Here is a 64,004-nt window from a genome sequence, read left to right on the forward strand (position 1 = left end):
TTTTTGATATTTGAAATATTGTTGCCATGGCAACAGGTCAAACTGTAATAATATTCTTGAGTGTTTTTGAGGCTCTTAACATGCTTCAAATTGCATGAAACTCGACACACACATCAATATTGTCAACCAGTAGACATGGACAAAGCCATAGAAATGGGCGTGGTGGAGGGGCTCAGTAGCGCCACCTTTTGACAAAAGTGGGGGTTAGTTTTTCCTACAGTCACCAAACTCGGTACACATATTATTCTCATCAAGCCGGACAATTTTCTAATTTACATTCATTAGCTCCGACCAACAGGAAGTCAGCTATTTTGGTTTGAATGTTAATTTTTTGAAAAAACAGGCTATGAATTTTATACTACTACTCCTACAGGGTTTATCCAATTTACACCAAGCTTTTTTTAACTTGTTGCTAACACATTGAAGTTGTTTAATTGCAAACGGATTTTGGATATCTCAAACGGTTTGGCCGTGGCGAGGCAACGAATTTATGGCAAGAAAAGGGAAACAAGGTGTTATAACTTCTGCATACATTAATTGATTTTGATGAAACTTTGGCTTAGTCTTCGTTGTACAAGGCTGATCACATGGATTTGACTATTGTGATTCAAAGTCATAGCGCCACCAACTGGAAGCAGAAAATGTGTCACTTTCAGCATACATTGAGATCACCCTCTTATTTTTACCTGATTTGCTTCAAAATTCATCAGAATAATGTTAAAACTTGGCACATGTAATCCTTTGAAAATGGGCAGGGAGGAGGGGCTCTATAACGGCACCTTGTAGTGCAGTAAATGTGGAGTGAATTTGACATAGCCCTTTGATGTTTAACCGTTTTAAGTGCCTATTGCCCGCTGTGCGCAGTTGCCCTGAAGCCACCGGGGTGGCGGTGCCACCGGGCTTGGGCCCGCCATCGCTGCTCGCAGCTATATTTATTATTTTATTTTTTATTTTTTTTATTTTTTTTTTCCGTCTTCCGGGGCTTTTTGGGGGCCTTAACATGCTCAAAAACTCTTGAAAATTGGCACACACATTGGAATCCGCGGCCATTAGGACGCCGGAGAGGCTGGTACCCGGGCGTGGCAGGGGGGCTCGACAGCGCCCCCTTGAAAAAAGTCTGAAAATTTGGTCCATATATTAAACATGCTTGCACGTATTAGTATGAAACTCGGTACACATATAGACCTCATCGGGCCGAACAACTTTCGCGCTCTAAGTTAATCGCCACGCCAACAGGAAGTCAGCTATTAAGGGTTGTTTGAAAAACGCATGCTCTGGAATTTGATATACTCCTCCTAGACGATTAATCCGATCGCCACCAAACTCGGTCAGCATGAAGTCAAGACACTGATGATTAAAAATTGCCAGGGGATTTTTGATATCTCGAACGGTTTGGCCGTGGCGAGGCAACGAATTTATGGCGAGAAAAAGGAAACAGGAAATGTGTTATAACGTCTTAATACATATATTGATCTTTATGAAACTTCACGAGTGTGTTCGTTATAGGAGTCTGATCACATGGATGTGACTATTGTGAGTCAAAGTTATAGCGCCACCAACTGGCAGCAGGAAGTGTATCACTTTTTGAAATGTTTTGAGATCACCCTCTTATTTTTACCTGATTTGCTTCAAACTTCATCAGTGTAATGTCAATACACAGCAGATGTAGACCTATGACAGGATTTTTGATATTTGAAATATTGTTGCCATGGCAACAGGTCAACCTGTAATAATATTCTTGAGTGTTTTTGAGGCTCTTAACATGCTTCAAATTGCATGAAACTCGACACACACATCAATATTGTCAACCAGTAGACATGGACAAAGCCATAGAAATGGGCGTGGTGGAGGGTCTCAGTAGCGCCACCTTTTGACAAAAGTGGGGGTTAGTTTTTCCTACAGTCACCAAACTCGGTACACATATTATTCTCATCAAGCCGGACAATTTTCTAATTTACATTCATTAGCTCCGACCAACAGGAAGTCAGCTATTTTGGTTTGAATGTTAATTTTTTGAAAAAACAGGCTATGAATTTTATACTACTACTCCTACAGGGTTTATCCAATTTACACCAAGCTTTTTTAACTTGTTGCGAACACATTGAAGTTGTTTAATTGCAAACGGATTTTGGATATCTCAAACGGTTTGGCCGTGGCGAGGCAACGAATTTATGGCGAGAAAAGGGAAACAGGAAATGTGTTATAACTTCTGCATACATTGATTGATGTTTATGAAACTTCAGGAGTGTGTTGGTTGTAGTAGTCTGATCACATGGATGTAACTATTGTGAGTCAAAGTTATAGCGCCACCAAATGGCAGCAAGAAGTGTATCACTTTTAAAATGCTTTGAGATCACCCTCTTATTTTTACCTGATTTGCTTCAAACTTCATCAGTGTAATGTCAATACACAGCAGATGTAGACCTATGACAGGATTTTTGATATTTGAAATATTGTTGCCATGGCAACAGGTCAAACTGTAATAATATTCTTGAGTGTTTTTGAGGCTCTTAACATGCTTCAAATTGCATGAAACTCGACACACACATCAATATTGTCAACCAGTAGACATGGACAAAGCCATAGAAATGGGCGTGGTGGAGGGGCTCAGTAGCGCCACCTTTTGACAAAAGTGGGGGTTAGTTTTTCCTACAGTCACCAAACTCGGTACACATATTATTCTCATCAAGCCGGACAATTTTCTAATTTACATTCATTAGCTCCGACCAACAGGAAGTCAGCTATTTTGGTTTGAATGTTAATTTTTTGAAAAAACAGGCTATGAATTTTATACTACTACTCCTACAGGGTTTATCCAATTTACACCAAGCTTTTTTTAACTTGTTGCTAACACATTGAAGTTGTTTAATTGCAAACGGATTTTGGATATCTCAAACGGTTTGGCCGTGGCAAGGCAACGAATTTATGGCAAGAAAAGGGCAACAAAGTGTTATAACTTCTGCATACATTAATTGATTTTGATGAAACTTTGGCTTAGTCTTCGTTGTACAAGGCTGATCACATGGATTTGACTATTGTGATTCAAAGTCATAGCGCCACCAACTGGAAGCAGAAAATGTGTCACTTTCAGCATACATTGAGATCACCCTCTTATTTTTACCTGATTTGCTTCAAAATTCATCAGAATAATGTTAAAACTTGGCACATGTAATCCTTTGAAAATGGGCAGGGAGGAGGGGCTCTATAACGGCACTTTGTAGTGCAGTAAATGTGGAGTGAATTTGACATAGTCCTTTGATGTTTAACCGTTTTAAGTGCCTATTGCCCGCTGTGCACAGTTGCCCTGAAGCCACCGGGGTGGCGGTGCCACCGGGCTTGGGCCCGCCATCGCTGCTCGCAGCTATATTTTTCTTTGTTTTTCTATTTATTTATTAGTTAATGTGGGGCTTTTTTGTAGTTTGTTTGTTTTTGTGTGTGTACGGACTAGAATATACAATTATACTACAATAATCATTGTCTATGGAAAGCCCCATAAAACATGGAAGTGTCCACAGACCCCCACAACCTGAATACTGTGACAGTCTCACATTTCACACCATGCTGTGAGAAGTGAATAGAAAACGGGTTTCAGCCTGATTTCCCAGGGAAGAGTGTATGGATATAACAGCAACATGTACCATTGAATGAACTCATACTTTGAGTTACATTCATGCATAATCACTTGTGTCATAGATAATCAAACACTGATTGGAACCCAATACAGAAATAAGACATAAAAGTTTATGGTTGAAATATTTTTATCTATTAAAATACACACGTGTTGGAAAAAAATTCCTCTTCTCTGAACCAGTTTCACCAAGTTGTGAGAAGAGCTGCACTTTAAGAGCTTTAAACTTTAAGCATTTTTTTATTATTATTATTTTAAACATTTCCTTGACTCAATAGAACTCATGCGGTCACGCAAGTCTCTTTTCTCCATGAGAAAAAATGTAAGAAGGTTTTATACACTCAGGTAAAAACTTTTATGTGAAAAAACTTTTTGTGAAATCTGAGACTGCTTGTGCATGGGGGTGGGATGGCTGTGTGTGTGTGTGTGTGTGTGTGTGTGTGTGTGTGTGTGTGTGTGTGTGTGTGTGTGTGTGTGTGTGTGTGTGTGTGTGTGTGTGTGTGTGTGTGTGTGTGTGTGTGTGTGTGTGTGTGTGTCTGTGTGTCTGTGTCTGTGTGTCTGTGTGTCTGTGTGGGTAGGTGGGTGTGAGACAGAGACTGACTGTCTAGCTCTACACTAATAATGATGGTTATTGTTTGTCATATTATGATCATCCTGATTATAATTTATCCATTTTTCACACATGTGGTCAACAGATCAGTCGGGTTAGAGAGAGTTCAAATAACAACTATATAAATACAACCTGACAGTTCAATATCAATCATTCTGCAAAACCAACCCCCATAGGAATATTCATACCGGACATAAAAAAAATTATTTATTATGACAGGTGTCATCAATCATTTTGACACAGTAGCCTCCCTATATCTCTCTCTAAAAACTAGGTACTCTGTTCATTTTGCTGTTGATATATGAAGCCACCGCTGGGGCAAAACGCCCCCTTTGTACAAAAATATTTTCAATCAAAATACTAATTAATTATGAAGGCTTGGCAATTTTAATATTTGGCGAATATCTCCTGCTATAGTCACTCAAAACCGGGATGGTTCACATTTATGTTTTGTTTCACTGTAATGTCACATTTTCCTTAAAGCGGGTGTTTTCCCCACTCTACCCTATATATATATATATATATATATATATATATATATATATATATATATATATATATATATATATATATATATATAATATATGCCTACATAAAAAAAGAGCAAAATACCAGCAAGAATAAATATGTAAGCTAATTTACTCGTTAAAACCAAAGGTCTTCATCAGTAATTGTATATCAAGAGCAGGGGCGGACTGGCCATCTGTGTGATCTGGAGAATCACAGAACGGCCGGTACTCCAGGACGGCCGGCGGGCCGGCCCACCACCCGCCTCGCACATGGTCATCACCTGTTTTTTTTCCCCCCACTAATCTGTTTCACACTTCAGTACTTTAGGTGGCAGCAATGCACCTTTAAGTTGGATGCCAGCTGCACTGGCCGTGGCCGCCAAGTAAGGAGAAGAAGAAGTGAAAGAGTAGGAAGAAACCAACAGCAAAGACGTTAGATCAGTGGTCTCAACTGCCGGCCCGCCCACCCCCAGCAAACATTGGTCCGACGGCGACGTCGTGTCCCCGGCCAAAAATAGTCGCGGTAGGACGGCATAAATCGGTAAAAATATGTAACACAGAACATTTCCTAAAAATGCATTCAGATATGTTTGTACATGTCTATAGTTCAATGGGGTTGCATGTATAATTGTTACTTTGACTTTTAGCTGCGTGTAGTTTAATATATACCCTGTTGTAAATCGGTTGTGAGAAGACGTCAGTAGGTGACGTCTTTTACACGTGTATTACACGTCCGTCATGTATGGAGGACCAGGGGTGCCACTTAAAAATAAAAAGAAGAATCAATTAATTAATTTAATAATTCAAACATAAAAATGTATATAAATGATTCACTTTTTACATGGGCAAATTAATAGACATATTTAAAGTTGTTTATTTAATTCCTGTTTTTAAATGTAGTTTAATAAAACAATAAAACAGTAAATTTGAAAAATCTTTTTTGAATGTATAAATAAATAGACAAATTTTAAATGGGATATTTAATTCATTTTTTTTAAATGTAGATCAATAAAACAATAAAAAGTTCATTAGTAACTCATTTTAAATGCGCATTTAAATTGCTTTTTTAAAAAGAATTTGGCAAATGCTTTTCTTTCTCTATTTACCAGTTGCTTTTCTTTGTCGGTTTGCCAAATGCTTTTCTTTATCCATTTGTCAATCGAGTGGTAAATCGCCATTGGACAGTACACACGTGGGAGCAACCAATCAACTTTCCCCTCAATTTGAAGAGCCAATCCTCTCTCACTTGTAACACTCACTGTCATTGGACAGTTAGTATGGTGACCTGGAGGGGACATGTTCGGTTCATTTAGTTTTCTCCTGGCCACAACATATAAACTCGTGGGAACGTGATAATATGTCGTGGCCACAAGATATTCATTCGTGGGAACGGCCTCGAGATATGGTGAGGGAACGATATATTTTTCTCATGGCCACGAGTTAAATGTGTAAACAACCTGCGCAACCATAGCAACCTGGAATTATCACAAATGGACAATACCATAATAATATTTTTAATTAAGAAAAAGAACGGAATTAAGAAATAATTATATTAACATAGTGCATATTATATTGTATTGCGCGCGATGTTGCAGACAGCATTCGAATGAAGATTATAAATCAATGTTTATATGTTGTACATTTTAATCCCACCGAACAGTCTTTTAAATCCATTAATTTATCGTTTATTTTTTATTAAATAGTTTTATATTTTTAGTTACATCTGTATATTCAGGGTGCGATTTGTGAAAAAACCAGAGGGGGGGGGGTGTTTTTTTGTGTTTTTTTTTTGTTAAAAACCACAGTGGAGCTATATACTATTTTTGGCAGCTGTTACAGAAACATTTTTACAAAAAAATTCTGATTTAACTTTGAGATTTGAAGTATTAGATATAGCTTAGATATTTGCAGCACTACAATAACACTAATAATTCTTAATTTCTGATAGAAATGCAAAATCAATCGGTAGTTAGGCTATTAATAGAATAACGAGACACAACCCTTTACATTCAATCGCGTTTGGTCCCATTTATTTATACACGTTTACCTCAGATTTCATTAGATAGAATATAAGCTGTGCTGTACACAGGGCTTCATAATTACCAAGGTCAGAAAATGTAGTTTACTAGGTGGGTACGGGGGCATGCTCCCCCGAGAAAATGTAGATTTCCCTGGTGTACATATGTGCATTTTAGGACGTTTTACGGCCAACAAATTGGATAACAATTGCTTTAAAACCATGTCAACAAATGCATGCACAGTTTTGAGGCAGCTTTAATCGCATGTTTGGTAATTTCATGGCTTAAAATTACTCGTACAGTAGTTTCTTTTGAACTTTATTTAAGCTATAATAAAGTAATTATGCAGCGCGCGCCGGCGCATTTGCGCATGCAACTGAGTGCGCGCCACGAGCACAGTATAACGGCTGATTGGACAGTCATGTTCATTTTTCTGAGTTTTACTAACATCATCTGATCGCAGTTCACTGTTGTTCAACTGAAGCTCACTCGTTGTCACATGCACCTTTTCTGCGCTCGTTTGACTTGCGCCTGGCGCTGAGGCGAAGTCGGAATGCGCATCTGAAAAGTGTCCCGTTTGTTGTGGTGGTAAAGAGACAGTTCTATATAAACGCAGCGTTTTATTTGGCGATATTTAAAAAAAAAAGATTTTGGTATTTTATATGCTCTGTTGGTGGTTTGTGGAGTAGCATCACCCAGGGGGATATTTCTTTTTTTATCCCTACCGGGGATAATTCAGCAGAGGCAGGGATACATAGAAATCCCCCCGTCCCCCCTACAAATCGCACCCTGTGTATATTTATTTGCTTTATTTTCTCCTTCATTTCCCATATTTCTTTATCTAATTAATATTCTTTACTTTATGACTGTATTTCTGTAACCTATTTCTGTAAATGAGCGTCTGTTTTCTCTTGTAGCCCCTCGTGCCTGTGACAGCATTCGAATTAATTCAGAGTTTAAGTTTAAAAAATGTGTTACTATTTTAGAATATTTTGTTTATTATTTGTATATAACCTATGAAAGCTTTATTTATGATTTCCCAGCTAACCAAAATACGTGACTGTTACGTAACTTCAACGTAATTTGGTGACCAAACTTTCGTCGTGGCGACGTAACTAGTTACGTTGTCTCAACCGGAAAAGTGAAATTCCCGGATACGTTGCCACAACGTAACTTTGTGACGTTGCCAGTTAGTAACTGCGACGTCGTGGCAACGTTGTGTATCATTGGTTGTGTATTGGTAATCAGTTGGTAATTTTTATATTTATTTATTTTTCTACGGGCGGACATGCAGTAGTTTAACCTAATTTATGTCCTCATTTGCCCAAATTAATTTAAAGGCTATTCCAACAGCTGTGAACAATGAATGTAGAGCTCAAAATGAATTCAATTCATTTATTTAGAAAAACATGCAGAACATGAACAAAAATCCAAATAAAAATAATGAAATACACCCAAACTAAATAAAAACATATCGCCTACAGCGAAACATAAAATAAAAGCATTCAAGACGTTTTGCACTCAGTATCATTAAAAACATATGCTATGCTAGCGTACCATTTTGCCAACATATATTTCAGACGTTCAATCACAGAGGTGAAAATATTAACATAAAGTACTTAAGGTAGACTGTGGGTAATGTTACTTAACCAATCTGACGCAGTTGTTGAACTTATTGCTATAAAACTGACGAGAAACACGGAGAAACGTCGACGCCGTCCTCTCCAGCAGCTTGAATGTTTTCCCGGTTGCCATGGCAACTCTAACGGCCACCAGCACTAACGTAAACATAACAATAAAAAAAGGTTTTGCGTCTTTCCAAAGTTAACTTTATACATTTTTATAAAAGCCATTTATTCGTTGTCACCTCGGAAAAATAAATTCTTCTCTCAGAAAAATTAACTTTACTCTCTTGTCAACATACTGTGCGCGCTGCGCGCACTCCATTTGTGGAGGCGCGCGCTGTATGTCACGTCACTATATATAAAAAGCAATCATCCATATTCTGACTTGGTGAAAAGAAACATTTTTTTCTTAGGGGACATTTCAGTCTTGTGTCTGACGTTTAATTACACAGTTTAAATGGCAAATTCTGGTAATAATAACATATAAAGAACGCGTAAATGATGGTAATGAAATTACCAGCACATGACGTTGCTGTAACGTTGCCAGTAAGTCATGGAATGACCATTATATTACGAATAGAGTACGTATCTGGAACGTCCTTGGTTTTCTTATAACGTTAGGAGATCGTACTGACAACGTTGTGATATGGTAATTTGATGGTAATAATATTACGGGCATACAACGTTGTAGTTACGTTACTAGTAAGTCATGGAATTACCAATATATTACGAATAGAGTACGTATCTGGAACGTCCTTGGTAATCGTATAACGTTAGGGGGTCGTACTGACGACATTGTGAGATGGTAATCTGAAGGTAATGAAATTACTGGCATGCGACGTCGTAGTTACGTTGTCAGTTAGTAAGTCATGAAATTACCAAAAAGTACGAATACATTACGTAACTGTTACGTCGTGTGTTAGCTGGGTAGCTATATATAATATACACCGCCGCCACTCCCACCACGCGCATCACGCGCTGTGCGTAGGACACCAAAAATAGCCTAATACAAAAATCAGTGATCATAGTAATTATAATGCCGATATTATTTCAGTATATATTATTAGGCACCTTTCAGGTATAACAAAACAGGCATAACAAGAGTATTTAATTGCTCTAAAGATGGTGCCCCCAAACAACTCGATAACCCATTAAGCCCAGTGGTCCGTTGGACTGCGCAATTTGCGCAGCACCTGACGAAATTTGGTATATAAAGGACTGGCTTTATTTTTAAAATCTTAAAAGAATTATGGTTATGGCACCAAAATGGCTAGCAGCAGCACTGCACATGTAAACCGTGATAAGATTTCGTGAATAAATGTTGATTAAACAGCTTCTCTGCTGCAGCCCGACTGGCAGAAAGAATCGTGCTATTGCACGAAAGATGCATCCAATTGAAATGCATTCGTTTAAAAAACGTGCTGTAATTACGAAAATAACTAAATAAACGTGCCCCTGCCACGAATAAATAGATTAAATTACGTGATCACGAACTGCCGTGAGACTGGGTTGCAAGAAGGAGAATGCGGCGCGGGCGCTTATGTGACGCGATATGTGAATGCCCTCATAGAACGGCGACTTTTTCTTTGCATATCAGACCGGTAGCAACTAGAGAAAAATAATAATAATTTAGCGGGCCGGATTATGTTTTATTTTTGAGATCAGTTGCGGGCCGGGTAGAGGGGGCCCAGCAAACATTCGGACGTCTATTGGCCGTTGAAAAGACGTCCGTCCGACACGTCCCGTCATGGTTGAAAAATAGTTCCAAAATGAAAGTTGAACCGACGTCTTTGACGTCTTCTGGACGTGAACTGCACGTCTTTTCTGCACGTCCGTGGACGTCTAAATGTGTTGCTGCATAATGATATTTTTAAGACTATAACGCGACATCTATCAACATTTATTTCGATGTTATCGTTGTATTCATTCATTTCTTTATTTTAAAAATATTATTTCGGTCTTTTAGAGTCTAAAGTTTTAAAAAATTTAAAAGCCCAAAGATCTGTAGGTATCTCTGCTAAACATGCGTTTGTGATTAATCTGTGTTTTTGTCACCAGCAATACAGTAAGTTACGTTGCTCAGTTTTATTACAGTAAGTTAAGCTCCGAAATATATTTTTATTAAAGCTCCAGGGAGTTTATTCTGACACCCTGTTGAAATAATAAAAATAATTTTAATTCATTTAATCATTAAATCTAATTTTTCGCAAGTTTTTTTTTTTTTTTTTTTTACAATATCCGGATGACGGAGCTCTCCCCAATTACTTCCTCTCTGAAGTCGTTGATTAAGGTAGGCTAAAATTATTGGCAATCTCATGAACAAGTAGCCTATATAATTCGATGAAATATGTATGCAAAAGTTTAGTCAAGTAACGTTATGTTGCTGGGGTATTGTCATGCCTTATGCCCTATTTTAACTTTTTGTGACATTGCTTTGGTGTTTCCATTTGTCTGATATAAAACCCTATAAAGTGCTAACTGCATGTCCTAGCATGTCACATGTTAGTGTAGCCTACTAAACATTTTCTTAACTCTTCCTTTTCGCTTCTTGTGTAATTTAATAATGTGATCACAAACAAAGTTCAAAACTCAGAAGAATGACTGGTTAAGACAATTTGACCATTTAAATTAAGAAAGCACATAGCATCCCTTGAATAGTGTGATTTTAAATCATATAGTGTGATATTAATTCAGAATGTTTCTATGGTTAGCCTATATTATACATAAATAACTTTCTCTTTTTCTTTCTTTTTTTCTCAGACAACATGGTTTCTAATAAGAAGAAATGCCCCAACTGCCCCCAGGTCATGCCCTGTGCCACTAAGATTTGTAAGGCCTGTGGGGCAGAGCAGCCCAAGAAGGCTCGTTTGATGAAGAGGCTGCAAGCCCTTGATATGAAGAAGGGGGAGTGGTTTGGCAATCTTAAAAAAAACCACAATGAGGCAGCCATGCGGGATGAAGCCATCATTTTGGTGTGTACAATTAAAGGGTTAGTTCACCCAAAAATGAAAATTCTGTCATTTATTACTCACCCTCATGTCGTTCCACACCCGTAAGACCTTCGTTGATCTTCAGAACACAAATTAAGATATTTTAGTTGAAATCCGATGGCTCAGTGAGGCCTTCATAGCCAGCAGTTACATTTCCTCTCTCAAGATCCATTAATGTACTAAAAACATATTTAAATCAGTTCATGTGAGTACAGTGGTTCAATATTAATATTATAAAGCCACGAGAATATTTTAGGTGCGGCAAAAAAAACAAAATAACGACTTTTATAGTGATGGCCGATTTCAAAAAACTGCTTCAGGAAGCATCAGAGCGTTATGAATCTGTGTGTCGAATCTGCAGTTCAGAGCACCAAAGTCACGTGATTTCAGCCATTTGGCGGGTTTGAACCGCGATCCAATTCATGATTTGACACACTGATTCATAACACTCCGAAGCTTCCTGAAGCAGTGTTTTGAAATCGGCCATCACTATATAAGTCGTTATTTAGTTTTTTTGCCGCACCAAAAATATTCTCGTCACTTTATAATATTAATATTGAGCTACTGTACTCACATGAACTGATTTAAATATGTTTTTAGTACATTAATGGATCTTGAGAGAGGAAATGTCATTGCTCCCTATGGAGGCCTCACTGAGCCATCGGATTTCAACTAAAAAATTTTAAATTGTGTTCCAAAGATTAATGAAGGTCTTACTGGTGTGGAACGACATGAGGGTGAGTAATAAATGACAGAATTTTCATTTTTGGGTGAACTAACCCTTTAACACTACCTTTTTTAATATTGTCGCCACATTTACCAGTCCTGATTGAGTGACATTTTTGACAGAAGATCATAATATATTTTTCAAATGCTTTTATTTTTATTTTTGAAAAGAGTGATTTAAACCAGATTTCTGAAATATAGAGTTTACCGACCTCTAAACAGTTTAAACACCAAATGCATCTTGAAGGTTCTCTTTCACACAGTTAAAGCCTAGTGCAGGCGTGTTAAACTCAAACACACAGTGGTCCAAAATTAAAAACTATTTCCAAGTTGCGGGCCAGCTAAATCTTTATTGAAAAATTGACTTAAATTGAGCTTGTGATTCCCCCTTTCAGTAGTATGTGATGAATTTAATGTAGTCATGGCATTCATGTAATATTAATAAGGAATTTAGGTACTAATGATAAAAGTGGAGTTTAACTTTAAACACAGATTCTTCAGAATAGAATAGAATAGAATAGAATAGAATAGAATAGAATAGAATAGAATAGAATAGAAGGATTTTTATTGTTATTATACACATGTACAACGAGATTGAAGCAACTCCTTTTCCAGTGTCAACATGTACGTAAAAGAAATGTAACAACAAGGAACAGTTCTGAAAAGCTATATACATTAAAATAGAAAGATAAATATGGTTTGTATATTGTGTGATTTTGATTGTATCAAAAGTATTAAGTATTAAAATGATAAGTATTTGATATCAGTGTTATCAAAAGTATTAAATGTTAAATATTGCACAGTAGGTGGGTAGAAGAAAGTCTGGGGATCGGTGGGTAAGTGTGGAGTCAGTGCCTGTGTGAGTTCAGATTGGTTATGGCTTTTGGGAACAGGCTAGCAGATTTAACCATTAAGGTCACTGACTGTTAACCTGAAAGGCATATTAATGAACTAAGTACCCTTTGCTAAAAATCACTCTCCAGAACATTCTCATTCACAGTTCCATGCTGGTGGAATGATCTCCCCATTGTCATCTGGAATCCAGAATCCCTGACAACATTCAAAAAACAAAATTCATTTATTTTGTGAGCACTTCACCTTAAAAAAAAAAAACATACAGTATGAATAGGTTCACCAAAGTAAAGAACATAGTTATATTGTGTATTTTACTAAATCCTGGAACCTAATCCTAACCTTCCTCCTCGTAGAACTAATCCTGTTATGTATTTGCAATGTATTGAAATGCATAGATTTTCAGTGTAAACCTATTCATTTGGGGTGGTAAATATGAAAGATGGATGGAAAAAAACTATATATCTACAGGGCTCAACATTAATGGTTGCCCTTGGCTACCACTTTTAAAATTTAACGTTGAGTCCTGATCTGTTAATAATTTTAACATCAAATTCAAGCCAGAGATTATTTTTCATACACAGTAAATTTGACAAAATAGAAATTTTCTTTTTTTCAATATACACTTTTGAGGATGACTCAGTAATTTTGCTTTTGCTGGTCATAAGTGCATTCAAATTCTGTCAATCTGATCAGAGGAACATAGTATAATATGACATGTAATAATGGGCAGTTTTTTTGTCAATGTTTGGTCTTAAAACAAATTTCAAGTCTTGCCTCAAACTGAATTTACACTCAAGTTTTTTGATAACATACTTTTTTTATCCTTTACAATTAAATGTCTTTGCAGCTTGAGAAGCTACATGCAATGGGCTACAAGCCACTCCTCCTCCTTCAGAAGGAAGGCAATGGCAAGAAGCCTAAAATAATTTCCCTCACCCCAAGATGTGAGTTGGACCCACTGGCTACACAACACCTCAGCAAAATGACAGCATTTTATGAGTTGGTTTGTGCAGGTGAGATTTACAGTTTACAACTGATTGTCAGTCCTTCCCTATTTTTTCAGCACTTATCAAATATTTATAGTTTATACAACAAATGACTACTTATTACATTTCAACGTTGTGGAATGTTGGTTAAATGGACGAGCAGGGCACCTCAGGGGAGGCGGGGCCAGAAGGCCTCATGGAGGATGCGGGGCTGGAAGGCCCCGCTGTGGAGATGGCAGGCCTTGTGGCGAAGGCGGGGCTAGAAAGCGCCGGTGTAGAGGCTGAAGGCCTCGTGGAGGAGGCGGGGCTGGAAGGCACCACTGTGGAGATGGCAGGCCTTGTGGCGAAGGCGGGGCTAGAAAGCGCCGGTCTACAGGCTGAAGGCCTCGTGGAGGAAGCGGGGCTGGAAGGCACCACTGTGGAGATGGCAGGCCTTGTGGCGAAGGTGGGGCTGGAAAGCGCCGGTCTACAGGCTGAAGGCCTTGTGGAGGAGGCGGAGCTGGAGGGCCCCGCTGTGGAGATGGCAGGCCTTTTGGAGAAGGTGGGGCTGAAAAGCCCTTATGTGGAGGCAGGTGAAATACAGCGATCTAAAAAAGGTAACTCTTACAGCTAACTTTTAAAGCTCTTAAAGCAACATTCCACTGTGTTTTGGACCGTGTCATGCAACATCCCAGTTCGGCATATCCCCCTATTAGCCTAATTCTGTTGAAGTCGGAGGGGCTGACTAGCATGTAAGCTAAAGGCTAATTGTCTCCAACTGAAATCATTAGCTTAGCTTGGCCCAAGTACTCCTGTGATTTGGCCAAGCTAAGCTAATGATGTCAGTTGTTACAATGAAGGTTATTGCACACATAGGAAAGAGTATGGTATGTACTGTATCCAACAACTTTTTCAGCAATTTTGCCTGGCAACTTCTCAACCGATTGATTTAGTTCTGATCAGGTGTTCATGATCATTTTTGTGGTATGATATAGGTTACATATGAGGGTTTGTGTGCGTATTGTTCTGTGTGTGTGTGTGTGTGTGTGTGTGTGTGTGTGTATGTGTGTGTGAGAGTGAGCAAGTGAATGTGTGCCTGTTTTAATGAACATGTATAAAAGATGTAACTAGATGTAACTTGATTGTTTGCCACTCCATACTTAGTTTGACATCTGACTTCTTCAAAACCACAGGGTCAACAGGGAAGAGAAAGCAGAAGTCAGGCATGTTTTGCATTTGTAATTTTTTTTTTATGATATTGATATTTGTAATAATTGCTATGATGAGCAAGACCGTTTTTGAATTGTTTGCCTTTTTTGACTGGATATATGTCTGTTTTTTCTATCCCACAGAGGCAGAAATGGATAAAAGCAAAAAAAAAAAAAAAAAGTAAGTTTAAATGACTTAATACATTTGCATTCAGACTTGATATTTGATCACTTTGATGTGAATGCTTGACCTGGATATGTTAATGATGTTGCTGTGTTCCTAATCTGAGTTTTGATGCCTTCAGATTGCTCCTACCACACAGGCCTAGGTGTTTATCCAATTAGGAGTGCTCTGAAAGAAAGAGTGAGAAAGGTAAGACATGCATAACAGAACACCATACTACTCTTTATTTGTTCTATTTACATCAAACTAGTCACGATGTTAAGTTAAAATACCTGTCAATCACAGAAGTAAAGCTGGGAAATAGTCAAATAATGTATATATTGTATACAATATATACTACAGCCTCTTGACTAAAATACTTTAAATATCATGGTAAAACATGAAACAGGAAACATGGCGGCTGTTACCAAAGCCTGATGCAAAAAATATGTAAGCATGTATTGTTGTTCCTGTCATAGGGCCAAACAGAATTGCTGATTGACTGGGAGCCTTGTGCAGCGTGGTATGTGTTCTACTATATGACAAATACAGAAATAAGATTGCTCTGACTCTCTATTTCACTCTCACACACGTTTTGAAGTCAATCGCTTTTACCTAGACTTTTGAAGAATGTGCAAACGTGTTTGAAGTTAACATTCCCAATAGAATAATCACATGTAACGTAATTGCCTCCCTTCTGTTTTCAGTGGGAAACAGTGGACTCCTACTTGGGAGCCCAAGGAGTCATTTGTTTAAGTTAATTAATGTTGTAATATATGATGTTTTATTTTTTTTTATTGTACATTGCTCATTCAATAAAGTTTTTTTATAGTAATTTTGTGATATTTCTATACAAAGTAAAGTGTTGTTTATGGTAGACGGTAGATGTTCAACATTTCCTGCCGTTTCAGAACCTGCCTAACTCCATACAGAAACATGTTCTTCTTTTGATATGTGGTTTATCCAAGAGGTTAGTAAATAATTCAACCGAGCAAAATGCGTGCACAAATGGAAACAGGACTCTGTACATGCTGTAAGTCAGATGCAATTTACTGTAAATTAAAAAAAAAATGTGAATGACTGTAGTAATTTAATGAGTAAGGGATAATGTGCAGAACGTCAGTCATTATATTTAAAATAACTCCCTACAAGGCGACCAGGTCTTGCTTCATCCTGAAGGGACTTATTTCCCAATAATGACCAGCATTTTGGCCATAAATCTATGTTTTACCAATTTGATTTTTAGGCTCTCCTGTTATATTGTGGTGGTGAGACTGTAGAAGGACCCAAAAAGAAGACCCTAATGTGTGTGGAGTGGACACTCTTCCTCTGACTGAATGTTCATGTATTGATAATCCATAGCATAAGTAACAATAAAAATTATTTCCTTCTAACAATGACTCAAAGCGTAATTGGGTGATAACAATCTCATGATTCTAAATTATAAGGTTCTGTAGTTTCATGCAGCCTATTCATTGTTCTTTAGCCAAGCTGTACAGGGTGTTGCCTAGGTCTTAACCCTTGTTTGAACATTTCTGCAGTTATATTTTGCACAGCATTTGGTGTTTCTTAAACTCTGTTTTACATACCACAAGGAGTTAGAAGTAATAATAATTCTTACAATTTCCAAGTCAAAACAATTCATATGATATTGTAAGTCTTGTACTTACATGTACTTGATACTTGTAAGTCTATTTTATTCTTTATTAACCTTTACAAAGTGGCGCTGTCTCTTCTCATTTAAACAGTATAATAGTTACATCCTCAATAACTATAATGATAACTATTTTAGCTTCCACACCAACAGACGAAAAAGTTCTGTTTATTATTATATACACTGTAGTTATGTTGTCTCACTTAGAATGCTCAAGCTCCTTAAAGTCTTGTAGATTCTGATTGGCTGACAATATTTTTATTGTTCATCTTGTGATTTTAATTCAATTCTCTTTCTTCCTGTCTTGCAGGATTTCTCACAGATTCCTTCTTCATCAGCTTGTGAATGAAGAGCCAACCCTTCCATATCTCTCTCCCTCTCATGTGGCACATCTGCTCTCAGCCCTTCTACACTCTTACTTCCAACTTCCACTCTTAAATACAAGCATGTCTACTTGTATTAATTTCTCCTACAGTGAACACATCTCTACTGTCAGCCGTCCTGTCACTGCCACCATCCCTCCCACTGTATTCCACATGTCAACACAGAGGAAGACAGTAAATAATAAAAATGGTAATGTAAAAACAATCACATTTTTCTTTTTCTTTTTTAAATATTATTTCCTTAATTATGTCAACTTAATGTTATAGAATTGCATATTACGTGTGTGTGTGTGTATATATAACATATATGTATATATATATATATATATATATATATATATATATATATATATATATATATATATATATATATATATGTATATATATATATGTATATATATGTATATATATATATATGTTTATTGTTCCGTTTGTACTATTCATCTGGTATGCTAATCAATGAAAATTATAAATCACATTCATAAATACCACAAAATGCTTAACAAAATGCTTGAGCCACTTAATTGTAGTGCTATTCGTAACCTTTGAAACCTTCAAGGTAATTGGAATGTTAAAAATGCATTTTCTTGCTGAAAACAGTTGACTTTATAATCATTGTTATTAACCATTTTAATTTGCATTGCATTTAAATGCAATAAAAGTGAACAATGATTACAGGAGATATAGTTTTAAATTAATAATGTAAAATATTGTTCTTAATAATTTTTTGCCTGTTTGTTCTTTAAAGGGAAGAAAAGAATATCTTTCTGACGGGAGCCTTGCAACTTCTGGTTTGTAAAAATATTATTTGCAGTCTTATAACATTTTCCATAAACATTCTCTTTTTTCTTTTTTTTTAAATAATAGCCAATGTTTTAAAGTGGGTTGGATTGCATATTTCTGAGTAACATAATACTTAATCAATCAGTCTTTTTTTTTTTTTTTTTTAAAGTTCACTATAATTGACAACCTCTATGCAGATGCATTTTTATAATGTGTTGTTGTTGTTTTCTTTTCTTCATAGTGTCACAGACTGGAGAAGTACCTGGGTGACAGAGGATGCAGTTCTGGGCACTTATGTTTGTTTTTAAACAGTTTGACATATCAATAAAATTGGGAAATTACATTCAATTGCATTCATTATGTCTTTTGGTAAAGCTAAGAATGTCAAGGTGGTAGGGACCATTTCCAGGAAACAAATGATTAAATGTATAGCCTGTCTTTAATACACTATAAATAAACCATGAATGTTACAGAAGCACTTAATTTCAATAGTAGCTGCATTTATCTTTAGTTAAGAAATACTGCAATGCTTAAATAATTACCAGAGGGGAATTTTTGAAACATTTTGAATCATTTTAATATTTCTGCCATACAGTATACAACTGCAATATTATTTTTTTAATAATACTTTTTTTTTTTTTTTAGCTTAAATGTTATGGATTAAATATTAGTGTATGCCATGCATAAAATGGAAACCATTAGGCCCTTGCTTGGGGAAAAAAAAAAAATTCACTGTAATCAACAAATCTATTGCTGCATCAGGTTAACCCCACGATTTAATCTGTCATTTTAGTTTCATATTTAATAGGGGCAAATAAATGTGTAACTTGAACCTGGAAGATCCTGTCAGGAATGACCATATATGGATAAGTAAGTGTGACGCTTCTATTCAAGTGGGTTGTCATTGGCTCTGACCTTCTCTTGGCATCCGCAGGATTCGTTGTGGTTGGACAATCTTTTAACCCATATTAAAAAACGTTTAATGTTGCAAAGTTCTTTTTGCTGTTATTATTACGTTAGTAATGCATTCAGTTAACAAAGCGGTGTTGCTGTGTTGTGAGAAATTACCTCTTTACCGATATCCTAACCCTAACCCTAGTATATGTCCACTGAACTACAAATAACAGCGCCATGTTTTTGGCGTTCAATCGATAGAATGACAGGGGCTTATGGGTAATGTAGTTTAAAACGTTCAATAATGAAATGGGAAAAAATACTTTCTTTAATTAACAAAGGGATGTCTAATCGTGTTCATTGTGCGAACCTCTATGACATAATTGAAAGGGAGACTGAAATATGGTACTTTATTATGAGCACTTTTTAAAACACTTTTATACCTCCTTTTCGTATATATTTGAAAGCTGTGTCCAACATTATTTAGTAAACATAGCACAAGTAGTTGTCACACCAATTTTCTCTGTGATACTGTAATCAGACTTTGATTTACAGCCATCTGAAATGTGCATTTTCTTGCTCTTCCAAGGGACTCTACTGGGCCCCTGAGGGTGGAAGGGCAGTAAAACATACACAGGTGTATTCTCATCATGGACAACAAAGTGTGTTGAGTCACATTATACATTATATTGTCTTTTCAACAATTTGCCATTATGCAGGTTGTTGCAAGTTCATCCAGTCATAGTTAACAGAACAAGACCCCAAAATTGGAATGGGCTTCTCCATTTCTTTTTTTAATTGGATCAAGAACAATAATACAGTGTTGACAGTAAACAAAGACACCAATACATATTGTGACACTACATTGTACTGTTGCACAAGGCCACGTGCCATTCAGTAAGACAAGGTATGTGTAAAACGTTCATGCATGTATGTAGGTCAAATTCATGTGTGCAAAGAATCCTAATATAAAATAAGCCATTTGTAAATCGGTCTTAAAATATTCTCATCTTTGTTCTCCTCAAGTGCTGGACATGAAAATGTGCATGCTCATCTTGCTTATAGTATGATCCATGTTGATCTTTCACTGGTAGGTTGCCCGAAGTGCCTGTAGCAATATAGCCCATGCAGTCTCTTGTAATACACCTTTCAGTCTTGCCTTCATGTATCTGAAATTTAACATATTTACTGTATTTGACACAGCATCTATGCCACTAAGCATGTGCAATGGTAACATTCTAGCAAACTGTTGTCCCATATGTCATTATGACTATATGTTCATGTCTCAATTATGTATTTTTATATTAAATCAAACCAAACACCATCCTTAATACAGAATATTCACCATATTTTATTATCTAACACCATATGCTGTATTTGCCAGTAAAGCATTGTATGAGTACAGCTAAAGTGGCACATAAAGACAAATGATAATGAAGAGAAATAAAAATGAGTTATGTTAGATCATATTAATCAGTTCACAACACTGACGAAGCCACACAAATGCATGCATGCTGAAATGTCTTGAGCATCACAGAATCACACCTTATTAGATCTCTCCTGGTTTTCTTCCTTTTGCTTACTTATCCATGTCCCTACATAATCTTTTTCTTCCATGTCTCTAACAATTTACAAATTGTTATCCAGCACTGTACAGTACAAATGAACAAAAGACATGACCAATTCAAATCACTTTGTCAACATGACATGAAAGCAAGTGTGCAGGTGATGAAATTCTTTAGTGCAAACTCTGCAGCATGAAAGTATGGAATATATACACAACAAAAAGTATTAACAATATACACATACATAAGAGACCGGTAGAGAACAATACATGGTACTATATTATACTATACACAGAGTACGAAATGAAAACAATAATAAACAAAATAATCATGTTATACATTTACCTTTGCAGTGCAGTACAGTATGAATTAGTGCAAACAGAATGTCAGGGTGAGTCCAGTCAGTGTAACTGATAAAGTGCAGTGCATATGAGGTTGGTGTGGTGGGGTGTGCTGCTGTGTGGTGTTACTGGTACGAGTTCAGTACAATCGATTGCCTGTGGAAAGAACTTGTCTCGCAGTCTGCTGGTGCGGGTTCAGGGAGAATGTCTGCCTGATGGTCACTGTGAGAGCAGTCCACGGCTCGGGTGGCTGGAGTCTCTGATGATCCATGCTTTCCTCACACACCACCTGGTGTAGATGCCCTGGAGGGAGGGAAGCTCACCTCCAACAATGTTCTGTGCAGGTCGTAACACTCTCTGCAGAGCTCTGCAGTTGAGGGCAGTGCTGTTCCTACACCAGGCAGGGATGCTGCCAGTCAGGATGTTCTCCACAGTGCATGTGTTAAATGATTTGAGGGTTTTGGGGCTTACACTGAACTTCCTCATCTGTCTGAGGAAAAAAACACACTGATGAGCCTTCTTCAGCACTGCATCAGTGTGGATGGGCCATGTGTGGTCCCTGGCGATGTGAATTTGAAGCAGCTCAAATAGTTCATCAGCACCTCTGATGCGTGTAGCTTTTTCCTCAACCAGGAGAAAAAGTCCTAGCACAAGAAAACATGTATTTAGGAGGTGGCAAATCAATATACAGTATATAATATTACTTATAATTGTCACACTGGACGTACCATTGGTTATCTCTCAGTTCACACGGTTGTGATGTTTACTTTTATGGGCCATAGCATCTGAGTTGTCACAGTAGAGCTGTTTGGAAAAAGGAGTCTTCACAGCAGATAACTGATGGTTTCAGGCTGCAGTGCTGCACTTGGGGGCCACAGAATACTCCCGTCAACAAAGACTCCATCATCTCTGGACTCTGGACTCACTTCTGTAAGGTCTGACCTCAACATTGAGTATTTTTAGTGCCGACTGCCAGCTTCTCTACCTCTACAAGAAGAAAATGAGAACATAATACAAGCAGTCAAAACAAATCAGTAATGTGTTGAAAACACTTTATTACAAATACAACATGCCAATTTCTTAATCAACTGACTTCATCCTCCTTCAAACAATCAGACAAAACAATTAGTCAACAATAGTAACTCCAGAAAAATAGTTTTGGTGAAAACAGGTGTCAGATTCTGTAAATTCTGTAATTTCCTGCCCAAATTCCAAAAATGATCGCACAGCTGATTTGCTCATTCTAGGAGCGATAAAAAGATGTGAAAATGATGACTGCCAACTCGAATAGTCCTTCGAAAGATCAATATCAAATGCTGTAATGCATTTAACTGCATTGCTTGAATACAGACATACCAATGGAAATGTGCACCTTTTTCATTTGTTTTTTCTGTTCAGGCACAAGATGGCCATGTTCATTCCTCATCAACAGGACTGGTATGCCTGGCTTGCTGTGACTGAATTTCTTTGCGTTTTAAGTCTTCCATTTCAGCTGTAAAACAAGAAAATGTCTATTGACCCCACATTTAAATATTATTGTTGTTATACATTAAGACAAGTTATAATTAAGTTAATTCACTAAAAGATTCAGGTCATAGGATTTGATGAATAAATATAGATTAGAATTTTCTACAAATCTTACCTGAGGGGGGCTGATCATGGCAAGCACTTGCTGAGCCTCACTAGTAGCCGTTTCAGTTTCAGCAGCTTCGAGCTCAAGTTCACTAGGAACTCTAGCAGTCTCCTGAGTTCATCTGTTTACATCAGATTGAGTCTGACAAAGACATCATGCAAACTCTTTCTACCTTAAAACAGAGAAAAAAAGAAAGTAAGTGAGTGAGGGAGTAAAGGTGAAGAGAAATAGGCAGAGAAAGGAAGTATTTTGTGTGTAAGATTAATGGAATGAGAGGAAGGCGTTTCTGTGTACGAGTTTTGTACAAGTACGTTTGTATCATATGAATTTGCTGACTTGGTAAATTGTAAGAATTATTACTACTTCTAGCTGATAGGGCCTTGTGGTGTGTAAAACAGAGTTTAAGAAACACCAAATGCTGTGCGAAATATAACTGCAGAAATGTTCAGACAAGGGTTAAGACCAACACAGACATACCAATGGAAATGTTTTCCTTTGCAGCTTTTTTTGTCTTCTCCGTAAAGGCACAAGATGGCCAAATCCATCCATCTCCTTCCTTTGGTCTTCATTTTCAGCTGAAACAAAGAGAAATACATACATGTTCAGACAGTGTGTTAAAAATGATCTGTGACCGAAATATCTGAGAGGAAGGACGTTAAGGAAATTAGTTAGCAACACATGAAATTACTGTTCAATACCTGTGAAGTGTTGAACCTTTTAAGGACTTGTTCAGCCTCCCTGGCAGCTTCATCAAGATCAGCATTGGAGATTTAGATTTCTAGAAGGCACTATAGAGTCAGTGAATGTGTAAGGTGTGATTTTACTTAGCTCATATATAAACCTTACAAGTCCAGAAAGGTGGAACAACAGTGTAACCCTGACCAGGCTCCTTTTTGCCCAGGCAACATGAAATGGGAGACCACACGTGGATAAAGATACAAAAAAAATAGTGATTTATTACAGTAAATATACGAGATGAAAAATAAGAAATAAGCAATAATCAGTATAAATGATATGGTATGAAATGAAAGTGTGGCGTAATCAGTCATATGGTAAAAAGGCAAACAAAAAGCAAAACAATGTGATACAGGAGAGAAGGAACCTGGAATGGCAGCCATGAAGTCCTTTTACACTGCCCAAGCGATTACAGACACCTGCCCGGTAGCTCCTCCCTGAGAGACACAGACACAAACAGACCAAGGAGTAGACATTAAACATGTCCCTATTCAAACTCTGGAAAACAAATGTAGTATTAATGTTATCTTTACTCAATTTGACAGATTACATAAATTAAGGGTATTAAAAAATAACACTTTTCACATATTCATTACCTGCACTCCTCCTCTTCATTTTCACTGGTGTCTGGACTGCTGAAATCACTTTCATTCTCCTGTTTATCTTCCAGTTCTATAGCAGAGCCCTGAGGGCCTAAAACAGCCTTGTATTGAAGGAGCACCTCTTTCAACGTATCTGAAACTTCAGACAGTCGTCTTCTGCAGAGACAGGAAAGGCCCTTGTTTCGCTTGTCTGTAAGTGAAAAGTGAAAAACAAATCCAAATTACCATGACATACCCACTTGCTTTGTAATATTTGTTATAACTCACCAAAATTAGATGGTCAGTGTAAGTTTTTTTAACTGCTTTCTAGTAAGATACGTCTCTTGTTAGGTAAAGTTAAAGTATGGTGTCCTTATCACCATCACTTCCTTGTTTGATTGGTATGGTTACAAAGATGAAACTTGCCTTCCTCTGATGTTTTTCTTTTAAGAGTTGCCTGCAACTTCTGCAACCATGAGCAGTGCTGGGCCATCTCCTGAACAAGTATTGTCCTTTCCTCCTCCAGTCTCATTTTCAGCATGGCTTTGTTAAAAATTTTTAACTTTTCTTCGATTTGTGCTACAACAGAGATAAAGAAAATGTATAAATTACAATTTTGACTTGAGTCTTTATAAAATAAATCAGAGGCCTCAGGAAACTCAGCTTACTGCTGCCATGAACCTCCCACGGCCATGTTGGGGATGGGTTGTCTCCTGATAGCGACTGCTCTACTTCATTAACATCAATTGGCATGTCAGGCTCATGGCTGTTATAGGTCTCTATGTCTTTCAATAGCAGTCTCTTGCTCTCAGCAATTTTCCTCCGCAGGCGGTGACGGAACTTGCCACTATCTGTAAAGACATCAAGCAGAAGGTAAAAATAGTGACCAAAAATACAGTGAGCAATTATCTATAGACCATGTAATTATACCATTTTGGCGGTATAGAGCCTGCTTCCGCTGCCTCACGTTAAGGTAACGTCCCTCAATGGACTGCTCTAGGGAAGTACCTGTTGTGTCTGGAAACACAGCACAAAAACACAATAGTGTAAAGAAGGACGAGTTGGGAGGGGGTGGGTGCAAAAAAGGCTTACAGAGATAGTGGCATGCAGTATAGCAAGCAGTAGCCAGCTTAAATATCATGATCTAAATGATCGCCGCCAATGAGGAAGCACAAAGTGAAACATGTTATTGGTTCAAACTTACCACCAGCTGCCCATTCCCTCACATCAGACACCCACACTGCTTCATTGGTGCATGCCAAGCTTTCTTTAAGTTCCACTAGACTTGCAGTCTCCTCCTGAAGCCTTTGGCAAGTCTAATGCGACAGTTAAACAATACAGTTACACAAAGCTACACAATAACCACAAATTGAAACCATTTACAGAGAACACACCTTCACATATCTTGCAGACAATGCTCGATGTAGTGTTGTGTTTTTTTTTGTAGTTCCAGGCCATCGCATGGATTGTAAGCATATCCACACGTGCTGTTGAGAGTAAATGTTGAGTGAATGTCAAGCAATAAGCAATAAAAAAATTACATTAGAAGAGAAATACTACAATCACCTCCTTTTGACATGTACTTAGTCGTTAAGGCACAGCGGGAGAGGTAGCTGTTCACCTGTTCAACTTCCTCTCCTGCAGTTGACCCTGCTCCTTCTTGGTTTTTGCCACTCCATGTAATCTTGAAGTAAAAAGACATGTAAGGAATAATGTAATGTCTGCCGTTCATTATCGGATAATAAGACAAGGCGAACAGGACCCTGATGCGCAGCATAGGGACTTATTTTCCGATGATACAGTTAAACATAATAAACACTGAACATACCTCACACTTAGTGGAATGTGCTGTAGCATGCATGACACTTAGGAAAGGCCTGATTGACGTTAGCCCCTGGAGATCAGGAAGGATGTTTGCTGATTTGTGTAAATATGGCCAGTATTTACACATTACATCCATAGCGATAAACCTTGGCTTTGAACTCATCAACTCCTTGTGCAGATACATGGGGTAGGCAAAGATTTCACCTAGGGATATACAAATTGTATTAGAAATGCAAATATCCTATTATTGTACATTCTAAAGAGAGCATCATAATGGGAAACTCAACCAAGCAGTGGTATAAGCTGAACTAATAGTGATAATTGAGATGCTTCTCCATATGATTATGGTATTTAGCTTTTGTCCAAAGCGACATACAAATAACAACAATACAAAGGTACATTTAACAGCAAACAATTTATTATTATCTCACCTCTAAACATATTAAGAGCTTTAAGGAGGAAACCATGCCGACACACCGAACCTCCATGCCCTCTTCGTCCAACTTGAAGGTCCTCCTAGAAGTCTCCTTCGCTGCTGTCCATGAGGAGCTCCCACATCTGCCTTGTCCAGGTAGCTGTGATGTGAATGAAACACACTATAAACATACTGTATATACACCTTGTATTTTGAAGTTGAGGGCAGTTTTTCACCAATGCAAAGAAAATCTGGGCTGTAAAAGCATAGTAATTTAATTAACAAATAATTTGAAACCTGCCTGTTTCACAGCTTTATGCAAGACATCAACAAATGCAGACACAGATGTGTCTTCTGCAATAAATGCCCCTTCAAAAAACGAAGAGTCGGAGCTGAGGAAGAAACGAAACAGAACATTTATCCATGCTGAATACTGAATACAAAACAATCCAGATCAATCTATACTGGAAGAAAAAAATATCACCTTCCGTTTCGGAGAAACCGGTATAGCTTCCTGTTGCCATCCACAGAGATTGCCAGCATGTCTGGGGTGCAAGCGGGGCAGGTGAAAGGTGCACCACAGGACAAGTTATCTTCCTCAAAAGCACAATAAGAAAACTCCAGGAAGCTGCGCTGCAGCGTGTCCCCGCAAACTGGTCCTGACTGAAAGATGCATTATATTAAATGTTACTTTGGAGATGTCTACATATGGTAAACAATTCTATAATATGGTGAACACTTACCCGCCCACCACACCTTGTACGATGCTCCAGCAGCTTTGCAAAAGCTTGTCTGGACAGTGCCGGCGCGATGACTTTCAGTTCTCGAACATTGCTGAAAAGATTGAGGGAATACAAAGTAGAAGAGCTGGTGGAAGCTGGCCAGTATCCACTGTTTACGAGGTCCATGAACTCTGGAGCCCACTGCTGCTGGCAGGTTTGGCATGCAAACAATGGCTGGTGCATGTCATAACGCCCTTGGGTTATAAGAAAACAAACCTGAGCTTTTAGAAACAATCAGCTGGCACACTTTAAGACACTTAGGCTACATCTTGAGTAGAATCACACCAACATAGTTCAAATAAGTATATTTTTGTTGGTTTATCATAATGACAAGATATATTCTGTAATTTTTTAGTACTGTTATTTTACTGTTATTGCAAAGCAAAGCCAAAAAAAGGGAAAAGATTAGTCTTCTATTCAGAGTTTACCATTGATGGAAATTAAAATGACCGCTTTGCCAGGTGACACAGTTATGCTGGGGACTTCACAGGGACATTTTTGAGTCACTCTCACCGCTGGCAAAATACAAGCTAGCAAAGGAAAGATAAACACAAAATTAGCCTACTAGATTTATTAGACAAGAGTACAAAAGAGTTTTGCAATTACCTACCTTGGTCGTGTGAGCTGTATCCTCCCTCCCCTCTCACAAAATATGTGGATGGGGGAATAGCTTTAAAAAAGCCCTCAATGACTGACTCCCTATCGTGGAGTGGCCATCTCCTGTGATTCTTGATATCGCAGGTTTCACAGAACCACTGATCTGGTAGACACTCTCTGCATCTAGGAACAAAATCAATGAACCAATTTAGTCATTTAAATCAACTCTTTGAAACAGCCCTGATTCCACCATAAACATGCAGTTTATCAGAAATATGAAGACATCAATTAGTGATGGCACTCTTAAAGCCTACAAAGTATGAAAAGAACATTAATGAGATCTCACCTAACAACCGCAGGCTTGCTGCAATGGCTACAATATGGTTGGCCAACATCCTGAGTTTGGATGAGGCATTTAAGGTGGAATGGCCTTGCCTCCTTCCATTTTTGTGAGGCTTGCTGCTGCCTGAAAGTCCATGATGATGATGCCCTCTGGATTTCAGGGGAGTCAGACATCATAGCAGAGAGGCTCTCCATGTTTTTTTCTGCAAAGACAAATATTAATTTAATTAATTTAATTGACAAAGGACCATTTCTATGCAGATCTATGATTTCATAATAATGGGTAAATATCTTTCCAATGCTTTCAGTAACATAAATTTCAGAACTTTTCCAAATCAACTTACCCACAGTCTAGGGCAAAATTCAGCATTCTTTGAAACATGGATCAGGTAAATTGTATCAACGTTAAAAAATTTAGACGAAATTGAAACTAATACAAAAAAGAGGTTCAATAATAGGACTCATTGTGGACACAATTCGTGGCTTTGCTGATTTATAAGCAGCTGATGTGGGTACAACTGACCCTTCACTAAGCCATGCCCGAAAACCGCCACAGGCCAATCGTGGCTTAGCAGCCCCTAACTAGGCACGGAAGGTCTGGCGAGCTTTCGAGTTTTTACATTTTTTGCCAGGATTTTACATGAATGGCAATCTAGTCTCCAATGATACAGGCGTTCCGGTATTTGTGTGAACCCTGCTTTCAGATCTCCTTCAGAAAATTACCTAATAATAATTCAAATGTATTTGACCATATTTTACCAAATTCCACTTGAGGATCAAGACTGCAGGAAGCTGCAGGAAGCTCTTCAGTGAGCAGGTAGTTCCCGATCTGGTTGTGTGTAACTACAACAGCACACAGAGGAATAAGACCAAGTTATACCACCAATGCATACTTTTTTGGTTGAATCTACATTTCTATACATTTCAAATACGGGGGAAATTACATTTACAAAAAAATAAATAAATAAATAACAAGAGAACTTGGAAAAATGGTACAATTAACCTGTGGATGCAATACAATACAGTTATCAAATCAAATACTGCATAAACATATTTCAAATGGTTCAACTTCATTATAATGAGCTCATTACCTGGATACAAGTACATGTTACTTGTATGCTCCTCAGATTCTTTCTGGGGGTTGAAGTGAAAATCATGATTAGGCTGTTAATTTATTTTTAACAAAAAAAAAAAAAAAAACTTTAACAGTTGCATCCAAAAATTCAACACCTAAAAAAACACCTACCCTGGCTTCAGTCAGAACATGTTCTAAGCTCATTTCAAGAGCCATCCGTCTCCCCTCCATGTAACTGCCATCTTGACAGTCGGTGACCCGTGTAGTGGTCATCACAGAAACGGAGAGAGGGGCAGACAGAAAAAGAAGGACAGACACTGAGATGGACAGAGGGGCAGACAGAGATAAGAGAGACAGACAGAAATGAGAGACAGACTGAAAGACAAACAGTGTCCAGATAGGTCGGCGCTTAAAAGGGCCTTTGGTTGTGGTGATCTACTGGTGATCTAGCAGGTAGGTTGGTAGAATCTAAAAAACAAAAACAACACTTGCTTAGGGGAAGGGAGTTAATGGGACAGAGACAATGAATTTACTTAACAATGGAGGAAAATATACATTTTTGTGACTGGTTCAGCTAAATATAACTTTTTTTTGAGCACTGAAGATCTCAAAAGCTAAAATGGACGCAGTTCTGTTCACTCGGAGTCTGGAGGACAAATATCAATCCACTGAAAGAAGTCCGGATAATTAAACAGAAGTTTACGTTGCAGGATTACAACCGTGAAAAACTGAACGGACTATTTTCTATAGCGGAAGCAAAATCGTATTTAAATCAATAAACTAAACTCCTTTTTAAAAACAATATTTTGTGTCAAATGATTGATTTATTATAAGTAGTCATGTAATAGGATCATGTAGAGAGATGCGGTTGTTATAGTGAATACAACCCAGAGAGGATGATATCAGACAAATGGAAACACCAAAGCAATGTCACAAAAACTTAATTAGGGCATAAGGCAGTCATGACAATACCCCAGCAACATACTTGACTAATACACTTTTGCATACATATTTCATCGAATTATATAGGCTACTTGTTCATGAGGTTGCCAATAATTTTAGCCTACCTTAATCAACGACTTCAGAGAGGAAGTAATTGGGGAGAGCTCCGTCATCCGGATATTGTAAAAAAAAAAAAAAAAAAAAAAAAAAAAAAAAATTGCGAAAAAATAGATTTAATGATTAAATGAATTAAAATTATTTTTATTATTTCAACAGGGCATCAGAATAAACTCCCTGGAGCTTTGATAAAAATATATTTCGGAGCGTAATAAAACTGAGCAACGTAACTTACTGTATTGCTGGTGAGTCGTGACAAAAACACAGATTAATCACAAACGCATGTTTAGCAGAGATACCTACAGATCTTTGGGCTTTTAAATTTTTTAAAACTTTAGACTCTAAAAGACCAAAATAATATTTTTAAAATAAAGAAATGAATGAATACAATGATAACATAGAAATAAATGTTGATAGATGTCGCGTTATAGTCTTAAAAATATCAACAGCAAAGCAACCCAGCTTCGAAATAATAACCGAAAAAGACCGAAATAATAATACATAATTAATATACAGCGCCGCCACTCCCAGCACGCGCATCACGCGCTGTGCGTAGGACACCAAAAATAGCCTAATAAAAAATCAGTGATCATAGTAATTATAATGCCGATATTATTTCAGTATATATTATTAGGCACCTTTCAGGTATAACAAAACAGGCATAACAAGAGTATTTAATTGCTCTAAAGATGGTGCCCCCAAACAACTCGATAACCCATTAAGCCCAGTGGTCCGTTGGACTGCGCAATTTGCGCAGCACTTGACGAAATTTTACTTTGACAGTAGGAGGTATATAAAGGACTGGCTTTATTTTTAAAATCATAAAAGAATTATGGTTATGGCACCAAAATGGCTAGCAGCAGCATTGCACATATAGGCTATAAACCGTGATAAGATTTCGTGAATAAATGTTGATTAAACAGCTTCTCTGCTGCAGCCCGACTGGCAGAAAGAATCGTGCTATTGCACGAAAGATGCATCCAATTGAAATGCATTCGTTTAAAAAACGTGCTGTAATTACGAAAATAACTAAATAAACGTGCCCCTGCCACGAATAAATAGATTAAATTACGTGACCATATCACGAACTGCCGTGAGACTGGGTTGCTTCTTGCGCTTTCGCTCCAGTGGCGTCTGTCGTTGCTATGCAACCATGAGCCGCGCTCTCAACCGCGTCGCTTCTATTGTGAGCGCGCTTGCCTAAATTACAGTAAAAGCACTCGACTTTAAGTCACGAGCGTCGATTTAAACCACCGAAACGCGTCCGATGCTCAAACGGCATCTTGGACAAATGTGTCTCAGCTGTGTGAGCAGAAGCGCTGCAGGTGTCTGTCAAGAAACAGAAGAGTCTACAAATGCATTCATGGATTGTATTTGTTCAGTACAGTATTGTTCAGTGCAAGATTTTAATGTTATTTGAGCTAACAAAGTAAGGGAAATACACTAAATGTTAAAAACTAATAATGTATTTAACAATGAGAGATTTTTTTTTTTTTTTTTTTGGCAAAATAAAGTTGATGTATAGCTCTAGTTTTTTTTTTCTTTTTCTTTATTTCTGACCCCTCCACACCACAAGTGTTGCTGGTTTTGTTCCTAAATTACAATTTTTTTATTTCATGCATCTTGTTGGATGTGAGAAGTTGCACCAGACTATTGCAACTAATAGTAGCCTATTACATTAGTAGTATTATATTACTATATTAGTAGAATTATGTTAGTAATAGTATTATATAATTATATTACACTCTGTAACAATGAGAGAGACACTGCTGTTTACATTTAGTATGGTAAATAAGATATTTATAGTATTGGTATAAAATTATTTTAGTAGGCCTAATGAAATTTGAAGTAAATGAGAAATAATGCAAAGCAAAGTAAATTTTCTGAAATGTTGCGCTTTCTTGCGCTTGAAGGTTAATATGGCCCTCCTAGGAGGTGTCAATCACAGAAACGGCCCCGCAACAATTTGAGTTTGAGACCCCTGCTATATGAGTATTCAAGTTAATCTAGGATAATATGCTTTTAACACAACATCTAGTCAACATCAGTGCTATTGCTATAATTTGGATGGTATAGTATCATGAGCCACAAATTCAATTAAAGTCTTGTGACACTCGTGCGTTATTGCTGTTGTTGTCGAGTTTCCGCACGCCGATTGCTTTGGGCCGGGCCTAGTCAATGTCCAGGGCCGTTTTTTAGTCCCAGTCCGTCCCTGATCAAGAGCAAGGAGACGTTATGTGCATTTTGGTTTCTGCTTTTACCACAACGAAACGCTCGGCTTTTTGTGTGAAAACTACTTGTGTGCACGAACGCCAAGCTGCAGCAACAAAGATTGGCCATGATTTCAGAAACAACACATTCTAGCGGATAGATCACTTCTTATGTAACACACACCTATATATTTTTTTATCGAATGAACATATTTCCATTTGTAGTCTTGCAATAATCTATAGATTTTCGCCAAATGAGCGAAGTCTTGTTTTAATTCATGAGAAAAAAAAATCCATCTCAACGCGCCGGCGCGTTCCTCGACCTGAGGGATAAAAATGAAGCCAATTTAGTTTCATATTTATATTTAAATATTAGGCTATAGCTTATTTTTAAAAAAAATATTTAAATTTTTTTATTTAAAATTAAAAAAATAATAAAAAAATTATTAGGAGTGCAAAACTTACAACATAGGGTGAACACAAAAAACAACAACAAAACACAAAATCAACAATAAAACAGCAGTGATAGTAACAGCAATGAAAACTAATCAGAAATGACAAATAATAGTAGTAATAGTAGAAGTATTGAAACAGTAATAGCATGTATATTAATATTGAGAATATTTGTGATGCTGTCAACAGTAGTATCAGTAATGATAATAACAGTAATGACTATAATAATGATACTAAAGATGGTGATGATAAGTTGTGTTGACTTATAAGTTGTGGCAGTAATATCATAACAATCATAAATAACATTGATAATAATAACAGAAGTGGTACTAATACTGAAGATGGTGATGAAAATATTTGTGTTGACAGAAAAAGTAAAATCATTATTAATAATAATAACAACAACAACAACAACATTTGTATCAGTAATAATGGCAACACTGATAATTGTAATACTAAATATGGTAATGGTCATAATTTTGTATTGACAATACAACTGCAATAGTAACAATATAATAACATTAATAACAACCACAATAATAATAAAATAAAACAAACAAATAAATAAATCATATTAATAACAACAATAGTAATTAAAAAAATAATAATGCTAAAGATGGCAATGATGATGTTTTGTGATGACGGGACAGTGACATCAATAATAATAATAATAATAATGACAATAATAATATTAATAGTAATAATAATTATTTTTATTATTAATAGTTAGAATGAAATCATTACACATAACATACCACACCTCTCCAAGTTTCTGTGTCAGTGTGCTTTTTTTCTCTTTTTTCTCCTTCTCATTTACAGTACAATTACTATTTATATGTATGCCTAAGCTGAAGTGGTGCATTAAAAGAGGGGTGTGGTGCATTAAAATCATAATTTGGTGCATTAAAATCATGTGTGGTATATGTTAGGTGTTGGTTTGATTTAGTTATATTTTTATATTTTAGATATTTATATTATTATTCCCATTATTATTTTATTAATTTTTTAATTAAAAATAAACATTATACCATTGCCATCCTTATATCAAGCAAGACAAGCAAAACATCATCACATCATTATTTCACTATTGCTAAATGTTTGTGTAAAATAATGTCAATAATAGTTAATAATAATAATAATGAAAATACTCACAATATTACTAAAACCTTGTACAAATATGTGTAAAAATAAATGAATACATGATTGAACAGGATGAGTGTGTCAAATTTGTAATAGTTGAAGGACGTCTGATCTGGACTCTTGTGGTTCCGATATACAGTTGTAATGAGATGAAAAATATTCTAAAGAGATGTCTATGAGCAAATTTTTCCAGTGCGTTATGTGAATAGTGTTTCGGGATTTCCAGTTCAAGATGATGTTATTTCCCGATTGAGAGTTAGATCACCCAGTAGACAGAGGGAGGGGCTTATTTAAATTTAACCTTATGAAAACTGAATAGCAGGACGGATGCACAATGTCGGAAACATACAGCGTGTCAGACATAATTTTACCACTAAAGTTTTGTTTTATATTATTTCTTTAAAGTGAATTTCGTTTTATACAAATTGTATCTTAATTTCAATCAATGTTTCATCTACTTGCCTATATTTAGTAGGGAAAAAAACAAGAACGTCGGATAATGAAATGGATTGAAGTGTGTATAAACAAATCCATGTTTCTGTGGCCTTTGAATAAAGCTGAAGCAATAGACGTCATACTGTTTTTTTATTACTTTATTACATGTCTTTATTACTAAAATTGATATACATCTTTTAGATTAAAAATATATTTTTAGATAGTCTAAATTCTAAGTTGGACACAAATTTGCATAGGCTATATCAACCCGATCTCACGGCAATTCGTACGTATTTTACGAGGTGGCTAAATCGTATGAATTCATACGACCTCACTCGTTCTAATTCATACGTTTTTTGCTAAATCGTATGTATTTTACGAGTTGACAAATTCGTATGAATTCATACGAATGACGTACCCCAAACCCCGCCCCTAAACCTAACCGTCACTGGGGTTTAGACAAATCGTACGAATTCGCACGAGTGAGGTCGTATGAATTTATACGAAATAGCCACCTCGTACAATAAGTACGAATTGGTCGTGAGATAGCGTTGGCTATATGGTTCCCTACAACCACGTAAATTGCGGTTTCGGCCGCAAATTTTCAGTAATTTCGATCGATCCATCAAATTATATAGGCCTAAACTGAATTAATGTATTTACAGTAAAATAATAAAGAAACAACTATAGACTTTTGGCTAGACTTAAACAACTTCAGCCATTCTGGTAACTGACCTTCAGCAGAGCTGCTGATGGGGTAAATTCGTTTGGGCAATATAGGCTTAGACGTCAATGCATACCCTAACCAGCATCTAAAAATTATTGAACTACTACTTCATACACTTGCATATCAATAAATCCATCAATAAATTATTTTCCAATAATACATTTTATAGCACCATCCTATAAGCTTTGGTAACACACAAAACCTTCAACAATTCTACATTCTTATCGCTTTTCAATTTAACAATTTAAGCATTACATACATAACTATATTTGATTGAATAAAAAAAAAAAAAGTTTGATTTTTGAACAATTACTTTATTTGAACTTGTCAAACTTCCAAAACTACACATATCCATTGCACCATTAACACTTATAAAACACACATGCAAAAACAGATATAATTTAAAATTTAACAATAATATTAACCCTTTAACTTAACATTTATAAAAACAAGAACTTAAAATGGCAAAACTACAAAAACAACAACAAGTTTAAATCTTAAATAAGCCATGCTCAACTCCTGCACATCTCTTGATCCAGGCTTTACTCTGAAATAAATAAATATATATATATATAAAAAACAAAACAAAAAACAGAATAGTTCACAATAAAGTACTTATCAAAACAAACCAAATTTATTGTTAATTAAAATCAGCAGTACATAAACTGGTAGTATGAAACAGTTTTAAATAAACACCACATTAATCTTTAAAAACTTACAATTTTTCCCTGGATTTTTCACTCGATTTCTTACACGACTTTTAACACGATCCTCCACTGAATTTTCACCATGACAGCTGTCCAGGATGCACACCTTCCATTGATAAATAGAAATAATGGCAAAGAAAAAAAAAAAAAAAAAAAATTATATATATATATATATATATATATATATATATATATATATATATATATATTATTATTATTATTATTATTTTTAATTATATATATCCATTAAATATTTGGCAAACAATGTGATGTACCATTTATGTCATTCAAGTAATTTCATGTCAATAGTTTATTCTATTTAAGTTAAATTCTTTACTTAAATAGAATAAACTATTGACAAGAAATTATTTGACGGACATAAATGCTACATCACACCGTTTACCAAATATTTAATGCATACCTTTTAACATTTAAATCACCAATTGAACAGTTTATATGATAGAACACATTTCAATATATTTCATACCCATTATTAAAAACATACTATTCATTCATCCTACATTATATTGATATAAAAGGAACCTATACAAGTCAAGTCAAGTCAAATTTATTTATATAGCGCTTTTACAATTGGTAATTGTTCAAAGCAGCTTTACATATTAGAAGCACAGAAAAAGGGAAGTGGTTAAAAATAAGCTGTACAACCAAGCGTGGTAATATGTAACATATACAAGATGGTGCTACATTAAGGCAATGTCAGCTGACTCCCAGGGGTGGAAAAAACCCCCTAGGAGAAAAACCCAGCGTGCTAGCACTGGGAAAAAAGTCCTAGGAGGGAAAAAACCCTTGGAAGATATATATAATATATGTAAATTGATATGGAGATCAAAATCTGAATTATACATTTTTATTATAGAGATTAAAAATAGATTATATATAAATATATGTAAGCGGATACGGGGATTAAAAATCTGAATTATAGATGCAGCCAGAACTGGGTCTGTAGGCCCATTGTCTCCTGGGCTACGTTGTAGTCAGGTCCAGACACAGGTTCTCATTCTGATCTGGATACGGCCTGAATCCAGCACCCGGCAAACCTCAGGATAAGCAGAGAGACAGATATTAGCAGAGATGCCATTCTTATTCTGATGTACAGGTATATCTAGTGTTATAGGAAATGTTCTCGGTTCCGGCCGACCTAATTATTGCAGCGTAACAATCCTTTAACGGATTTGAAAAATGTTAATGTATTGATAATTGTTATGTGTATGCAAGAGCAAAGAGATGTGTTTTTAGTCTAGATTTAAACTGACAGAGTGTGTCTGCTTCCCGAACAATGCTAGGAAGATTGTTCCAGAGTTTAGGTGCTAAATAGGAAAAGGATCTGCCGCCTTCAGTTGATTTTGATATTCTGGGTATTATCAACTGGCCTGAATTCTGAGATCGCAATAAACGTGAAGGACTATAATGCATTAAGAGCTCACTTAGGTACTGGGGAGCTAAACCATTTAGAGCTTTATAAGTAAGTAGCAAGATTTTAAAATCTATACGATGTTTAATAGGGAGCCAATGTAATGCTGACAGAACTGGGCTAATATGGTCATACTTTCTGGTTCTAGTAAGAACTCTAGCTGCCGCATTTTGGACCAACTGTAGTTTGTTTAAAAGCCGAGCAGAACAACCACCCAGTAGAGCGTTACAATAATCTAGTCTTGAGGTCGTGAATGCATGAACCAACTGTTCCGCATTTGTCATTGAGAGCATATACCGTAATTTAGATATATTTTTTAGATGGAAGGCGGTTTTACAGATACTACAAACAAGACTTTCAAATGAAAGATTGGTATCAAAGAGCACACCCAGGTTCCTAACTGAGGACGAAGATTTAATGGAGCACCCGTCAAGTGTTAGAGAGTATTCAAGGTTTTTTCGTGAGGAAGTTTTTGGTCCAAAGATTAGGATATCATTTTTTTCTGAATTTAATAATAAGAAATTTCTTGTCATCCAGTTTTTAATGTCAGCTATGCATTCTGTTAGTTTTGTGAATTTGTAGGTTTCGTCAGGAAATATAGAGCTGAGTATCGTCAGCATAGCAGTGAAAACTAACACCATGCTTCCTAATTATCTCTCCTAAGGGCAGCATGTACAGAGTGAAAAGCAACGGTCCTAGTACTGAGCCTTGTGGTACTCCATATTTAACCTGTGATCGATACGACATCTCTTCATTAACTACTACAGACTGATAACGGTCAGATAAGTACGATTTGAACCATGTCAAAGCAATTCCACTAATGCCAATATAGTTTTCAAGTCTTTTTAAAAGAATGTTATGATCGATAGTGTCAAAAGCAGCACTGAGATCTAATAACACTAATAGAGAAATACAGCCACGATCGGATGATAAGAGTAGATCGTTTGTAACTAACGAGAGCAGTCTCAGTACTATGGTTTGGTCTAAATCCTGACTGGAAATCCTCACAGATTCCATTTCTTTCTAAAAATGAACACATACTAGAAAAGGCAGTTTCAACAACTTTGACGGAAAAGGTAGATTCGAGATTGGCCTGTAATTTACTAAATCTCTCGGATCTAGTTGAGTTTTTTTTAATAAGAGGTTTAATAATAGCCTGCTTAAAGGTTTTTGGCACGTATCCTAGTGTTAAGGATGAATTAATTATATCAAGAAGTGGACCTACGACCTCTGGAAGCATTTCTTTCAGTAGTTTAGTCGGCATTGGGTCTAACATGTTGTTGATTTTGATGATTTGATAAGTTTAGATAATTCTTCTCCTATAGTGGCAAATGATTCTAGTTTTACCTCAGGGACACTACAGTGCACTGTCTGAAGCGAAACTGTAGACTGATAATATTAGAGAGAAAATTAAAAACATGCAACAATCTTGCAAGTAAAGAAGTTCATAAAGTCATTACTGCTGTGCTCTATGGAAACGTCAGCAGTAGAATCTGTTTCTAGTTAATTTAGCCACTGTGTCAAATAAATACCTAGGATTATGTTTGTGTTCTATTAAGAGATTTGAAAAATAAGTAGATCTAGCATTTCTTATAGCCGTTCTGTACTCATTTTTTTTCCTTCCACAAAAGGCGAAAAACTTCTAGTTTTGTTTTCTTCCAACTACGATCAGCTTTTCTAACAGCTCGTTTTAGAGCCCGAGTGTGCTCATACCACGGCGTTGGATTCGTTTCCTTAATCTTCTTTAGACGTAAAGGAGCGACTGCATCTCATGTGCTGGAAAAGAGAGAGCCAATAGTTTCTGTTGCAGCATCGAGTTCTTCTAAGTTGTCTGGTATACTAAGGCGATGAAACTGCGCGGGGAGATTTATAAAGCAATCTTTAGTGGTAGACGTGATGGTTCTACAATATTTATGGCTGGGTGGTGGTTTTGCAGCCTTGGCTAATTGTATTATATACGAGACTAGATAATGATCTGATATATCATCGCTCTGCTGTAGAATTTCAACAGCATCAATATCAATTCCATGCGACAGTATTAGATCTAGGGTATGATTACGACATTGAGTGGGTCCTGACACGTGTTGTCTAACTCCAATAGAGTTTAAAATGTCTGCAAATGCCAATCCAAATGCGTCTTTATTATTATCTACATGGATATTAAAATCAACAACAAGGACTTTATCCGCAGCCAGTACTAACTGATAGGAAATCAGCAAATTCTTTGATAAAGTCAGTATGGTGCCCTGGTGGCCTGTATACAGTAGCCAGCACAAATGTCAACTTACATAATGTTACATAAAGCACCATCACTTCAAAGGAATATTTGAAATTATTTTGAGTGATTCTGAATATATTACTATAAATTACAGCAACACCTCCCCCTTTGCCTCTGTCGAGGATTGTGTCGATAATCATAACCTTGAGGACTAGATTCATTTAAAGTAATGTAATCGTCTGGTTTTAGCCAGGTTTCTGTCAAACACAGCAAGTCTAGTTTATTGTCTGTGATAATTTCATTTACAATAAGTGCTTTTGAAGAAATAGATCTAATATTCAGTAACCCAAGCTTTATCATTTGTTTATCTGATTTATCTGTGATTGTCATTTTTTATTAAATTAAATTTTTACCCTTAAAAGGTTTTGGAAGTTTTTTGTATTTACTAGTTCGAGGTACAGACACAGAAACTCTTTCACCTAGATATTATCACATAGAGACTATGTGCTGTGAATTATTTGAGTTCTGTGACGTGAGGCGGTTAGCAGACAGTCGGTTTAGCCAGTTTGTCTGCGTCCTGATCTGGGCCCTGGTTTGTCATGTTTCAGCTCTAAGACCATTTGCCAAATTTCTAGATAGAAGAGCAGCACCATCCCAGGAGGGATGAATACCATCTCTTTTCAACAGATCAGGTCTGCCCCAAAAGCTTTTCCAATTGTCTATGAAACCTATATTATTCTGCGGACACCACTTAGACAGCCAGCCATTGAGTGATGATAACCTGCTAACTATCTCATCACTCCGACGAACAGGAAGAGGGCCAGAACAAATTACTTTTGCTGACATTGAATTTGCGAGTTCACACACCTCTTTAATGTTAATTTTAGTGATCTCCGACTGGCGAAGTCGAACATCATTTGTGCCGATGTGGATAATGATTTTAGAATATTTACGTTTAGCATTAGCCAGCACTTTTAAATTTGCTTTGATGTCAGGTGCTCTGGCCCCCGGCAAACATGTGACTATGGTGGCTGGTGTCTATTTTCACGTTCCGTGTAATAGAATCGCCAATTACTAGGGCACTTTCAACAGGATTCTCAGTGGCTGCGTCACTGAGTGGGGAGAACCTGTTTGATGTTCTAATCGGAACGGAAGAGTGGTGTTTGTTCTTGCCATTATGCCGCCTCACAGTCACCCAGTTAGCCTGCTGCGTGGCTTCTACAACCGGAACCGAATGTGCAGTGTTTACTAGGCTAGTCGCATCCAAAGCAGTATCTAAGGCCCTTTCATTCTCACTATCCTCAATTAAAGTTTGGATGCGTGTCTCCAATTCTGAGATTCTCTCTGTCAGCCTGACAATATCCCTGCATTTATCACATGTGTAAGTCTCACTGCTGACAAAGAGCTAAGCTGTACATGTTGCATTTACTACACATGATAATCGTCGGACATGACTGACCGTGTGTTTGATGAACGCCGTCCGAAAAACTGCAACGCACACGGGACTCGCTGGCTGGATGTCTCGGTCGCTTGCCGGTGCCTGGGGCGAGGGTGATGTGCGGGACGCTGTACCTCGCGGTGGATCGATGAATGCCGGGCAGCAACGTCTCCACAGCTTCCCGATCTGGCGAGGACAGATCAGAATAACATACATCGGATAAATCCGCCATTCAATCGACAAGGAAGGTTGGTTTAAAGGAAAAAAGAAAGTAGACGGTAGCTAGCGGGCTATGGCTAACACAAGGTGATTACGCTGGTGGATTGCTAGTAATAAATCATTCCGTTTAGTAATACTATGCAATAGGTTAAGTAATCTAGTGAAAATAAGAAAGTTATATTATGTGAATAGGAATAAAGAGAAGGATTTAGGATAAACTCCACGAAGCTCCGAGCGTAGGTCAGACAGCAGACAGGCAGCAGCCACAACAAATGTACAATATTGTACAAATATACAACAAATCATGATGCCACCAAGAGTGTTAAAACATTTTATAATAAATTAAAAGTCAACTTTAATTTTTTTCTCTTTTTTTTTTACTTTTGATAAAGTATACAGTGTATGATACAATAATGCAGTCACTACACATGTGCAAGAAATGCAAATTCTGTACAAAAATATTCATAAATCTCACTAGAAATGATACTGTATTAATGTGCTTTTCACTAATACAAGCACACAATATTAATACCAAATCACAATTATACCCCTTAGCATTTCCCTTGTCAAAAATGTCTTTTAGCTAGACTGATTGGAATAAGGATAAAAGGTTTGCACTTCAAAACATAATTCAACACCAAACTTCAAACAAAACCATATGTAAAGTTTGCCTGCATGATATTTCCACTCATAAACAATTACTTCAGTATTACCTAGCTTCCAGTTTCTCCATAGCTTGCTAAACATTTAAATGTGAATACAAATGAATATAGTTATCCTTCATAAACTGATCTCAAACACTTTTATTCTTACACCTTGCCACTCAATTTCTACGCAAAAAGAAAACTAAAAAGGTAAACAGAGCAACAAAATGAAATTACATTATGTCCAAAACAAACTTACATCTTACAAAATTTAGCATCACTAGGAAATTGCTTCAAACACAGTTTACTTGCACTGGCCACCCCATTATATTTACATCTGCCCAAGTATTTTTGAAACAAATTTATGCTTTATTTATACCCTGTTATTTTTCTGTCTGCACAACATTAAACCATCCACATTCAATTAAATACTTCCTCTAGTTAAGACTCCAATATGAATGTCAACAGTTGACATTATTGAATAAAATCTGTATCCCATTTATTCAGAAATACTATATAACAGTAAAAATAACAACAGAACACTTTAAATGCTCAAATTTTACATAAATTTTAATTACTAATGCTGTATAATATTAGTATGCAATTCAATGCAGTGCTAAATAATATTAATTTCAATAAATATACTATTAAACCACCGATTCATTGTTTGTGATATAGATTATGTTTGTGCCATAGATAATAGATCTATATATGCCAGTGTATTTGCCAATTCAAAATTGTCACTTTTGCAAATTGTATGGATTTGAAAAGACCAAATACTCAACAGCAAATTTCATTAGATAACCAAGTAGTTTTCAAGTATGCATTAAATATTTGTGAAATCCCAACATTGGTTCAACATTAACACGGAGCAAAAGTGACATTAAAAAAAATATTTTGTAATGTTGAATCAACTTTTGTACTTTTTTGTACATTGATTTGTACTAAAAATAAACATTGCTACAACATTAACTGAAGGTGAAAACCTGATGAAGCAGCATCACTTTATAAAATTCGGTGCATCCACTTTAATTGTAACACAAATTCAATATTACTACAATAACTACACAACATCTACAACATCAAATCTAAGTGTTAAACCACCCTTAAACTAAAAACAGCTAAACCATTTTAAATGTACAACTTACAAGTATGCACTACAGCAACATGACTTTCTTCATCTTGCAAAAGATCCAACTCCCAGTCTTCCTCTCCATACTGTACTGAATCCAAGCCTATAACCATAATTGTTACACGATCAAGACACTATACACATATAAAGTTCAAATTTAAAATCATCATCATTGTAAGTTCAAAATAAATCATCATCACATTGTCTAATGATTTATTTCTCAAAATATTTTGGTTTAGAAAAAAAAATGTTATGAAACAATGAAATACACACAGAACTATAAAAGGAAGTTCTTGATATTGTACAGGTGGCAGCAACTAAAACCATTCCAAAGGGGGAAAAAAAAAATGCAAGAAAGCAAAGTGGCTGTCTGAAGAGGCTTTACAAATAGCTGAGGAAAGGAGGAAAGTAAAAGGTAAAGGAGAAAAGGAAAAATATACCCAACTGAATGCAGATTTCCAGAGAATAGCAAGGAGAGACAGGACAAATTTCTTAAATGAACAATACAAAGAAATATAGGAAAACAACAGAATGGGAAAGACTGGACATCTTTTCAAGGAAATTATAGCAATGAAGGGAACATTCCATCCAAAGATAGGTGTGATAAGATAAAAACAGTAGGGACCTAACAGAACCAGAAGAGATGAAGAGGAAATGGCAAGAATACACTGAAAATTATACAAGAAAGATGCTATTATGATGCTCAGGGGAGTTCCATAAAAATAATTACTTCTGCTTCATTGATTATACTAAATCTTTTGATTGTGTGGATCACAAATGATGGCAAGTTCTTAAAAGTAAGCGAAATACCAGACCGTCTAATCCATCTTCTAAGAAACCTATATATTGGTCAAGAAGAAACAGTTAGCACCAGACATGGAACTACTAATTGGTTTAATTTTGGGAAAGGAGTACAGCAACTGTATATTGTCCCCCTACCTATTTAACTTATACACAGACTACATCATGTGAAATGCAGGGCTGGATGAATTAAAAGCTGGAATTAGAATTGCTGGGAGAAATATCACTCTAATGGCAGAAAGCGAAGAGGACTTAAAGAGCCTCTTAATGACAGTAAAAGAGGAAAGTGTAAAAGTTGGCTTGAAACTCAATATTCAAAAAACTGACATCATGGCATCTGGTCCAATTAATTCATGACAAGTTGAAGGTGAAAAAATGGAAGTAGTTGCAGATTTTGTGTTCTTGAGCTCTAAGATTACTGTAGCTAGTGACTGTAGCCATGAAATTAAAATACACATGCTACTTGGGAGAAATGTTATGACAAAATTAGATAAAATACTAAAAAGCACAGACATCATCTTGCTGACAAAGGTTCATATAGTCAAGGCTATGGTCTTCCCAGTAGCAATGTATGGCTGTGAGAGTTGGATCATAAGGAAGGCTGAGCGCCGAAAAAATTCATGCTTCGAACTGTAGTGCTGGAGAAGACTTTTGAGAGTCCCTTGGACTGACAGGAGATCAAATCAGTCAGTCCTAGAGGAGATCAACCCTGATTGTTCACTGGAAGGACAAATACTGAAGCTAAAGCTTAAATACTTCGGCCACCTAATAAGAGAAGAATCACTAGAAAAGACCTTAATGTTAGGATTGATTGAAGGCAAATGAAGAAAGTGAAGACAGAGGATGAAGTGGTTAGATAGCATCACAGATGCCATGAATATGAATTTGGGCAAACTCAAGGACATTGTGGAAGACACAGAGGGCTGGCATGCTGTGCTTCATGGAATCGCAAAGAGTCAACAGACAACTGGGCAACTAATTTTTTTTATATATATATATATATATATATATATATATATATATATATATATATATATATATATATATATATATATATATATATATATATATATATGAGAGAGAGTAAAATCTGTATCCCATTTATTCAGAAATACTATATAACAGTAAGAAGAACATAACAGAACACTATAAATGCTCAAATTTTACATAAATTTAAATTACTAATGCTGTATAATATTAGTATGCAATTCAATGCAATGCTAAATATTAATTTCGCTAAATATACTATTAAACCACAGATTCATTGTTTGTGATATAGATTATGTTTGTGCCATAGATAATAGAAGGATTCTTCACTCAATTACCACTGCAAATATTTCATACCTGTTGGAAGCACTGCAGGTACTGTACTTCGTTCCACTTCACCCTCCACTACATGTTCCTCTAGATCCTTTCCTTCTACTGAAAAATATTACAAAAAAAACAAACATTACACACATTTAAAATGCTTCCAAACATACTTCAATTGTCTGTTCCAAATTGAAATTCAACTACCTCCCTTTTGCACGGAGAAACACGCAATGATCTCCAAACAATCAAAGCGTGCTAACGTTCTAGGACAGGTTGATGGTATATAAATCATGTCCGGATGTCAATCAAGCCAAACCGTCCATTCAGAAACTTTAAAGGAGGGTGATCTCTCAGTTTGACGCACAAGCTGGGTTGAATTAAGTTTAACTTTTTATGCCCTGGAGATTTTGACCTGCAATTCCAGCTTAACCCTGCACGTTTAATTTGTATGTGTACTGTAATACTACATTTACAATGCTTATCAGTGGCATAAACTTTCATCGCTAAAGTGAAAATCCAAAAGAGTGACTAAAACTAAATCAAAGTTTGCTGTCAAAATTAACACTGATCTGTTGTCATATTTATTCTGTGCTTTGTCCCATATCGGTTATTGTTGACAAATATTTGTGTTTGTTGCACTTTTTAAATTTCATTTTAATGTTTTTATAGCACTTGGTCATGTTAAGCTAAACAAATATACACATTTTTGCACAAAAAAAAAAAAAAAAAAACTATATTTGGCAGATGTAAAGCATACAAGGGTATGTTTGTGTTAGTCCAATTGTTTTTTGTTTTTTATTACTTTAATATCCAACATTTTATTCAAAAACAATTAAATCCTAAGAACGTGCAAAAACAGGTTGCTCTTTTAACATCCCTGAGCTGTTAATGTTTTTCCCTCTGATTGATCAATTAATAGTAAAAATAAATCGACGGATTAATCGATTATTGAAATAATCATTAGTTGCAGCCCTACATACTAATACATTAAAATAGCCCAATTAAAAAAAATTTAACTCATAATCACAACTGCAAAATGCCTGAAGAGCAGGGGAACATGTATTCAAAAGACAAGCCACAAATAGTAACATTAGATGACCCAGAGTGAACAAAAAAAAAAATAAAATAAATAAAATTTAAAATAACAGAAATAGGCTATAGCCATAATTGTCAACTTTTTAACTTCAGAAACAATAAAACGCCATACTGCAGTGGCAGTATTTTTAGTTAAACAATCATAGCATCCAAAAATCAAATTAAAACCGGCAGAAATGTTTTCAAATCACTCATACCCTACCTGATCGAAAGACAGAAATCCATTCTTTCACACGACCTGCCTGTGTCAGTTTAGGTCCTTTCAAATAGCGCGCTATAGTCAGCTAATTAACGTTAGCCGGCAGAGGCACGCCACAGTGTTTATCATTGTTGACTTATAGGACGAGAGCTGTTGGCACAACTTGCATCATACGTTTTTTGGATAATCTTTTACCATTTCAAAGTGCATCCAATTCTACACTTTAAGAATGTCTGGGATAAGAAAATGTAAAGATTTAATCCCTGCCACAATGAAGATCCTCTGTTGGTCACAGATCATAAGTGAAACTTAAATCGGTCAGGGGTGGTTGGATTTATTCACACACATCGAAAATATTAAAAGCTTCTTTTTTTCACATTTTTATTTACATCATTAACAAAATAGACTCTATATTAACCTATTGGAAGAAAACCAGTACATCTATGTAAAATTACATATAGAGCATCTCATTTCATAACACCCCTACAAAGATTCGACTGTGAGATAGATAGTCAAATCAGGCTCCTCCTATCTCAATATTGAATCGTCAACTATTCCAGGTCACCCCTAATTTGTACTAAACTACATATCTCAAACGATGAATTTAAACAATATACTATATATTCAATACTTACACCCTGTTGAGATTCAACATCAACACCCTCCATAGAAACCTCCTGTACATCCTCCATTTGGTTCTGTTCTGCATCTGGCTGCATGTCTTCCATCATACGTCTTTCAGGTACTTTTTCCATCTTAATGACAGCATGATTCTGGACGGAAATTCTAAACAGCGTTTCTGTCATTAGATGTTCTTCAAAGTCTTGTGCCTCATCTAGAAGATGAAAAAGGTTTTCCTTCTCCGAATATCTAAATAAACCAAAAATATCACATTAAATTCATATACTAATGTGTATATTTTATATTAAAAAAAAAAATAGAAATTTGCAAAAAACATTTTACACCTACACATAAAACCAAAACTTCCATTTAAATTCTTTCATAAACCATAATTAGAATTTTAACAATCATCTCAATACCAGCTAATCAAATTTTGATCATTACATTCATTAACCCTATGTACTTGCATTGCAATATTTGCATATGCAATATTGTTAGAATTTACAATTATGACTGCCAAACTAAAAAAAACAAAACAAAACATGAAAATGATAATAGTACTTTAAAATAAACCTCTTCATTCCAATTAAACTCAAACTCATTTCCTTTACATACCAAACTCTACTTACATGTATTACTATTTACATGAAGATCCAGAACCATTATTGAATTAAAAAAAAAAAAAAAAAAAAAACACCTTAGTTTTCAAATACAATATAAAAATTTCTGTACAAAACACTTAACATTTTATTATAACCTAGTGGCAAACATCAATACATCTCACTACAACTACACAGATAAGATTAACCTTGATTATTATAACAGAAACATTTCCTATTTGACAATAGAATTCTCTAAAGGTAAAACACACTTCTATATTGCCATTAGTAAAAAATAAAGCTGCATCTGATTATGCTATATTAGACAAAATAGTGTTTTATAAATAAGTTTCTTTACATTATAAAAAGATTACTAAAGTTTTATACTTCAGACAAATTTACCTATTAAACCCTCCAAAATCTAAATTTACATATTTAATAAATGTTGCATTTTAATAGTTCTAATTTCAATATTAAACTCTAATTAGAAAATACATTACTGCATGTACATTTTTACAATGGAAAAAAAACAAACAAACAACTAAAAACCCTTGTTAAAGTGTTTACTATAAAAAATAAAATTTATAAAGTTTGTGAATTTAAGTTAAAGTGATTCCTCAGTGAAACAAAATCACTTAAATAGTACCACACTAATGGTTAAAATAATGATTTTGTACTTCACATGCTTAAATCTAGCAGTCTTTCTAAACCTATTGATTTGAGGTTGAAATTACCTTTGTGCACAACCTAATAAAACTCATCTTTCCATTTATAAAAATGAAAGTACTATTTGTTCATACAACAAAATAAATACATTCTTCTTTAACCTAATATCAATGTACTTGGCAATGAAGTAGCAAGAAATTTGAAAATCTATTCACTGCTCAACAGTCTCAAAACACCAAACTTTTTGGATGTTTTTATGTTAAACTCCCTAACACACACTGGGCATACAGCACACTTTTTTTTCCCTATGTACATGTAAATTATGACGGTATCAAAACACTACACAATTATAATTACAATAACATACATATACAAATCATACCTTTTGACAACTGTATTTGGCACCATCAATTCTTCCTCAGCTTTTCCAGATAGTGTCAGAGAAGCACTGACTGTAGATTCGTACATCTGCAAAATTTGCAATCTTTTGCAACGTACACATCTATGAAATTTGGCCTTCACCTCAAACTCCTCTTGCCATGCTTGACATCTGCAACAGCGTCTGGACACCACAACCTCGACAGACGTGATCTTGCCCTCACTTATTTTTACCTCACCTTCATCAATATGGAAGTCGATTTCCTTTTTCAAGCCAGGCAAAGGATCCATTAATTCAATTTTGCTGAGGCGCGTGGTTGTCACATACAGTTTGCCACCAAACATCCTGGTGCTAAGATTCGACCACTTGTAGGTTTGGCCAACAACAACCCTCCCAATCAGTTTATCCCAGAGCTGAAGCTTGATGTTTCCACCACAATCCTCAATGTAACAGGCCTGTGTCTCCATACATGTGCCCCTGCATTCAACAGTTTCTGTGACACTTACATGAACCACACGGCCCACAACAGCATGTACCTATTTAATGAAAGAAAGAAACAAAGACAGACAGAGAAACAAAGACAGACAGAGAAACAAAGACAGACAGAGAAACAAAGACAGACAGAGAAACAAAGACACAAAGAAAAAGAAAAGAAAGAAAGAAAGAAAGAAAGAAAGAAAGAAAGAAAGAAAGAAAGAAAGAAAGAAAGAAAGAAAGAAAGAAAGAAAGAAAGAAAGAAAGAAAGAAAGAAAGAAAGAAAGAAAGAAAGAAAGAAAGAAAGAAAGAAAGAAAGAAAGAAAGAAGAAAAGAAAACAAACAAAGAAAGACAAAACAAACAAATAGAAACGAAGAGAGAGAAAGAAAGAAAGAAAGAAAGAAAGAAAGAAAGAAAGAGAAAAAAAAAATGAAAGAAAGAATAAAAAAAGAAAGAAAGAAAGAAAAAACTTAGAATCTGATAAACACATTAAAACACTAAAAATATGCAATACAAAAAAATATATTAATTTTACTACAACACTTTCTCTTATATTCATACGACTAACAATAGGTTATAATTCAATTCACATATTTACAATCTACAAACAAAATGTACGAGCTTTAAACATGTATAAATAGCACTGTGCACAAACTAAATTGTCTTTAAATAACACTTTACCACATAACTATATGCTTCTACAATGTACATTATACATTAAATTCCACTGTAATAAATTTACACCAATTCCTTACATATAAGCTACATTTTACCATACTACATTTAACTACCTTCATAGTAATTTCTTAAATCAAACCTGAAAATCTTTAACTTCATTTAACTGTGCAAATTTTTTACCTTTTGAAGTCACAAATAACAACTTCACATAACAAATCCATCTTTAAAAAAAAAAAACACTACTACTATATAAATATGATATTACCATGCCTTCACTAGATGCATTTCAATTCGGGATGTCCAGATCCGATCACATGATCGGAAATCGGGCCCGATCATGTGGTTTCAGACTATCGGAATCGGACATTACCTCCCGATCAGGACTCGGATATATATGTATTAGGGGTGCATACGGTTCTCCACTTACGGACCGCACCCGCACTGCGGTCCATCTCGAATGACGACGCATCTATTGGTTAATATGGTTTGTTTAAAATAGCAACGTGGAAAACAGACAGTTCAGATAATGTATGTTTCAGTCGATGGATGCACAAAACGTTACAACAACGATAATCAGAAACTGCGGTCACGCCATCTGCGCTTCGGAGAAACGCGGTCACACAATCTATGCTTTAAAATGTATGGCGCGTCTACATGAGGTTGCGTGGTAGGTGTTTCGTGTCGGTAAAAATATTTTTAAAATTCATTAAAAAAATAAATAAAATTAAAATGTTTACTGCAAACTTCACATGATTCTTGTTCTACATCTCCCCAAGAACCACTGTGGTGATTTTCATGTTCTTTTACTGTTTTATTATTTAATAACTACTTGCCAAAGTTATGACAAATATGGTTTACGTTGCTATACAGACACATTTTAAAAATTCATAAAAATATGAAATCAATTTGTTTTCTGCAAACTTCACCTGATTCTTGTTCTACATCTCCCCAAGAACCACTGTGGTGATTTTCATGTTCTTTTACTGTTTTATTATTTAATTACATGCCAAATTTATGACATATATGGTTTACGTTCCTATACAGACATTTAAAATATTCATAAAAATATGAAATCAATTTGTTTTCTGCACACTCCACCTGATTCTTGTTCTACATCTCCACAAGAACCACTGTGGTGATTTTCATGTTCTTTTACTGTTTTATTATTTAATAATTACATGCCAAAGTTATGACAAATATGGTTTGCTATACAGACACATTTAAAAATTCATAAAAATATGAAATCAATTTGTTTTCTGCAAACTTCACCTGATTCTTGTTCTACATCTCCCCAAGAACCACTGTGGTGATTTTCATGTTCTTTTACTGTTTTATTATTTAATAATTACATGCCAAATTTATGACAAATATGGTTTATGTTGCTATACAGACATTTAAAATATTCATAAAAATATGAAATCAATTTGTTTTCTGCACACTCCACCTGATTCTTGTTCTACATCTCCACAAGAACCACTCTGATGATTTTCATGTTCTTTTACTGTTTTATTATTTAATAATTAAATGTCAAATTTATGACAAATATGGTTTATGTTGCTATACAGACATTTTAAAAAAAATAAATAAAAATGTGAAATCAATTTGTTTTCTGCAAACTCCACCTGATTCTTGTTCTACATCTCCGCAAGAACCACTGTGGTGATTTTCATGTTCTTACAAAGGAGATTTAAAGGCTCAGTGATCTTCTGTGCTGTTCTCTAATGTTTTAAAGTTACTGAGGTAGTTTTGACACTGAAATATTTTATTACATTATTGTTGTTTTATAAAAACATTATTTGTTGTATTTTGGCACTCCTGTAATCCAGTGTTGGCACTGGTAAATCTTTATTCAGCAACGTTTACACTTTACAGAAAGTAATTTTTGTAATCTTAAATCAGATTGCATAGGCTTAGTTTCATTTTACTGTACAGTTATGTTTTCTGGAGGAGTACAGGGATTTTTATTTACTGTGAAATTGAAGAGGTTTACTTTTAATTTTATATCAAGTTACGCATCGTAAAGTTTCATTTTTTTCCCCCTTGAAATAAATATGTTCATGTATCCTTTAAATCTCCTTTGTAAAGCTTTACGGGGCATAAATAGTTCTCACTTTAGATGAGCTCACAAAAATAGTTAACTGAACACTTCTAAATGTTTAATAACTACCTGAATTAATCATGAATTACAGTTAGAAAATATGTGTTAATAAAGCATTTATTAACACACTGAGTAACTATTACTATATATGCATAAATGTAAGATGCATAAATGTAAATGTAAGATGCATAAATGTACATTTAAATTGTTTATTAATAATTTACTTACACTTTATAAATGATCTTATGAATCACTGACAATTCCTAAATAACTGGTTTGTGTATAATGTAATACTTCAGAAGTGATAAATTGATCATTCATAAAGTATGAAAATACAATTATTAAACTCATTATAGATATGATTATAAATCAAGAACAAAGCATTTGTATATATATATTCCTCTATACATTTTTGGGGTGACAGTACAATATGTTTTGTTGACTTGAAAGGGGTCATAATGAAATAACTTTTCCATACAGATGTCAGAGATCATGTCTGTATGGCGAGGTAGTACTATACAATGAAAAAGTTAAACAACATGAAAATCACCACAGTGGTTCTTGGGGAGATGTAGAACAAGAATAAGGTGGAGTTTGCAGAAAACAAATTGATTTCATATTTTTATGAATTTTTAAAATGTCTGTATAGCAACATAAACCATATTTGTCATAAATTTGACATGTAATTATTAAATAATAAAACAGTAAAAGAACATGAAAATCACCACATTGGTTCTTGGGGAGATGTAGAACAAGAATCAGGTGGAGTTTGCAGAAAACAAATTGATTTCATATTTTTATTAATTTTTAAATGTGTCTGTATAGCAAACCATATTTGTCATATCTTTGACATGTAATTATTAAATAATAAAACAGTAAAAGAACATGAAAATCACCACAGTGGTTCTTGGGGAGATGTAGAACAAGAATCAGGTGGAGTTTGCAGAAAACAAATTGATTTCATATTTTTATTAATTTTTTAAATGTCTGTATAGCAACATAAACCATATATGTCATAACTTTTGCATGTAATTATTAAATAATAAAACAGTAAAAGAACATGAAAAATCACCACAGTGGTTCTTGGGAACATGTATAACAAGAATCATGTGAAGTTTGCAGTAAACAGTTTGATTTTATTTAATTTTAATGAATTTTAAAAATATTTTTACCGACATGAAACACCTACCACGCAACCTCATGTAGACGCGCCATATATTTTAAAGCATTGATGGCGTGACCACATTTCTCCGAAGCGCAGATGGCGTGACCGCAGTAATCAGAAAGCGTGGACAAAACAGTCACTCTTTGTAAACTGTTAACTGCGAGTGCCGTCTGCTCTAATGTCCAGTCATTTACGTCGTCATGTTGATAGCGCGCGAGCGCAGGTGTGACCTGAACAGCACACGTTGCTGTCTGTATTTAAACTAAGGTTTAAATCAGCAAGGCTTAAACGAGTTAAAGAACAAGACGCGAAAGAGAACTCGCACGCGCTGTGAGAAGATTTGTGTGCGCTCATCCGCACATTCATACAAAAATTATGTCAACATGCCCGTCCTAGTGAGTATCCTAGCAAACATAGTCGATTAGGTCTTAAGTGAACGTATATTAGTCGAGAAAGACAGCGCATGTGGAACAATATATGTACTGGATCGTGCATGTCTTAAAGGGAAAACTACTATTCCTGCTGCCTGTATTTAATGTTAAATCAAACAACAAAACAAAGAAATCACTCACTGCTCTTGACTGAATAGTTTTTGTAACTTCAATAATGATTAATCTTTATTTATTTAATACAGTAAAGATAATATGCAGTGATATTTTATATTTGATTACTATTTGAAAACTGAATACCTGAAAAACCTGAAAAGCACTGTTCCTGGATCTGTTTTTTCGCTCTTCTTTATTCTTTTTTATGTAGGCTATTAAGTATCGGATCGGGACTCGGTATCGGCAGATACTCAAAATCAAATGACTCGGAGGCAAAAAAACGTGATCGGGACATCCCTAATTTCAATCACTATTACATATCCAATAAAAAGTACACAACCCACAAACAATACCTTTCCTCAAATTAAAAGGTAAAATATGTAATGATTGTTTGAATAAGCTTTTAGAAACCTCTAGCAGACAAAGGAATATCTTCATGACACCAAGTTTTAGTTTCTACAAAACAATTGACATTTGACTCAGGAAAAAAAAAATCACGTACATACATGTGATTACTAACATTACTACAGTATGAAAAAGAACAGTACCGACAGATATGGGAGCTGAACAAACCACTTAAACAACTGTACAACAAACGCCTCACAAGCAGCAGAAGTTTTATTATAACAGTCACCAGCGACACTTCTGCTTTTCTGGCCATGAGTATGAGTTAACAGCTCTGTCAATCATTAAATACAATTAAGGGTGTTAAAAATGATTATAATGTTACTGTTCTGAATTAGGATTTATTGCTGGATCAATGTGCACTGACCGCTACAGTATTCTTGTCAGAGAATACAGAGTCATGTCTCAATGATAGCCTTTTAATGATTGCTCTGGCATCAACAGATGGACATATGCAAGGTTTTCTAGAACAATAAAATAAAAATAATAATTAGCAGATGAATCAATTGTCACATTATAGATATAAATAATAAACATAAAATATCTTCTTCTTATACAAGTCACAGCGATCTATTGCTATATTTAACTTCAAAGGATTGACGGCATACAATACAGCGCGTCATTCACGAGCGGTAAATAGGTCGCATTAATATAATTAAATAAACTTAGATACAGCATCTGCAACAAATCTACTTGCAATATAACATTTATATTCAAATAACACTGGACTTACTTGTCCGTTACTCAATGTCCTTATAATACGAGCAATCCGGAGAACTTTCCAGTCAGAACGGCTGATGCAACTCTATAGTGCTACGCTTATTCTCAGTCTATTAAATCAGCATAGGCTGCGCAACTGCGCAGATTGTGCACCATTCCATCACGTGCAGCGTTAATTTTGTGCGCATGTTCGTCATTATGCTAAACATGAAGAATTCAGAACAGTTACTCTGTGTATTTGCTGAACAGCTGCTGTGATACACTGTTACTCACTGCAATAAGATAGATCAATTTAAGAATATATTAAAAGTCCTCTAAGCAATCCTTGGTGTATAAACTTCCTGTTGACATTCAAAGTGTTGTCAAACAAAACAGAGACTAGCTAAACCCTCCCTCCCTCCTCCTCCTCCTACATACTTCCTGAAACAATTATTAACGTGCATTTAAAGGGCATATTGCAGGTTAGAGCTATAGTGATTCAATGTATAGAAAAATAATGTATTAAATAGATTTTCTTGAAAAAATAAATAAATAAATGTGTATAAATACGCTATTTAAGCTTCTAGAGTCGTTTTGTGTGAGAAAATTTCACTTCCACATCTGAAAAATGCCAAATCGAAAGTGATGTAACTGAAGGGAGCGCGATCAATATAAACAATAGAAAAACAACGGATTGCAATGACAGTTCGGACGCTGAGGAAATTGGAAATGTTTATTCATACTCTTACAACAAACCACAGCCATAAATTTAGCCTGCTATGTGGTCAAGAGCAGAGACAGGCCCAAATTAGACAGAACAACACTCAAAAGAGACAATTTGAGCTCTTGTGCGAGGAGAAGCAGTGGAGAACAGGACAAACAGTGTTACCTTAAACATTAGCAAACGATATGTAACACTGTTCTCAGAACACAATATTGTACAAATTATCAAACAAGCAAAAGCAAAGCTATTGGCCATCTAGGAATCGCATTATTGATTACTAGTATCAAAAACAAATAAACTTCCTTAATATCCATCCACACTAACATTACGTGATATAAAGGTTTCTCATCATGACTGATTTGAAAAAAAAAAAAAAAAAAACAAGACTTACGGTGCACTTTTCACGTGATCTTCAAGCTGCATCTCTTACAAATACGTGATCATGTCTCCCGCCAGCAGCCGAACATGTTACTGTATGTGTTTCATGTAATGTTATCCCAAAATATAAGTTTCCGTGCTGATCACTGATAGTGTGAGGATGTATAAGACGCCATATTTATGTAGTTGTGTAAACTTGAATGTGTATATGTTCACAGTATATATATGGCATGAATGAAATTGGAGTACATTACCAGCACATAATTCAAAATTGTTTTGTGTAAGTGTGAGACTGTATACATGTGTCCATAATTTGTATTCATCAGTGTTGAAATTGATTCAAGTAAAAATGGTCAAGAACCATCACGTGTATAAGTTTATACATTTAATATCATTATTTACAGTACTATTTCAACGTTGAACTCCACCATATCGCCGGGATGAAAATCCTCCTGTCTATAATGGATGCATTTTTTTGAAGCAGATGCAGAAGTGAAGTCCCTTCTCCTCACCTGCACAAAACACACCCCGGCACGGAAGACAGCAGCGTCCTTTTTCTTGTTATAAAACATCTGGACTCGATGTCCTGACAGTCTGGAGTTTGTGCAACCTCCACAAACACAATTTACCATGACGATGATAAATAGAATACAAAAAGTACCGAAAACACGCTGATTCATGACCGCGGTCAGTGAATACCAACCTACTATGCACTTAGTCAACACAAAACTCGGTGAACCACTCCCTTTAGTGACGCAATATGACGCGACGCAGAAAAAAAAAAAAAAAACGTTTACAGAGCCCGTCACTTTATCTACTAAAATAATGCCCTTATGTCCTGCAAAACATTTTTAAACCCTGCAGTACCTTTTTATATGGTATTTTTGTACAAGGTTATATATTCATCTAAAAAAAAAGATGTTTAACCTGCAATATGCACTTTAAAATTATTCTTGTCAATTATTGTCTGGAGCATGTTTATTATGTTTTGTGGTCTAGGCTGCACCAGTTTGCTTTTGTTGCCATTTTTGGAGCTTGTGGCAACTACAGAGACCGCGTTGTTTTTTTTTTTTTTTTTTTTTTTTTTTTACACACTGTGTTCAGGGGACAGGCAGCTAGCGGATAGTGAGTTGATGTTTGCTGTATGTGACAAAAAATATTTTGGCCTAAAAACGCATGACATCGCTTAGAGCAACTTTAAATGCTGGACAAATTGTGTTGATAAATAGCAAGCAATTCATTTTAACATAGGTACTATCATGGAAAAAATTATATTTTACTTTTAGTAAAAATAAAGCTGCATCTGATTGTGCCAGATTACCTATTACACAAAATAGTATTACACAATATATTGATTTACAACCACAACATCATCTCATTTACATAACTATATACAGGCAACAAACTTTGAATATAGAATACTGTTTGCATCAACTAATATATTTACAAAACCTAGAATCATAAACTATAAAGGCATATTCATATACTTTTTTTAATCGTTGCATTCATTTAATTTGTGCTTTATTAAACGGATCTTTATTTTTCAATAAACACGTCTACACGACTTGCATATGATATCATAAACTACGACAACACGTTCCAACAATGTCGTGCACAAAAAACAAAACAACATCCAATGCCTATTTTAAAATAAATTACTACCATTCAAAGGGTTACTTTAAAAACCAAAATACCACAAAAATAACATTAATTCAAGACGAAAAACAAACTCACCTGTTGTTTAGGTGCCATTGCCTTCACTTCGTTTATACTTACAACTGCCTTCTCAGGCGGCTCTTTGAAGGAAAATGGCAGCCTTTCCACTACCAACACCTGGGTATCTTTACGACAATAGACTTCGAAGCCTTCACCTTGTGCACCTACAAAAAAAAAAATACTTTAATTACTATACATAAACGATTTAAAGATTTCAAGAAAGTTTAATATTATTAGAACGTTAAGTTGTCCTAAAAAACTATTTTAATAAAAGCTTTACTACCACATCACGTTCAGTACTGTTTATTTAAATATAAACACACTAAAACATCAATGTAAACTTTACTTACTAATCCGTTTAGTGAAATTCTTCACTTTCACGGGGCTTCGTTTTTTTTCCGCCTGCATAAATGCAGTATGCATTTCAGGCGCGAACACTGCCATATTTTTAAAATGCTCTCTAAAATCCTCCTCTTTAAAATTGTATCATCATCCTTTACTTGTATTTTTGCTTGTTTTACTGGGGACGCCATTCTCCTCCTACACCTTCTCCTCTAAGGTTAATTGAATCCTACTGCTGATAGGTTGTTTGAAAGCACGTGAGTGTGATAAAGCGCGAAACACACTTGGGAAAAAAAAAAAAAACATGCTCCACGTCATTTTACCAAATTGTTTGCAAACAACCTATCAGCAAACAGAATAAAAATAAAATTAAAATGTAATACATTAACAAAATTACATACTATTCTGCTTCAAAAAGATATCGTTAAATAACAAATTAATAATAAAATGCTTTATTGAAAACAGTTCATTTTACAAAACAATAGCCTGTTTTTTTTTATTTCTTATATTTATAAAGATAAGAGGTAAACAACTCAATCAATCCCTGTTTTGTTTTTTTTAATTCTACCATAAATCTGTCATAAGTTATGTCATAGCAAATATTTACAACAACAAAATCATCAAAAATTACAAATAACACTGATTTACCTTCATTGACAGACACTTATTTTCACGTTCAATCAAATGCAATCTACAATCTGAAATCCTACCCCTCCAACACTATTAACATACTGTATATAAAGCTACAATCAGTCATTTGTTTACACATTCACTTTCAACATGGTAAATCACACATTATGCACTATTGCAAAAAAAAAAAAAAAAAAAAAAAAAATTCAAACATTTTATCCTTTCCATTTACACCAATAAAGACCACAGTTTCCACAGTAGTGTCATGTGAACCACCACACCACAATAAAGAGTACTACTTTGAACCAGATTCACACGCACATAGATCATATTCAACAACCATGACTCGCTCAAAACACCAACTGTAGCTAACATACCCATTTAAACTCAGCACAAAATGCAATATTTTAAAATAAAATGGCATTACCACAATAAATAATAGAGATAAGGAAAAAAAGGTTTCGACAAATTCAACAGCTCTAAATGAACTGTAGTGCAAAACACTATCACCTATTTTTACAAAAAGGTCCAGAGCTAATCAGTATGCTCCACCCTGTCTTCCTGTTTCAATTTAAATAGGCTACATTAACACATTGAATAAATCTGCTTATTTTTACATACTTGCCTTAACACAACATACCTCACTGATGTAAAATATCAATTTCTATAACAAAATACATATCAAGCCCAATTAATTAATGACATTTTGACATTTAAAATCCATTTAAACTACATAAAATCCTTATAATATATTACAAATCACATTATATCAAAATATACCTCTTCATGTATTCATCCAACAAATGTTTTTACAATAATATAACATTACACTTACACTTTAATTATTTTTAAAAGGGAAATCTACAACATGCATTTTCTAACCTCATTATTGATATCAGATATCCATGTCTGCTGAGCTAAATCTCAGAAATGGGTTTCAAAGAACTACACTTCCAAGAGTGCACCAGCAGCAACAAACTAGGTGCTTATCACCAGATCAGTCATTGTGAGTTGCATGACGAAGAGGTGTTGGCTGGACGCCAGAGGCGCTGTTTTGGCAGGTGGTGGCAACAGCTAGACTGTGACTGGGCAGGAGATGGCAGAAGGAAGTGAGGGGACAGGAAGTGAGATGGGATTTGAAGAAGAAGGCGGGAGAGATAGGAGTGTTTGGAATGTAATGCGGTCACGAAAACGGAAAAAAAAGGAGAAAGTAGCATCTAATATCGATGAAACAGATAGTGAAAGTGTGACAATAGCAAATAAACAACAAGAGGAAGAATATAAAGTGATCAGGAGGGGTCATCGTTTGGTGAGTGGAATCCGATTCAGTTAACAAAGTCGATAAACAAATTGTTAGGCGAGGTTAAAAATGCAAAAGTATTAAGAAGTGGAGCGCTGCTGATTTTTTGTAGGAATAAAAAGCAACAAGAGAAAGCTATAGAACTGCACAAAATAGATGGCAAGAGAATAAAGTGCATCTTGATTGGAAACAAGGCGTTGATTCGAGGGGTTATCACAGGAATACCGGTAAATGTCACAGAAGACCAAATCACAGACAATGTAACAGGGGCAAAAGTGCTGGAGGTTAAACGCCTTAGAACAACCAGAAATGGGGAGAAGTGCAATAGCCTGTCTGTGATGATTAAGTTTGATGAAGCAAAACTTCCAAGTAAGTTATATATAGGCTACATGAGCTATGAGGTCAGGCCATACATCCCTCCCTGAGATGTTTTAAGTGCCAAAGATATGGCCATGTAGCAGCAGTATGTAAGGATAAACAAAGATGCGGTAGGTGTTCAGGCGAGCATGAGTATGGGAAATGTGGAGAAGGAGTAAAGGTAAAATGCTGTAATTGTGGAGGGGAGCACAGTTCAGCCTACCGTGGATGTGAAGCTAGCAAGAGGGCAGTGGAAGTGCAGCGAGTGAGATCGCTGCAAGGAATAACTTACGCAGAAGCTGTAAAGAAAGTGTCTAAGGAAAAGGAAGCCTATAAACCAGATCTCAAAGAAAATAAAAGTAGGTCTTGTGGGAAGTGTGAGACAACTGAGGCAAAGGATGATTTGTTAGTTATGGGCAAAAATGAATTTGTGTTGTTTATGGTTGAGGTGATAAACTGCTCAGCACAGACAGACAGGAAGACAGAAAAGATCAAAATAATAGTTAAAGCAGCGGAAAAATATCTAGGAATAAAACGGCTTAGCTGTGAGGTAGTTGAAGAAATGATAGTGGCAGGAAGTACAAACTCGCAGACATGGGTTGGTGGCTCTTTATGATATTAACTATATTGCAATGGAACTCCAGAAGCCTTATAGCAAATTGACAGGAATTCAAGAATTTTGTCTTAGATTTAGCAGATAGACCTCATGTAATATGTGTGCAAGAAACCACAATTGGACTTTGTTTTGTACGGATATACTTCAATAGAGAAACAGGAAAAGGTGGAGGTGTAGCAACTTTTGTTAAAAGTGGGGTAAGATATAAAGTTATTAGTAAAGGAAAAGAACATGAATCTGTTGTAGTTGAAGTATGGTCCGGGCAAAACAGTATAAAAATAGTCAATTTTTACAACCCTTGCAGTAAATTAAGTACTGATATGTTGGAATTAGTTTGTGGATCAGTGCAGGGAAAAATAATGGTATGTGGAGATTTTAATGCACACAGTACATTGTGGGGAAGTAAAAACACAGATATAAATGGATTAGAAGTAGAGAAATTTATAGATGATAAGGAGTTGGTGTGTATTAATGATGGAAAGGGCACACGGTATAATAGTACAAGTAATACAGAAAGTGCTATTGATCTAACACTAGTATCAATTGAAATTGCTGGAATTAGTGCATGGGAGGTGAAAGGTAGATCAACAGTGGGTAGTGATCACTACCCAATAATAACTAGGATTGGCATAGAGGTACACCAGGATGAGGAAGTGAAAATACCAAGGTGGAAATTAGATAAAGCTGACTGGCAGACATTTCAAGAAATTAGTGAGAGTAAGTGTGTGGAAATATTGAGTAGAGATATAACAGATGTGGAGGAAATGAATAGTGTAGTAGTTGCAACCATTATACAAACAGCAGAAGAAACAATTCCAAAAAGTACAGGAAATAAACAGGGAAAAATGGTGCCGTGGTGGGATGAGAGCTGTAGAATAGCAGTTAAAAGAAGGAATAAAGCATTTAGGCAGCTTAAAGCTCATCACACAATGGAAACTTTAATTTGCTACAAAAGGGCACAAGCGGTAGTTAGGAAAACGATTAGGTCAGTCAAACGTGTGTATTGGAGACAGTATTGCAATAAAATTGGAAGTGAAACTCAGTTGTCTGACATATGGGGAGCAATCAGAAGAATGAGTGGATTAGGTAGAAAGGTCGAAATGCCAGTGTTATGTAGCAATAATAAGAATGCAGTTAGTAATGCAGAAAAAGCAGAGCTTTTGGTAGAAACGTTTGTGAAAATCCACAGTTCTGGAAATTTATCCACAATAGATAACCAGTATAGGAATCAGACATTGTTGGAAAACCCTGGAATGAAAGACAGTAGATTTGCACCAGGAGGAGATATGGATCTGCCTTTTACTATGTTTGAATTAAAAAGGGCTATCCTAAATGCGCGACAAACAACACCAGGGAAAGATGATATATGTTATAGCATGCTAGGTCATATGAGCGATGCATCACTGGAGGTAGTATTAAGGCTGATCAATATGATATGGAATGAAGGTAGAATCCCACTTGAATGGAAACAGGCAGTGATAGTCCCAATACTCAAACCTGGTAAGAATGCTTTAGACCCGTCAAGTTATAGACATAGTGTTAACATCACAATTAGGGAAAGTCATGGAAAGGATGGTAACAGATAGGTTAAGTTACTATATGGAAAGTAAGGGTCTTTTTTCAGCATATCAGTCTGGATTTCGTAAGGGTAGGGGAACAATGGATTCTGTTTTGTGCTTAGAAGCAGAAGTTAGGAAAGCACAAACTAATAAGGAAAGTGTAATTGCTGTGTTTTTTGACGTCGAAAAAGCATATGATATGCTGTGGAAGGACGGACTTCTTATAAAACTTGTCAAATTAGGAATTAAAGGTAAATTATTTGGTTGGGTATTAGATTTCCTGGACAGAAGAACAATAGAAGTTAAGGTTGGTACAGAGTATTCAAGTAGGCATATAGTAGAAAATGGTACCCCACAAGGTAGTGTTTGCAGCCCCATACTGTTTAATATTATGATAAATGACATTTTTGATCAGGTAAGTGGAAATATAGGTAAGTCATTTTATGCAGACGATGGAGCACTCTGGGTTAGGGGTCGAAATTTAGAATATCTTAGAAAGAAAATGCAAAATGCAATAGAGAAAGTTGAACAATGGACTTCTAAATGGGGATTTAAACTCTCAATTCCAAAAACACAAGTTATATGCTTCTCTAAGCGCCACAAAGTAGTGCCACTGAAATTGTATGGACAGGATTTAGAACAGGTTAAGGTGGTGAGGTTTCTTGGAGTTCTCTTTGATGAGAGGATGACTTGGTGTCAGCATATTGATAAGGTCAGAAATAAATGTAAGAAGATCAGCAACGTGTTGAGATGTCTATCAGGGCGAGACTGGGGAGCGAGTAGAGCTTCGCTAATAAACATCTATCAGGCTCTCATGAGAACTGCCTCTGATTATGGTTCCTTAGCGTATATGTCAGCATCGGAATCTAACCTTAAAAAGCTTGATGTGGAGCAGGCACAGGCACTTCGGATTTGTACCAGGGCATTTAAAACGTCACCAGTAACCGCTTTACAGGTGGAAGCAGGAGAGATGCCGCTACGTATTAGGAGGGTCAAGATCATGTTGGCATATTGGACTAATTTACAAGGACATAGTATGGAGCACCCCACAAAAACTGTCTTGCAAGAATGTGCAGAGCTATTTTTACAGTTTCGGATGGGTGGGGGATGCTAAGGCTCAAAATGCAGGTCTCAATCAGTTGCAAATAGGACCCACTGTGGCAATATCAACAATACCACCCTGGAAATTTATAAAACCATCTGTAAATATTAGTTTACAACAAATACTAAAAGAAAACTCAAAAATAATGCCGCAGTGGATAATAGTTCAAAACTATGTAGAGCAGTATCAAGACGAATTATTCATTTTTACGGATGGATCAAAGCAGCCGGAAACAGGCCGTACGGGTGTAGCATTTTTTATTCCTCGGTATGAAGTAGTAGTTAAAAAGAGGACTACAGATTATCTGTCAGTTTATAGTGTGGAGTTGATAGCAATTCTACTGGCATTAGAGTGGGTGGGGAAAAATCATCAGAGTCAAGGTGTTATTATAGCCTCAGACAGTTTATCAGCATTATTAAGCATTCAATCTGGGAGAGCGTCATGTAGACAAGATCTCATTTATCAAATACTTCACTTGCTTCTCACACTTCATAATAAGGGAGTGGTTGCCTCCTTCCTTTGGGTTCCCGCCCATGTGGGGGTGGAAGGGAATGAAGTTGCGGATATGCTAGCAAAAAATTCTATAAAGCATGAAACAGTAGATGTGCAAGTACCAATAAGTAGAGCAGAGGTCAAAACCATCATAAAGCAACATTCACTTAATATATGGCAAGAATATTGGAACACAGCGGATACAGGACGTCATCTATATAGCATACAAAATCAAGTAATCACAAGTATGAGGAAGGGCAGAAGCCCTAGGGAAGAGATGTTAGTCTCACGTCTTAGAATGGGTCACACTGGTTTAAATACAACACTGCACAGAATA

At 35.7% G+C, this 64,004-nt stretch overlaps 2 protein-coding genes across 5 annotated transcripts; both read right to left on the reverse strand.

Moving 5' to 3' along the window:
• Positions 1-25,342: 25,342 nt before the first annotated feature.
• LOC137032584 (uncharacterized) lies at positions 25,343-29,981 on the reverse strand. Its single transcript, XM_067404396.1, has 14 exons — positions 29,969-29,981; positions 29,073-29,369; positions 28,918-28,960; positions 28,586-28,669; positions 27,831-28,029; positions 27,498-27,667; positions 27,316-27,417; positions 26,849-27,081; positions 26,590-26,768; positions 26,407-26,497; positions 26,122-26,265; positions 25,695-25,894; positions 25,433-25,550; positions 25,343-25,353 (listed from the first exon to the last, which is right to left on the reverse strand). The coding sequence occupies exons 2-12, from the start codon at positions 29,172-29,174 to the stop codon at positions 25,853-25,855; spliced, it is 1,389 nt and encodes a 462-aa protein (XP_067260497.1). The 5' UTR covers positions 29,175-29,369; positions 29,969-29,981; the 3' UTR covers positions 25,343-25,353; positions 25,433-25,550; positions 25,695-25,852.
• A 5,094-nt stretch (positions 29,982-35,075) lies between these two features.
• LOC137031735 (uncharacterized) lies at positions 35,076-56,270 on the reverse strand. 4 transcript variants are annotated; one of them, XR_010896602.1, is made up of 10 exons: positions 55,567-56,044; positions 54,120-54,216; positions 53,896-54,026; positions 48,390-48,922; positions 46,757-46,991; positions 44,861-44,938; positions 42,732-42,818; positions 36,589-40,906; positions 35,645-35,738; positions 35,076-35,472 (listed from the first exon to the last, which is right to left on the reverse strand). XR_010896602.1 is itself a non-coding variant. In XM_067402966.1 (9 exons), exons 1-5 carry the CDS (start codon positions 55,596-55,598, stop codon positions 44,936-44,938), a joined length of 900 nt encoding a protein of 299 aa, XP_067259067.1. In that variant the 5' UTR covers positions 55,599-56,055; the 3' UTR covers positions 35,077-35,472; positions 35,645-35,738; positions 36,589-40,906; positions 42,732-42,818; positions 44,861-44,935. The 4 variants fall into 4 exon arrangements, 2 of the variants coding, with proteins under 2 accessions (XP_067259067.1, XP_067259066.1); XR_010896601.1 differs by lacking the exons at positions 53,896-54,026; positions 55,567-56,044 and adding an exon at positions 54,486-54,825 and having other exon boundaries at positions 35,077-35,472; XM_067402966.1 differs by lacking the exon at positions 53,896-54,026 and having other exon boundaries at positions 35,077-35,472; positions 55,567-56,055.
• Between the last annotated feature and the right edge of the window lie 7,734 nt (positions 56,271-64,004).

Source organism: Chanodichthys erythropterus, chromosome 12 (assembly GCF_024489055.1).
Source record: "Chanodichthys erythropterus isolate Z2021 chromosome 12, ASM2448905v1, whole genome shotgun sequence".
NCBI lineage: Eukaryota > Metazoa > Chordata > Actinopteri > Cypriniformes > Xenocyprididae > Chanodichthys > Chanodichthys erythropterus.

Bases quoted from the DNA above. Each gene is read 5' to 3' on its own strand.
- LOC137031735 (XM_067402965.1), bottom strand. From the start codon at position 56,233: ATGAATCAGCGTGTTTTCGGTACTTTTTGTATTCTATTTATCATCGTC. The intron at 48,923-56,065 runs GTGAGGAGAAGG...TTCATTAAATAG, and splicing joins CCGGGGTGTGTTTTGTGCAG to GTACATGCTGTTGTGGGCCG. The intron at 46,992-48,389 runs GTATGATTTGTA...TGGTTTATTTAG, and splicing joins CCAAATACAGTTGTCAAAAG to ATATTCGGAGAAGGAAAACC.
- LOC137032584 (XM_067404396.1), bottom strand. From the start codon at position 29,174: ATGACCACTACACGGGTCACCGACTGTCAAGATGGCAGTTACATGGAG. The intron at 28,670-28,917 runs GTAATGAGCTCA...GTGCTGTTGTAG, and splicing joins TAACATGTACTTGTATCCAG to TTACACACAACCAGATCGGG. The intron at 26,769-26,848 runs GTAAGTGTTCAC...TGCATCTTTCAG, and splicing joins GTACAAGGTGTGGTGGGCGG to TCAGGACCAGTTTGCGGGGA.